The sequence below is a fragment of the Mytilus trossulus genome, chromosome 5 (genome assembly GCF_036588685.1).
Source record: "Mytilus trossulus isolate FHL-02 chromosome 5, PNRI_Mtr1.1.1.hap1, whole genome shotgun sequence".
Classification (NCBI taxonomy): Eukaryota; Metazoa; Mollusca; class Bivalvia; order Mytilida; family Mytilidae; genus Mytilus; species Mytilus trossulus.
Window position 1 is genome coordinate 21,156,627 of NC_086377.1, and position 64,530 is coordinate 21,221,156.

Below are 64,530 nucleotides of genomic sequence, written 5' to 3' on the forward strand. Positions count from 1 at the left end.
TTGAACTGTATTCAGCTCTAAACGACTACTTCCTTGTTGGCAGTTTTTTTTTTATAATTATTGTACAGACATTAACCTCAATCGCAAACAACCTTTAGTTTCTATATTTTCTATGTTTATTTTTTTTCATTCCATATCTAATTTGTTCAACATAATAAATTGCTTGAAAGTTGAAAAAAATCGAAATTTTTGACTCGTTAGCCGACATTTTGAGTCCGGAAGTCACCTTAAGTTTCATTAATGTATTGTCTAGTCGTTATTTATGAACTGTCATTTTCTTTTTATCAAATCTAACAATGGATTTTACATATAACACACCTTTCAAAGGATTAACAAATATTGGATAATTTGTTATGACGCCATTTTCAAAATGTGTGGTGGCCATCTTGAAAAAATGATTATTTTTTCTGGCCAGCAGCGGATTTTTTATTAGTATCATTTAATTAACCTTTATACCAAATTTCATGCTTGTATCACGAAATGCACAATTATGTCCATAATATCTCCCACTAGTGGAAGATATTAGCAGGCAAAATCGAGGGAATTGTGCAAATGATGATACAAGCATGACAAATACCACAAAGCATCTTTATTATATACTTTTAAAGAAACGACTGCTGGCCATTGAAAAAAATAATTTTTTCAAGATGGCCACCGCTGTTTTCTAAAATGGCTGGTTTTTTTCAGTTTGAAAATACTGATTTTTTCTGGAAAACTTTTCGTTTACCTTCTTTTAGTGAAAAACAGCTGTCAGATTTGGTAGCTACCTTCTTTACATGTGAATAGTTCACTAGACATGATTATTTGACACATACAAGGTTTGCGCATGCGCGAACATGTAACAAAATTCATGAAAAAATATTTTAACTATTTACTGTAAAATAAGTGAGTTGGGATTTTAAATGATATAATGATTTGGTTTGATAACATTTTTCAAGGTTATGACACACATGATTTAACAATGTTGCGCATGCGCAAACTATTTTATGACATAATGAGTGATTTGTATGTACTACCAGGGCAAACTGGTATGAATCGTAGTTCATCTCATTACTCTAAAAGGCAAGTAAGTGTAAAATCTATGATGCAACTGTTTAAAAACAAGCCAATTCAGTTGCAATGATCAGGTATTTGATGGATAAGATGGAAAATGTGGTTAAAACGAGAAAAAACATCAAAAGTAACGGCAGATCAGCCACTGGTAATGGATATTCAGTTGGAATTGCCTGATTTTTACAGAGAAGATAGGTTTATCGTCATGTAAGGTGGATTTCACATTGAAATGACTTGTTATAAAATTCGTGGTGATATATTACGTGACGATAGATGGACACATGTGTCATGTGTTCTCACTAAAACCATTATTGCAACACCTAGAACGGCATATTCTTGAATGTATGTTAAAATGTACCTAGGACTAGACACGCGCATCAGATAACTCTATGTGTTTTAGCTTGGAAGGTATATATCGGCTTAAGAAAGCTAAACACAGGAATTATAATCATGTCATGACTCTGTGACGTTCAATGATTTGATAAGACTGGCGTAAGAAAATATAGTCATCTCTACAACATTTCAATTCCTGGCGTTCAATTATCAAATAAGAACTTCTTATGAATTTGGTTGTATGCTTATTTCATGAGTCAGATTTTGTACAAACAGTCCATATAAAGCATGATACTGTACTCATTTAGGTCTTGATCGTGTAACATATTCTCGATCGCGACCGACCTTCTCCGAGATATGGCTTCCCTTCTCCTAAGTCACCCACAGGTGGCAATTGATTTTGAAAATGATAATTTTACTGTACGTAAGACCAGAAAATATTTTTCTTATAACACAATTGATCAGACAAAAACAGAATAATGCAATTGTAAAGGGCGATGTGTTGTCATAGGTTTAACCGAAGACCTCATTAAGACGTTTTGATGGTATCTAGACCAGAAGTCAGTAGACTATCAGATAAATTTGCAAGATCTATAGTGGTTTGAGGCATTCTATAATAGATGAACGACTTAATGAACACACAAGGGTTTCTTTCAAAAGATCAAAGGCAAATAATTTGAAGATCGTTTGAAGCAAATACATAACGAAGGAGAACCGGTTTCTTATAACCAGATTAAAAAGAACACCTCCTATCATGTCAGTAAAATAAAACTGTAAACGTTTTTGTAAAAATCAAAGCTAGAGCTATTAGATATCTTTTCTACACTTTTATTTTTTGTCGGAGTGGACAAATTTATTTGGAATATTTCTTAATCCATAAAGACAAACTGCTCCTCCGTTTTTTTCTTCGGATGTCATTTTAGACAGTGGTATTAAATCGGTGCAAATGGATAAACTTGAAACATTTTGTAATTTGTATATCCAAATTCTGACGCATTTATCGTTGATAGAGCAGCAATGGTTAATGCCAGGCCACCTTGTAGGGAATCAATATTGGATGATTTTGCAATTGTGTTTTACGGCCTTAAATAAAATCTTGCATCGATAAGTATTCAAGAGTAGATATTGTGTTAGATTTACTAAATGAATCATTGAAAGGCTAGATGTGAGAAATCAAAAGTTGGGTTCTTGAGTAGTTTTCTCTATGAAGCGAAACGAAATTTTTCAAGTGTCTTGCCGACAGAAATGCTTCTGTAGAGACTAATAAGGATATTTTCCAGCTACCCCTTGTAAGCATGGAGAAGCAGATATACGAATGTTTGTCCATGTTCGACCTGATTATGAAAATTGTTGTAGGATGGTCATTTAAGGTAGCACCGACACAGATGTAGTAGTATTAAGAATTGCAGTACTCCAAAAATATGGTGGAACAATCTGTGAATAGGTTTTGGCTGAATGAAGACTTTTGATGGCTTCCTGTACGTGATATATCAAATGCGTTTGGTCCTCGTGTAGCTATTCTTCCTTTCATTCATACATTCGGTGCATGTGACACTAAGGGAATAGGTCAGTTTGGATGACATAGGAAGTATTTCAACATGTAAGGGACTTACTTATTTCTTTGCTGAAATATAAAGACACATACAAGGACATAACAGAAGCACTTGTTTGCATCATGTATAACAGAACAACATCACTATTTGCTGTTAACGAGGCGCTATGTAAATTTTTACCCAGGAAGCAACGGCATTGTGATGTAGTTCCGCCTAAAAGAGTTGTTTTTTCGGAGCACATCCAAAGAGCATATCCAAAGTTGCATCCTCCTGTCGAGAACTTTTGAAATGAGGAGGCGAAAAATCCAGTTGTGTTGGTGACTGTAAATGCTACCGTTCTTTCCTTCCTTGTACGAGTTTTGTTATTGGCTACTGTCCGATAATTTTAAGATAACGAACCTGTCTATCTAACAAAACTAGGCATTTAATCTAAACAAAGAATGTGATTTCACTTGTTAAGTCGATGAAAATTATAAAAAAATACATTTTCAAAAATTTTGCCGCCATTTTGAAACCGGAAATCACTCTTTTTTGTCATTTATGTGTTGTTTTTCCGTACTTTAGGAACTGAAATTTACGTTTTATAAAACCTTACATTGGATTATACCTATAACACAACTTTCAAAGATTTACAACTGGATATGACGCCATTTGCAAAATGATCGGTGGCCATCTTGAAAAAATGAAAATTTTTGATAGCCAGCACCTGATTTCTTTTAATTTTCGTTTAGTCCACCTGTATACCAAATTTCATGCTTGTATTTCATGCTTGTGTTATTACTTGTTAAGTTGATGAAAATTATTAAAATATTTTTTACGTACTTGCATCTAATTTGGAACCGGAAACCACTATTTTTCTTCAGTTATGTGTTGTTTTGTCGTACTAAGGAGCTGTTTTATAAGGTTTTATCATATCTTAATTGAATTATACATAACACATCTTTCAAGGATTAAAATCCCTTGTTAAATTGCTTGAAAGTTGAAAAAAATCGAAATTTTTGACTCGTTAGCCGACATTTTGAAACCGGAAGTCACCTTAAGTTTCATTAATGTATTGTCTAGTCGTTATTTATGAACTGTCATTTTCTTTTTATCAAATCTAACAATGGATTTTACATATAACACACCTTTCAAAGGATTAACAAATATTGGATAATTTGTTATGACGCCATTTTCAAAATGTGTGGTGGCCATCTTGAAAAAATGATTATTTTTTCTGGCCAGCAGCGGATTTTTTATTAGTATCATTTAATTAACCTTTATACCAAATTTCATGCTTGTATCACGAAATGCACAATTATGTCCATAATATCTCCCACTATAATAATATAATTCATAAATTAATAGCTATATTAAAAAAAAAGTGAAAAAATCAGATATTCAGTATTTGCAGTTAAATAATTATTTTATATATTTATCAAAGGTACTAGGCATATAATTTAGTACGCCAGACGAGCGTTTCGTCTACATAAGACTCATCAGTAACGCTCACATCAAAATATGTATTAAAGCAAACAAGTACAAAGTTGCAGAGCATTGAGAATCTAAAATTCCAAAAATTTGTGCAAAATACGGCTAAGGTAAACTATACCTGGGATAAAAAATCCTTCGTTTTTCGAAAATTCAAAGTTTTGTTAACAGGAAATTTATGGAAATGACCACATTATTGATATTCATGTCAACACAGAAGTGTAGACTACTGGACTGGTGATACCCTTGGGGACGAAACGTCCACCAGCAGTGATGTAAATAGTTATCAAAGTTACAAGGATTAAATTATAGTACGCCAGTCGCGCGTTTCGTCTACATAAGACTCATCAGTGACGCTCACATCAAAATAGCTATTAAGCCAAACAAGTTGAAGAGCATTAAGAATCCAAAATTCCAAACAAATGTGTCAAATACGGCTAAGGTAATCTATACCTGGGATAAAAAAATCCTTAGTTTTTTTCAAAAATTCAAAGCCTGTAAACAGGAAATTTATATGAAAAAAAAGACCACATAAAAACAATAACATTACTGATAAATGATGATACAGTAAAACACTGGTTATGTCTGAACATGATGAAAAATATGTTTTAAAAAGTCGGTAATTAATTTCTAAAGTTTTTAAGTCATATACCAACAAAAGGTCTGATTTTGAACTAAAAACTTTCAAATTAATACAACTTGTGCTCTCCAAATAGATGTATTTGTATCGTACACAAAATAACAAACTAATTTAAAAAGGTCGCTTTGAAACGGTTAATTTTATAACTACCATATCGAAACCATACTCAACTTGTTCTTTGAAATAATGGTCGAATACTGAAGTTGTAATGTATGTAGTTGCTTTCAGTTGATGATTTTCTACTGTTGGATTATGTATAGTTTTGATATTGTATATGTCAGTTTTCTTGCTATATTCATTGTAGAATCACAATCCGTCGTTGCACCACTTTTGCGTATGGCTTTCATGACTGAAATTCTTGATCAAAATCCTCGTCTGAATCTACAAAAATATTTCTTATCATGTAATCTTCCCTAGTACAATCATCTCTTGCAGTAGGTGAAGGACCCCATATCCCACCAGATCCACAAATAATTTAAAACTAAATTAAGGGTCGATGCCACTGCTGGTTGAGATTGACCCCGAGGGTATCACCGGGCCAGTAATTATCATTGATATGGTTATATTTATAAATTAACTGTTTACAAATTTTGAGTTTTTGAAATTCTAAGGCTTTTCTACCTCAGGCGTAGATTACCTTATCTGTATTTGGCAAAACCTCTAGGAATTTTGGTCCGTACCTCTCTTCAACTTCGTACTTTATTTGACCCTTTTAACTTTTTGGAATCCAGCGTCAATAATGAGTCTCAAAATATCCTGTACCAAGTCAGGAACATGGCCATTGTTATATTATAGCTCGTTTCCTTTGTGTGTTACATTTTAACGTTGTGTGTCAGTTGTGTCGTTTGTTTTCTTATATATATGAGTGTAAATTTACATTACATTAAAACGTGTCACTGTACTTATCTATCCCGAATTCATGTATTTGTTTTACATGTGATATTTGTTATTCTCATGGGATTTTGTCTAATGCTTAGTCCGTTTATGTGCGTGTTACATTTTAATGTTGTGTCGTTATTTTCCTCTTATATTGAATAAGTTTCCCTCAGTTTTAGTTTGTTACCCCAATGTTGAATTTGTCCTGAGTTTTGAACAGCAGTATACTACTGTTGCCTTTATTTATGATTGATAAAGTATTCAGAGTTGAATAACTCTATCCTCCCTACCAGACCCACGTATATTTAAAAGCTTCTGGAATATTAGTCGCTACCATAAGGGTTTAAAAAAATCAAAATCATAATACGATAAAAGAATAAACTGACCCGTTAATGTTAATTGGGCACAAATGCTTTTGGTGGGTCGTACCGGTATGTTATGATAACTGTTCTAATGTTTTGGTGTGAAGTCATGTAATACTGTCGTCCTTATTTTAATCTGGATAGCGTTTATATTGATTTGTATTAAAGTTTCTCCATATATTCGGCCTTATCTAATGATTGCTGATATTGAGTTTTGCTTTCAGAATTGACCTTGATGACTACTTAATTGTTTAGAGAACACTTCTATATTATAGTCAAAACAATCAAAATGACTGCTTTTTCGAAGAAACAAAATGAGAACAAAGTCAGGTGGCTGAAATGAATGTGAGAAAATATGCTAGTCTCCTTCATATTTCTTGCTTTTGGTTATAGGAAAGTAATGAACTATAACCCTTGTTGTTGTACGGGTGAATATGTTGATACTAAATTCTGCAATAGAAAACTGCACTATATTTTCCCGTTTGTGCACCTGTAAATCAGTCCGTCATGATATATGAGATACGAAATGAAGCTCTGGAATATCGTATTATTCAGAAGATATATGTACCAGCACTGCTAAACGTTGCTGCTAGAGAGACACATATGTGGGCACTGCTGATATCTGCTCTTTGGTCGGGTTATTGTCTTTTTGACATATTTTCTATTTCTGTTCTCAATATTATAGAAATGGAAAGTTCAACAAACCATCAATGCCAATGTTCATGATCAAAGCATATATATGAGCAGATTTTCCTATATCTGAAGTATTCTTTCTTTTTAGTCGAATCTGCAGTGGGATATAAGCGTTTAAAGTAATAATGATTTTAATATAACACTTATTTCCGGATTTGTACAAGTATGAGCCACATAACGGGTGTCACGTATGGGTGATAATCTAGTTATCCCTGCCGGAGCACTTTTAATGACACCTCCTAGTTGAGTTTTTTTTGTGGGATACGTATTGGTGTGTCTTTAGTTTTCTATGTTGTGTTTTGCGTACTATGTTTGTCTGTTTCTTTTAAGCCATGGCATTGTTAGTTTATTTTCGACTGATGAGTATAAATATCCCTCTCTTTCAAAAAGTTAGTAACCCTCTGAGGAATGCTGCTTGATGTACGTCAATTAACACCAGTAAGGACTCTTTGAGGCAATATCGTAAATCAATTTTCTTTAATAAATTGAAAATATCGCTCATATACTGATAAATTTATTGGTGGCTGGCAATTAATCATTCATATTCTTGACTTTCATTTAGTAACAACCAATACAATTGGTAGCTTTTGCAAGGTCGGACAAAAAAGAAAATAAGTGAACAATATACACTGCCACTGGAAGACAATATCATTTTGGATAGAGGCAGACATTTTGCCCTGCGACAGGCAACATACCGGTTCCTCAAAAGAATTTGTTATCGTTCATGAAGGGGTGTTTTCTTTTAGCTACACACCGTATTTTGAAGTTTCCCACCCGTCCCCCTGGTCAAAACACTGCAGAACATTTTCATTGGATGTGTGTGTGTGCTAGTTATCCATGAACAATTGTCAACGGACTTTCAACAATCACAATAAGGAATCAAACAATTAAAGTACAACGACTCAACCAAGAAAGCTTAAACTTATATGTAATGCGGCAACACAAAGTAATGCGTTTTAAAACACGTATTTTTTTTTTAAATTTAATTGCAGAAAGAATATACATTGAATAAATATGTAAAATTAATTTGGCACAATACAATATCACAGTTTATGTAGATTTAAGACGACGAGACGACGATTATGTCAGTTCACCTTTCCTATATTGTTTACTCTTACAAATGCATTTTAGACTCAAAGGGGTACAGACAACCTAAGGGAATTAATACCTAAATTGCTTTTACCAACTGTAGTCAAAAGATATATTTCAATCAACGCTAATGCTCTTGTAAATTAAAATAAAAATATTTTGAAATCCCAGCAAATGACTGTAATGTGGTAATAGTTATCAAAGGTACCAGGATTATAATTTAGTACGCCAGACGCGCGTTTCGTCTACACAAGACTCATCAGTGACGCTCATATCAAAATATTTATAAAGCCAGACAATTACAAAGTTGAAGTGCATTGAAGATCAAAAATTCAAAAAAGTTTTGCCAAATACGGCTAATGTAATCTATGCCTGGGATAAGAAAATCCTTAGTTTTTCAAAAAAAATCAAAGTTTTGTAAACAGGAAATTTATAATTATTGATATTCATATCAACACCAAAATGTTGACCACTGGGCTGGTAGTTCAATGCTATTGCTGTTCATTTATTGAGAGATACATAAAATTAAAATTGACATTTAACATTATCGCTTTTTAATGTTTATGTGAACTTATATACGATAAGCAATTTTCCAATCATTGTTCAATGAGATAATCCTTGTTTTTCATATATCATTCTAGCGTTGAATTTTTCTTTCCTAGTAGTATCTGGGATTGCTTTTGATCTGTATAATGCATCTTTCGACTTAGTTTGGTGCATGCGCAAAACAAATGCACTTATTACCAAAATGATAACAACTGTTACACAAACTGTTATTATAATTATGATTGCGGAGACATCTGTTTCCTGAAATGTAAAGAAAATAAATTATATGTTACTGCAGAAAACATGATTGATTGCAGTTTCCATGTTAAGGAGAACAAAGTAATTCCAACACAGTAAAACCCCCAGATATATAAAATATATAAATACACGTCTATGTCTCTATATGGAAAATTAATTTATAATTGAGGCAATAATACGGTTCTAGGGTATTTTGTTCGTCTTCATGATTATTCATACCTGTCCTGTGTTAGTTACACTTTCTGTTTATAATTGTTTAAACGATTTGTCTCTGCATCCTTTTGATACATACGTCATCAGAATCAGACAAGTTCACAACAAAAGTGAAGTCTTTCTGGTTTTTTTTTTAAATTTATAAAGTCTATCAACTAAAAATAAGTAGAATTGACAGTTAATATTAACCGATAAAGAAAAAAACGCACATAAATGGATAAGTCAATTTAGGCTGATCCTAATCATAATGTGAAAAGTTGACACGACTTGTTTATCGTGTACAGGGTTTAAGTTTACATTAACGAAATTTCTATACAAAACTATTCTTTTCAGACTGAACAAGAATTACCGAAACGTTGTCAAATTCCATGGGTTTTTTATTCCCAGAATTCTGCGAATAGTGTTCAAGTAACACAAAGATAAAAAAAAAATCTTTAAGAACTTGTCTTTAGTATAATTCACGAAAGCAACGTTTACCTGAGAGAAAAAAATATTCACTAATCACTTACGGTCATATAGATCTTCAAATGTGGAAGTCATTGTCATTTCTAGCTATTTATATAGTTGTATGTGTGCTTTCTTTGTGATAGTTAATCGACATAAAAGTGGCAAAAACGCTAAATTATTGAAAGTATGAATTTCATGAACGTTGTCTTCGATCGCAGTTGTATTGCAAAACTTGTACAGTATGTTTTTTCCTCATGAAAGTTACCGGTTACAAAACACACTTTTGTGTCCCTACTACTCAAATGTCGTTAATTTTCTTGTAGCAGCCACATTTCCGCCTCCCTCTGTTCAGTCTAAGCAGAACCTATTTTATTATTTGACAATATGTTGTCCTAGTTATGCGCATGCATGACATAATTTTACCTGACGTCAGGCACGTATCAGCCAATAGCCATTAATGACGTCAAAATTTGGTAAAATTTGCACGAGATTGTGTTTTGATTTTCGACTGTGTTTGATTGATAGAAGAAAAGATATAACTATTTAAACGTGATGCAGTCAATATTTGACAGTATCCACCAGGATTGAGGATAACGTTTTGAGGTGTTACGTATACAATCAACATTTGTCAATAAAGGTTGTCAAACGTATATAGTTTATAGTGAAGTACGTCAAATGGTTGCAAGAAATCAACCTGGAACTCAAGGTTATTTTTCTTTAAACATATCATAACAGTGCTGATATTTATCAAATAATAGGTTGTTAATGTCCTAGAACATATCAAGCAGGACAGAAAGGTTTATAAATAAATTACTTACCGATGACTCGGACGGTTCTGACACCACTTCTACTGACTGAACTGACTGTCCATCACCAAAAGATAGATCACATTGTGATATAAAACCATCAACATCGATCACATTTATTGATAAAGATGGCGTGCAACAGTCACCACTGAAAACATAATACGAATTTGAGCTCTGTGTTTAGGCATAATTTTTTTTCATTTTGTTGTTATGCTTTGAAGCGTCAATTTTATCTTTCTGTCAAACCAATACAGCGTGGACGGGAAAGAGTCAATGTCACAATAAACTTGAGACACATTACTATTTATGATATTGAATACGTTAGACCATAAGAGGTAATTATATACTGTGGATTCATTTATTTTCGTGGGTACCAATTGTCGTGGTTTGGGGAAAACTTACATACTCGTGGATATTTAATTTCGTGGTTTTGGCAAAGTCTTCACTCATTCCTTTACAAAATTTGTAATTCGTTGAACATTTGAATTCGTGGTATTCCTGTACCCACGAAATCCACGAAAATTGGTATCCAACGAATATTAAGGAATCCACAGTATATAATTATATAGTACATGTTCATTGACCTTTTTTTATTTTGACCATTTGTTTAAGTTATTTTAATCAAAACTTATAACGTTGAATTATAAGGTATCGAATTTGTTTAACTCGGTGAATAATCAGATAGGAAAGAATGGTTGGAGATCACGAAAACGTTAATCCGAATAAACCCCTTTTCTGATACGATTGTCACGCATGGTTTTGAAAACCTTTTTATCATACGTGCCATGCACTCACCTGATGTTAACAGCTATTGGTCCAGTAGATAATCCCGTTATATTAACATGAAACAATTTAACTGACAGTCCAACCGTTGTTGATATACTCTCTAACTGTGTCCCGGAAAATGTAACTTCAGCTGAAGCAGTCCAGTTGTACATGGAACAGTTAGCTGTATTAAGAGATGATATACCACATACTCCAGCCGTCTGTACAACAGTACAATCAGGTCTCTCTACATCTGTTACCTAATATAAAGCAATATTTAAAGACATATATAATTAGTGATAAACAATGCTTCGTGTTGAAGGCCGTTCTTAATCCTATATATTAATAATTGTTAATACATTTTGACTTTAATGGTTAGCCGTCTCAATGAAACGTATACCATATGTTCTTACTTTAGTTTTGTTGAAGAATAATGTGATCAATTTGTCAACCGAACAATATAATATGCAATGTTATTTACCTTGTTGCCATGACATAGCTTTTTTAATTTCAGGATTTAAAGGCTTCATGATTTTCTGTGTGTTTTAACTCATTTGATGTAACGTATACTCATTGGTTCATTATTATATATTTTAAGAATTGGAAATCAAAAAAGGATAGACCAGTATATATCTATCATATTCATGATATTGGACCGAACGAAACCTGTCGATAAAAAGATGCACATTAGTCTTCAGTATGTGTCATATCCAGTATTTGAACTACATATGTACACGTAGAATAAAGCTAGGAAAAGAAAATACTACATACATTGAACTGTACAAATGAAATAAAAATATAAATAAAGAAACATGAATAAAACGTCATTGTCTTTTTTGTATAGTTTGACCCCCGTTATGCTAGTCTTCATATAGCTACTTAACACAACGCTATTGAACAAAAATATCATCAATATTATCTTTAAGCTTATTGAACAAACCACAAGTTTCCTGGTTATACTCTGTTGAACATCTCCAGTTGATACAATGGAAACAGATATTGTATAGGAGCTGAAATATAAATTGACATTTTAGGTGAAAGAAAACAGGAGTAAGATGATGTTGTATAATTGACAACTACGAGACCAAACGACATAAAAGTTACCTATTATCAGGCACAGTAGGGCCTTCAAAATTTGGCAAAATGCATACTGCATTGTCAGCTATACAAGATCCATCTTCGCTAGCCAAGAGAGCGGGAGTGGATTGTAACACTTAGCTAGCAAAGATTTAAAAGATCCCAAAATAAAAAATGTCAAACAATTGAAACAAACGAGAAATGTTCATGCGTAAAATAAAGAATTAAAACCAACAACAGTTTTTTTTAGATCTTTACCTTACATAAGCAGTCATAAAGATTTGTATTTTTCATAGAAATATTATTTTAATTTTATTGTTAATAAGATCGAATTGCCATGGCGAACTCAAAGACATGTTTGCAATATTTTCAAATTTGGGGATTGATATGAATGAATTTTCAAACGACGTTTTTAATTGAACAAATTATACATACAATATAACTGAGGGTGTGGTAGGCTTAACAGCAAAGGTTCCGTTAGCACCCTCCCCTGAAAGCAGGGTATACTGTACAGTTGTGGCTCCTTGTACAAATAAATGATCGTCTGATATTGACACTTGATAGGTCTCTGTCACAGTACCACGATTTATAACTTCATAACCAAGGAGCCTTTCCTTTCCAAGGACGACGTCATCTGAAAACAATATTGATGTTATATTGTATTATTTGCTAGGATATATAAGCATGTTTATCTTGATTGTAAGCTACTGGAATGTTAAAAATTGAAAAGTAAAAGCATTCAATGAAAAAAAGTAACAAAAGAAAGAATGAACAAAAAATAGAGCGGCGACGCATTAAACAGACTCAAACCGTCCGTCCCTATATTATTCGTTCATTACTTTCAAATCATATTTATATCTTTACCACTTTTATTCCTTTGTCATCTTATTTTGATAATTTTCATGTCCTTCCTTTTCTCGTGTTTCTTGTGTGTATATTTTCCATCACTTCGCTTGTTGATAATTTATAAAGAACACGGAAGTTAAACCAAAAGCTAAAGTATAAAGTATTATATATTTCTGTAAATAAAACAAAAATTTTATATATTTGGATCATTTATTTTTCCGACTGCTCCAACCTGATAATTTATTTCCGTACTTTTTTTATACCGAAGGATTTTAAACATTTGTTATATTTAGACAATTCTTTAAAAAAATGGTTAAAAATCATACCGCATGTCCAAAAGGAAAATATAATTGGGTTACGATCTTCTATTAACAATTTGAGTGTATTTGAATCTCAGGCCGAACGTCATTGTTCAAATGTGTTTGTTGAAACACCCACACCACTCCCATCTGAACCCGATATACCTACCAGTTGATGCTGTAATGATTAGTTCAACACTTGTAGGTTTGTATAGCTCCGAGAGCGTCCTAGTGAATGGTATCCCACTATCGTCGTTCCCATATACTTTAACTTGGAATATCTGAAATCAATAGGGTATATTGTATGAACTCTCTAGAAGAAATACTGTTGTTCTTAACGGTTATCAGAATGTTGCTGCTGATTACTGAATTTCTCAAATCATCACACCGTATTTAATATAACGTGGGTCTCATTGGAGTCTAAATGCGATGCGGAATTGGCTGGCATGTAAGCGTGTAAGGTAAATTCATATCATAAAGAGAAAACAGTCTCGACCACCCTGGTAATGTGACCTTTTATAAAATGCTGAGAACGTTTCATCAATTTTTCAAAGAAAAATTCTACCGGTATTTGATGTATCTATTAACAAATGTAAATATGTTAATAAAACTAAGATTAAATTAAAACAAAATCTACCAACATTCAGATTGATAACAGTAATATTACCAATTGTAACTAGTGCACATTTTGACAGTTAAAGACTCAATTGATGCTACATAAGAATATATTTAAAAATCAAAAACCTTGAACAAACTATGAGGATCTGATCACATCACTAAAGACTGAAAGTACAGATAAACACGGGCATAGAATAAACAATGGTTGAGAATGTAATGTTTTGATTGTTTTTAACACTGTACATAATACAACTTTTATTCGTTTAAATTGAATTCCTAGAATAAATCAAGGAAACAGACTTGTGGTTATTTATCTTAGATTTTAATTCTGAGGTATATCTCATAACTTCAAAATAAACTTACAGTATGTGGCATTCTGAAAGATGCAGCACACAACGTATCAAAATCTCGATGCAATTGTGAAGCCTGATGTGACGATAAAACATTTCCAGTGCTACCCGTCAATGCTATGGAGTGACATGTGCCATTTGATCCAAAGCCAAACACAGACAAAGCAACAGTATAGTTTTCATCTGTAAAAAAAAAGTAAATTTTAGAAATTCCATTTACAGCCATTGGATAGTTTGAGACGAAAAGTAAAAAAACCTTCATATATCATATATTGTGTAGTGTTTGCTTTGGCTGTATTTTATTAATCAAATAAATTTGATTACAAGTTGTGCGTTGTTAAACAAACGTCTTGCTTCAATAATCAACGAAAATGCAATCGCCTTTGAACAAACCGGGTTTTCATTACTTAACCACACAAATCGGTAAAATAATAAAAAAACATTTTAGTAAAATGAAAACTAATATAATAGTAGTAGATATGACTTGAAAAAATAGTTACCCGAAATTGGACTGCCTTTCAGAGAAAACATCTCACCAGTCTGTGTTCGTTCCAAAAGTTCACCATCAACCTTGATAGAACTCTGTGCTGTGATATTTACCTTCCAGTCGTTGATTACATTCCTTCTTAGTTTCATGATACTACCTGGTGGATGCTAAATACATAATGAAATTTTGATTTGATACAGGATATATAAGAAAAAATTATGGGATAAATCTATTTTTATTTGAGGCAAAACCTCCCGCTTATATGACAATGTTAAAAACATCGCTAAAATGACAAAATTACGTGGCAGCACAGAACTTTACAGACAGTAACATACTTGTGTAACGAATTTGTAATCTTGGAAAACAAAGAATTATTTTCACAATACCAGTCTAATCAATTAGTTTAGTTAATATTTGTAGCTGACTTTTTATAGTTTTTGGTCTTTACATTGTACCTGAAAAAGTATAGACCCATACATGATCAGTTTGTAGTAAATGCACTTAATTTCAAATGAATACGTATCAAGACCTCTTCATGTATTTTGTAAAATTATCTTTCTTTTTTGTACTTTGAGTTCTACATTATTATAAATTGTGCAGGGTACTGTAGATGTACAAATTTATAAATATTATACCTGAATAGATATGATGGTTTCGCCTGATGAGGTATATATTCTTGTTGACTTTCCAGATGTGTTTGTCTCCAAAGTACCTATTATAAAATTTAAGATTAAAAACACAAACTCCTACAGGCTATAGGCTACAGGCCTAAATGGTGTGGAAAAGATGTGAATATGAGTAACTAATCATTTCAATAAAGTTTCCGCTCAAGTGGGATCATGTGTCTTCTGAAATTCATTAGCATGTTTGTCCACTCTATAAATCATACTTATGAAAATCGTGTAAAGGAATATACCTAAGGATATAATAAAATAATTTCAATTTGAAGTTACCAGTAACTAATTATTCATATTATTTACAAACTGATTCTGCAGTTGTATATTTTGGATCTGCACGCCAAACAGCTTTATTGTTTTAGAGAAATATAAAGATACCAAGGGACATACAAGACGCTACACAGAAAACTACAGTTTTGACAACCAAATAAAGAGATGTTTTGGGAGTGTTGTAACTAATGTCATAATTGTAATACATGCTTCTTGGTTCATTTCACATTTTGTCTATAGGTCTAGGGATTGTGCAATCTATGTATACATTAAATAAAAATCATACCAATATAAATCATGCAAAACTTAAAGCTATAGAGATATCAATATATTTTACTGTGAAGATATAGTAAGTGTACTGTATTATATATATAACAAATGTTACCCGAAAACCGTTTTACTCAATTGAGTAAATTTTACAGATTGAAACACACTCGTTGAATCTAGTAGCTTATATTTTAAATGTTGAATTTAAATCATTATATTTATGTTTCAATTTTTTCATCTGAAGTCTTCCACTCATCGATTGTCGCTAACCATGGTTTACGGTATGACCTGCCCCTCTTCACCATTTAAAATTAGGTAAGTATTTGTGATCCACGAGGTAATGATTTAAATTGGACGCAGTTATAACTAGCTACATCCAAACAAAAACGTTCTTATATGATCACGTATAAATGTAAATACACAATTGTCCCATGATTATTCTACGTCGTAAACCATGGTAACCAAAACACATAGAGCGATATATTTTTATCAGTTTGAAGTTCTTCATGTTTTAATTGAATACAAATCTTGTGTGCTATCAATGTGTGTTAATGTTGTAAGTGCGGTTTCTGCCTTCGAAACTAGTAAACACGATCAAAAATTGAAAAGTAATTTTTACACCTCTGGGTACAAGTGCTGTCATTGGTCATTACTAATTTTCAAGACTGCCACTCAGAGCAGAGCACAAGTTGTACCTCCATCTTGAAATATAGCAAAATTACTTTAAAATGGAAAATACACTTATACTTAAACACACTCCAGGTAATACATACCATTAGCATAATATATATCTACATCTGTTTCTGCAGATGACCCAATAACACTTATCTTGAGCACTGAGATCGTACTATCAACGGTAATATTTCTTTCATCAGCTTCAGCGGCAGACCAGTCAAACGAGTCTATTATTATTTCACTAGGCGGAAATGTTTTCTACAATATAAGAACAAATTTTATCTTTCCAATAAATATCAGATCTTAGAAATGAAGTAACCAGCATTTTGGTTAAACTCTTTCGGTCTTTTTCGTTATATAAAACTATATTAACATAAGAAAAACTACATGTCAAGCATACAGTCTTCTTTATTTTTTCAAACCTTTTGTAAAACTTAATTCATAATGTCAGGTGAAAATTTGTTCAAATAACAAAACAGAATTTGATTTTACCCCTATTACAGTGTCAAGGACATTTCCAATGTTTTCTTTGTCTGTTTCATAAACACTTCCACCTGTTGCTTCTGCTATTTGTTGGAAAAATGACAATGATGATGCAGACCTTTCATGCCTACCTAAAATAAAAGGATGAATATATCAAACATAAATGCTGACTTTACCCTATTGCAATTATGTAAAAGATCAAGGATACATTAAAATTGATAGATTTATTGGTAATAGTCTTTTGTATACTTGCCATATCTTGATACATCATTTTCTGTGAATTTGCTGTTCATAAATCTGAAGAAGCTAATTCGAAAAACTGAGGGTTTTATAACATTCGGGCATAGATAAGCTTAAACCAGATTCTGCAAAGAGGGACGAAAGATACCAGAGGGACAGTCAACCTCATGAATCGAAAAATAAACTGACAACGCTTGGCTTAAAATGAAGGAAGACAAAGAGACAAACAATAGAAAACATAACACAACATAGAAAACAGAAAAATAATAGTTATCAAAAGTGCCAGGATTATAATTTTAAACGCCAGACGCGCGTTTCGTCTACATAAGACTCATCAGTGACGTTCAGATCAAAATAGTTGAAAAGCCAAACACATACAAAGTTGAAGGGCATTGAGGATTCAAAATTCCAAAAAGTTGTGCCAAGTACGGCTAAGGTAATCTACTACTGGGGTAAGAAAATCCTTAGTTTTTCGAAAAATTCAAAGTTTTGTAAACAGAAAATTTATAAAAAATTACCATAAGATTGATATTCATGTCAACACCGAGGTGCTGACTACTGGGCTGGTGATACCCTCGGGGACGAAACGTCCACCAGCAGTGGCATCGACCCATTATGGGCCCCTGAATAAGCAACACGAACCCCATCAAAAACTAGGGGTAATCTCAGGTGCTCCGGGATGTTCGTCTTCTTATTTTAAATGTTCTTCAACTGTTTTAAAGATATTGACCGTCTTGGTGATTCTCGAGAGCGACTGATGAGTAATGTGGAGGAAACACTAGCGTCGGATGAAGGTTTTTTAGTGGAAAGACAAAACATTAAGCTCTTTTCAACTCATTGTATAGTTTCTCCTTATGGTCTACTGTTACACAACTGTCCCAGGTCGGCGCTTCAAACTTACTTAACATTGCATGGTCTGTCCCAAGTCAGTACCATGTAAATCAGGGGTTGTCATTTTAATTTTGTATATTATATATTCATTATTTGGTACATAAATCATGCCGTTTTTTTCCTCATTTGAATTGTATTACATTTGTCATTCAGGGGCCTGTAAAATTTATGTAGTATGGTTAGCTTATTGTGGAAAGCAGTACGACCTTTAGTTGTAAACGTCAGTTGTTTTTTATGGAGAATTGTCTCATTGCCAATCAAAACACTTATTCTCATATTTTGCTTAAATATTCAGAACTGTTATATATCATGTATTCTGCTTAGTTTATTTTTCTGTCGGTCGATAAACCGAGTAGGTAAATCAGAAACCAATATGTTGGATTTGAACATTTATATTATATGAAAATTGAAGGCCGTACAGTGACCTATAATGGTTTACTTATTTTAAATTGTTATTTTGATGGAGAGTTGTCTCATTGGCACTCATACCACATATTCCTATATCTATATACAATGGATCTGAATGTTTAAACATTATTATAATTAATGCCAAAGATAATAATTCTTGTCAAAAGGGATTAATACCTTCAATTGTTTTTAAACGAACAAAATATAATGATTACTGTTTCCTCATGTTTTTAATCATAAATATACAAACCTAATGCTGACCGTTTTTTGGGAGGACACTGACTGGTTAATAGTGACGAGACTGAGATATTCTTTGCTTTGGCTGCATCAATGACTTCTTGAAGTCGACCAGCATCTTTTGCGTCTGCATCCGTAAATACATATAGAGGTGAATCATCTCTCATCAGTTGTATTGCTGTCAAAATGAGGAAATATCATTATTTTCAAAAATATCACAAACACGAATGCTCATTTAACAAGGTTAAAATAACTCAGAAAAAATTGACTGAAAACATTTTCAAAACGTGTGCTGGCCTGCAATAATACGTTAATTTGTATAAGCAAAGATATAATACAAACCATCAAAACAATGTTCAGTCAAATCATAAAGAGATACACAGATAAAATCAGATGAAAGTCGTTCAGTACCAGAATCTATGACAAACGAGACGATTTTAATTTCGAAATTATAAATTTCCCCCACCTTAGTAGCAATATACCAACTTCACCTGCATATGGGATATATATTTCCCAACTTATTCGATATTCAAGAGCTTGCAGCTCCTATTCAGACTTTGTAAAACGTCATCAGTGTCTGAGTAGAAAGTTGATGAACCAGGGGTATGTCAAAGAACGTCTCGTCCTTTTTCTAAAAAAGTTCATCGGAAGGTTCCAAGACCTTGTTGATAAATATTCCGTATCAACTTCTCAAATAATACACGATGGTCTTGATGTATAGATTCCGCGTACTGATGTTGTGTATCATCTTAACAACATGTTTTATTGTTCTTTTATTTGTTTTTGTTCTATTATTAAGATTACTTTTACTGTTGAATGGTTTTATGTGATATCCGTTTGACGTGGCTCGGTACTTATACATCTCGTCAATGTGTTTGTATTGGCTTTAATTTTTTGGTGATTTGTTTTGTATATGTGACTCTTTGTATTTCTTTTGTTCTTATAACGTGACTCTGTACTTTAAAAGATCCCGTCAGTATGATATTTGTCTATAATATGTCATTATGATATATTTCTAATATGAATTACTATATACGTTGAACCACAAACGTCAAAATCAATCAATGGCGTAGTGGAATTAACAATTTTTGGATTCTCATAAATTCTATGTTTAACTTTTGGACTATTTTGAATCTCGGTCTATTTCTGTAATTTATTCTTACATACTTTTGATTTTTTAACCCTGTATGCGACCATTGCCTATGTAAATTCTAAAATTGTTTGTATTCACATTGAACGACACATTTATGTGACGTATATATTTTTTCTGACGCCAGACACTCAAATCAATCCATGTGTTCGTAGATAGTAGATGTTTTTGTGTCCTGTTAAATTGTTCCTTTTAAAAGTTTTGGATTCTCATAAATTTTATGTATAACTTTTGGACTAGTTTGAATCTCGGTCTTTTTCTGTAAATAGTTATCAAAAGGTACATTATTCTTACATACTTTTGATTTTTTAACCCTGTATGCGTACATTGCCTATGTAAATTTTAAAATTGTCTGTATGCACATTGAACGACAAATTTATGTGACGTATATAATTTTTCTGACGTCAGACACTCAAATCAATCCATGTGTTCGTAGAAAGTAGATGTTTTTGTGTCCTGTTAAATTGTTCCTTTTAAAAGTTTTGGATTCTCATAAATTCTATGTATAACTTTTGGACTAGTTTGAATCTCGGTCTATTTCTGTAGTTAATCTTACATACTTTTGATTTTTTAACCCTGTATGCGTACATTGCCTATGTAAATTTCAAATTGTTTGTATGCACATTGAACGACAAATTTATGTGACGTATATAATTTTTCTGACGTCAGACACTCAAATCAATCCATGTGTTCGTAGATAGAAGATGTTTTTGTGTCCTGTTAAATTGTTCCTTTTAAAATTGATATACGATGATGACTGATGTACCCATATTTTGACTATTTTATTAATTTTCGACTGTTTATTTAACGCATCATGTAAATGTAGCGGAATTTGATGAGACTGTTATTAAAGTGAGAGGGTTAGCGCTATAGAACCAGGTTTAATCCACCATTTTCTACATTTGAAAATGCCTGTACCAAGTCAGGAATATGACAGTTCTTGTCCATTCGTTTTTGATGCGTTTTGTTTTTTTTATTTTGCCATGTGATTATGGACTTTCCAAATTGATTTTCCTCTGAGTTCAGTATTTTTGTGATTTTACTTTTCACTAAGTTTGCCAAATAACAGATACCAAGGCCAATTTCAGTCAATTATAATGATAATTGCTAGAAACAGTACTGTCATATATACGGTGTTTTGTGTACTGTCATACATACAGTGGTTACAGTACTGTCATATATACGGGATTTACAGTACTGCTATATATACGGTGTTTACATACCGTATAGCAGTTTATTTTTGCGTGGTGTACATTTTCGCTGATAGAACAAAATCGCCACAATTAATTCCGCATTATTCAAGGTATACATATAAAGGAATTGATATAAGTTTTAAATCCGCCAAAATAATAACCGTCAAAAAATTTCGTATACCTTATTCAATGAATATCGCGAAATTTTACACCCGCGAAAATAACCCGCTATAATGTATCACAGTTGATACGTTATCCTCGTGCATGTTTACACTACACGGATTTTTTTATACGTAAGTGTGTACCTTACGCAGCTGAAACTGCTCCAACAAAGTTTTGAGGAAGAAAGATTTAAAAGACACTCCGTAAATGTTATGTACATCATCACGAATATATTGATTCGCACGATGTGTCCGTGTTTAAAATAACTAATTTTACCTCGTCTTAGATCTTGGTAGCCCATTTACGTAGTCTGGTCTTCAATGTATCGAAAATGACTTATTCCCTAAAACGACTGTTTTGCTGAGTGTTAATTTACATTTATAAGACGTGTCACGGTATTTGTTTATCTAAAATCCATGTATATAGTTATGATGATGTATTTGTAATTATTGATATTGTTTAATGTCTTGTCTTTTGTAGTTGTGATTCTACTGTTTTTATTCGTGTGTAAAAGTAATTACCCAATTAATTTGTAAGATTGTAGTTTTACGCATCTAAATGTACAGGCTTTATTTGCTTTACAGTTGGATTTAGAAGAAATTCTGATAAGTAATATAGATATAATGGATAAGCGTTAATTCTTAAAAAAGAGGGCTAATGTTTTTTTTTTCATGAATCAACGCGTATCCCCTGTATCTATAACGTAAACTATTGTGTTAATGTCTTTTAAAAATTTCAGCCTATTCTTAATTTTAAGGTATTGTAACCAACTAGAGAATAGGGAAAATAAAGATATTTCAGAGATGACCTTCAGTTGTGTTTAACTAATTTAACTTAACCATGAAACCTCGTGGCTATCAACTCACACTATACGTTTTATCTTTTATGTATATATAAAGGTACAACCCATGTGTGTCCGTTGTGTCGATGTATATCATATATTCATTTATATATATTAAATAGATATTTAAATCGAAACCCATTGGTAGTCCAGAGGTTGCGTCGATATGTTGATGTCAGAATCACGTAACAGAATCAAAAGACAGAAGGGAAATCAAATTACAAAAGTTATAGGTAAGTTTTTAAAATAATTCTATTAGTGAACAAAAATCAGTAAATTAGTCAATTCAAACTTAATGAAATTAGACACATATAGGAAATGAAAAACATAATCTGGTGAGTCCATTTCAGCGACGGATTCTGGAAGCGTTGATTGTAGGAAAAGACGTCACCACAATGGTTCAAAGCTAGATAAGATTATTAGTTTGTTGTAATTGTAATAAAATACATTAGAATAACATAATAACAAACCTCATCTTGACTAATATCAATGATTTAGAAATTTAAATGTGACGTCACTTTTTTGGCGTTGATTCAGTCATGTCACAGACAGTTCGCAGTTCTGTTGTGTTTTTTCTGTGTGTCATGTATTTACGTATTGGTTTTTATTCTGTGGTAAGCATGTCGAAATGAACTATTGTATTGTTTGGTTTTTTTTTCTCTGTCCTAAATGTTCTTGCATTTATTTGTACTGTATTCCTTTCATGTAATGGTGTCATTTTAGGTTTTTATTTAATATTGCCATAAAAGTGCGAGGACCAGGTTTTACTCGCTATTCAAAGGATATGTACTGTACCAATTCAGACAAATGGAAATTGTTTTCTTAAAGTTCGTTTCAATGTATGTTGCATTATTGTTTATTTTTTATGAACTTCAGTATTTCTGTTGTTTCTTTGGGTTATTTCTTATAGTTGATGTGTGTCCTCGGTTTTTGTTTTTGACCCAGATTTGTTTTCTCTGAATCGATTTATGACTTTCGAACAGTGGTATATCTCGGTTGATTTTATCTTAATTGTCACTTTTTTTGCAAATTTAGATACACTAGTTCTACCACAGAACATAATTTTTGTTTAAGTCATCTTCATTTTCTATCTCAAAAATAAACAATAAGTAAAGTTTATATTTAAAGAAACGTGAAATTTATATATCATCAATTAACAGTAATTCAATATATAATATACAATAAGGAACTGTGGTATAATCGCTAAAATATTCAAATAACGCGAATAGAAACGCGTCAGACTGACATTTACAAAATACCTGCTAACATCCCTGCTGCTGCTAATTCCTCACAGTCTGTATTTTCACCACTCTGTGCTTCGATTGTTTGAACTTTGTTTATCATTTCATACCCATCAACGTACTTATAGGCAAAATTCCAGCTTTCTGAAAATAAAAATTCGATAATGCAAAGTGAAAACAATCTATTAACCTACAGGCAACAAAAACATACATCTACAATCAAACTATAAGTGTATCATGAACGAAAGTTTTCTTTTCATCGTGCATGCTCATTGACTTTAATCATCATTGAATATTAAAAAAAAAAGATTAAAGAAAAACAAATAAAACTACAATATACATGATATACATGAGCTTATTACACCGAAATAAGAATACTTTTCTCATTTTACCAATTTCAGAAAGCAACTAATTCTAGAGTCAAAATGTATCCACAAAAAGTGATAAAACAATGCCTACCTGGATCATGAAACAAAGACAGAACATAATCAGCTGGTTCATTGGCAGATCCTACAGTATTTGTTAACAGTTCTAACACTTTTGTTTTCACAGCGGCAATATCGTCTGTCATAGATGCCGTATAGTCTATTGCCATAGCTAAAGTCATATCCTTCCGTCTTTTAACATGAAATACATCTTCAAATAATTTTGGTCCAATTGTGTATATCACTCCAGTTCCTAGACAAAAACAGTTCATAATGCAGGTGACATCATTTTTGCTCTGGTATATCAATAGAGGATCTCGGTCATGGAAAGAACCATCCTTTTTATCGAAATGTTTGAATAAAAACTACTTACAATAGACGAAATATAGGCTTGTACCCTGCCTTTTGTAGATCAAACCCAGAGAACACTTCCCCTTAATATTATTCTCTCAGAGCCAGTCTTGATAAATATGATAATAAGTTCAAGGCAAGTCAAACATAATGGACTACATTGATATTATACATATTAACACAGGAAGAATATAATCCAACATTTTACATCTTTCCATGCAAAGGTTTATACTTACATGAACGACACGAAGATTGTTACATGTGGAGCAGGATTTGCATACTAATCCTTCCGGAACACTTGAGATCATCCCCGGACCGGTTTATATTGGCCCAGGTTCCTGTTGATCAGTCTTTAGTTTTCTTTATTATGTTTTGTATACTGTTGTTTGTATATAGTATATAAAAAAGAAGATGTGGTATGATTGCCAATGAGACAACTATCCACAAAAGACCAAAATGATACAAACATTTACAAATATAGGTCACCGTACGGCCTTCAACAATGAGTAAAAAAAGAGGGACGAAAGATACCAAAGGGAAGTCAAACTCGTAAATCTAAAACAAACTGACAACGCCATGGCTAAAAATGAAAAAGACAAACAGAAAAACAATAGTACACATGACACAACATAGAAATCTGAAGAATAAACAACACGAACCCCACCAAAAACCAGGGTGATCTCAGGTGCTCCGGAAGGGTAAGCAGATCCTGCTCCACATGCGGCACCCGTCGTGTTGCTTATGTGATTACAAATCCGGTAAATAGTCTAATTCGGTAGGTCAAATTTATGAAAGGGAAGGGGATTGTAGTTACGACGTAAGGAACATATTCGATATCATTTGTGAAACTATATATACGGACGCCATCACGAATTGGTTGACCGTTCCATAACGGTCAACCAATTCGTGATGGCGTCCGTAAAATTAACGAAGGGATGATTTCAACTTCACCATTTGGAACTCTTGGTTTAATAGCTTCCTCTATCAAGAAGATCATGATAGGAACTGCAAGCACGGGAATATCGTATCAATTGGGAGATATATACCCCGTATGCAGGTGCTGCTGAAATGTTGCTACTTAGAAATGGAAAGTTCACAATTGGAAAGTTGAAATCATTTTATTTTGTCGTAAAGTTTTGTCTTCAACCGACCCTCATTGTCAATTTCTAGATGAAAGTCAAGATATGAAGCCGACTTAACTGTATCTGTAGTATCCTTTATCTCCAATTCGATGGGATAGATGCGATCCACATAGTCACCAATTTTTTAATTGTTTAGTGAAAGAACGTCATCTATATAGCGGAAAGTAGAGTTTAAGGATATTGCTAACTTCTTATCTTTCTTCCTAAGAAGTTCCTGCATGAAGTCAGCCTCATAATAATAAAGAAACAAGTCAGCAGGTATAGGGGCACAGTTTATTCCCATTGGGATCCCGACAGTCTGTAGAAAAACACGCCCTCCGAACGTAACAAATATGTTGTCAATCAAGAAATCAAGCATCTTGATAATATCGGTTTCAGAGAATTTTTTGTTTGAATCAGAATGATTCTTTACAAAGTAGGATTTATCCCTCCCTAAGACAAGATACTTGTATCTACGTTGGCCATTCTTTTTTATGAAGCAAAGTAATACCAACTCTTTTAATTTGTCTTTTAGTTTGGAATGTGGAATACTTGTGTAAAGAGTAGAAAAGTCAAATGTTTTAATACTGTTACAAGATGAAAGAGAGTTAGATTGTATGTACTCTTAAAGATCTTTGGATTTTTTAAGTATCCACCTCTAGAATATGCAGTTTCACAATAACTTTGAAGCCCGTCTTTGATTGCTGATAAAATAGATGTTAATCATTTAGAAAGGGGTTTCGTGGAGCACTTGGAAGACCCAGCAATATGCCGTTGTTTGTAAGGACACTTATGTAGTTTAGGTATCCAATACAGTGATGGAAGATCCAGTTCTTCATCTTTGGTTGAAATACCAAAGGAACAAAGAACAGACCTATGATTATCAAGGATTTCCTCTTTGATAAGTGTCGTGAGGGTATATGTTGGGTTTCCAAGTGAATTGTCTATACCAAATTCGTTTATCAAGCAATTAATGTAATGACTTTTACAAACAAAAACGATGTTATCTGGGGCTTTGTCTGCGGGGACAACAACATATTTATCATGGAGGTCAGATAGGTGTTTAGCAACATTTGGATCTTTTAAGATTGACGTAGCCTGGGCATTGATGTACCCATTCAGTTTCTTAATTCTGATTTGTATTAACGACCTCACTGCCTTAATCCATTCGGATAGAGTGTATATGTCTTCCTTTTCGCGCTTTGCCCATTGCCTTGCATAATCCTCGACTGAATCCATCAAAATTTTAAAATTGTATTTCCAATTGATGGATTTATGCTCACGATATTTCGGACCTTTCGATAACACGTTTCGTAGAGAAGTGTTATTAACAATGTTAAGGTCACCGGTAATAACGTGGCCAGCAGGATTATATGTGAATTGGGAACTAGCACAAGTGCAATCAGGAGGTTTAGACTTGAAGTCGTCAATATCGAGATCCTGCAAAACGCGTTTGTAATTGAAAATTTTAGTAGCAATAGGTTTGGTATAGGTATAAGAAATTATTGGTACAGACTGGTCTTTGAAATAAGGAGGTATTTTCGATTGAACTAATTTATGATGAAGGATATTGCCTAGGTTGACGCCATCGAGACCTTTGTTGGCAAAGGAAAGATTTAGAAAAGATCTTTTCTCTTTTCGGCTTTTCCAATGCGAACTGGCTTGAAAAGTCTGTGACTAGCAATATCCGAAATTATAGCTTGTAGTTTGTATTGGTTTGAATGAGGGTTTGTAACAGTGGATTCCAAACATAAATTGAACAGAGAATGAAGTTTTGAAAGGGGAAATGAATAAAGTTTCGTGCGAATGTGATGAATACCTAACGGTTTTTGTATGCATGGCAGCAAGTCATTAATAGAGACATACCGCATAGTCAGCTATTAAAGACCCCGATAAGACAATGTAAAACAATTCAAACGAGAAAACTAACGAAAAACAAATATGTAACACGTAAAAAACGACAACCACTGAATTACAGGCTTCTGACTTGGGACAGGCACATACATAAATAATGTGGCGGGGTTAAATATGTTAGCGGGATCCCAACCCTCCCCCTAACCTGGGACAGTGGTATAACAGTACAACATAAGAACGAACTATATAAATCAGTTGAAAAGGGCTTTAGTCATCAGATAGACAAAAAATACAAGTGGACGTGGCTGGGAAGGTCTGTTCTTATTTTGTTTTACATGGTAGTATTTTCTACGTATGAGTTCAATGTTCCTTTTACTTTTATTGAGAACCAAATCAGTAAAGGAACATTGCTGCACGTCTTTATGTTTATAATACACAAATGATGAATTAGTGGAGATAAGACTGCAACAAGTATACACAAAAAAAAGAATACAGAACCAGGTTTAATCCACCATTTTCTACATTTGAAAATGCCTGTACCAAGTCAGTAATATGACAGTTCTTGTCCATCGTTTTTGATGCGTGTTGTTATTTGATTTTGCCATGTGATTATGGACTTTCCTAATTGATTTTCCTCTGAGTTCAGTATTTTTGTGATTTTACTTTTTGCAATTAGTTAAATCATTTCAATAGAGACTAATATTATCACCATTATAAAGTCAACTGCAAACTTAGTTTAACATCACTGACCATTAGCTACAAGGAAGTTCTCTGTAGCCTGTACAGCGGCTTCATATGCCTGGTTGTGTAGATCAGAATGTGGTGACCATTCAGGAGTAATTGAGTCCTTATTGATGCCACATCTGGCCACAAGTTTTCTGCTGTCATCATCAGGACCTCCGTGACTACATTTACCAGTTGATGAACCAATTGCCTCTAAGAAAAGAAAATAAATGATCGGTTTTAAAACTATTTACAGATTTAACATATTTATTAAAGTTGTAAAATTAAAACATCTAACTTTCATATAAGAATTAGCAATGTCATACTATATTTGCATTCAAAAATATTGTCGAATTTTACAATAAGTAAATATAAAGTATCATTGTTATCAAACGAGCGTTTTAAACTCCAACTTGATTCGTACATTTATTCGTCTGATGTCTCAATTTGCCTTCCACGTGTATAAATAGTATGCACTATACCTCATGTGACTTTCACAAATTTCAATACTCACCTCATCAAAATCTATATGCGTGTGGTATTTGATATTTGGTAAACTTAAAAAAACGGATATCATAAGTTTAGAGTTCTCTTAGTATACCTACTTGCAGGTTTGGTATTGCCCCTTCCGTGATGGTATCCACTTGTCAGTTTATTGTTCACTCTAATGTTGTTCTTACATTCAGAACTAAAAAAGTATGTAATAATTGAATAATTAAATCAAGAACAAATTTAAATCTGCTAAAAATGCCTTTTCTAACAACAAATAAACCCGGGAGTGGTATATTAATAATCTGATAAAATTATCGTACGAAGACTCAATTGCTTAATAAACCTCGGACAGTGTTAAAATAAAAGTAAACATACACTCGCAGTTACAATCACTGTGGGTTTTTTTTGTATTACAATTGTCTTCATTTCTTATCTGGATTTTTCTGCATTAAACAATTCTTAACTTTCAAATCTATTTCAAAGTTTCTGTTGAAATATATTAGATTGATAGTTAAACTGAAAATGAACAAAAATGTCCGTTTTGCATTTGATTAAAGTAAATGTATACCTGTGAGGTTGTCAAATTAAATTATCAATAACATTTACATGATTAATAACACTTCGATACTTTTCTGTTAACAACATTCGGTCTTTTCCATTGGCATATACTTTCGATTTTTATTGATATGAATGTTCTTTAATCAATCTTTTTCTTTTCAAACAATTTCATAGTATTTGTCGATCTAAACTAAGAGACACAAATACTAGAAATTGAAAATTGCAAAAAAACAGTTTTTCATTTAATTCAGGTTAACACACATAGGTTATTTAAACCAAATTTCTGCAAGGTAATCGATAATATCTTTCAACCTGTATTTTAACGTTTAAATTCCGTACTTTCATGTCTATCTTATTCCAGTACATTGTTTACATACTTGTAATCTGCATTATCTAGACAGGTGTCTTCGTCCAAGGCTGCTACCTCCATTAAATCATTTATTCCTGTTATAAAAAGACATTATGTGAGAGTTTGTGGTAATTACTATTGTAATTTAGGGTATTCATTTTTATTATTTTTCAATTAAAGATACAAAAATTCTAGAACAAATTCAAGTTATGTCTATAAAAAAATTGTTTTGAATTTTATAGTGCATATATATGTCATGATTCAATGGCAAATATGTCATTCATAATAATTATGCAGTGCCTATTTTGAAATCTGTTTTGAAAAGGAATATGCATTTGAATTAAGTACCGATTCTGTGAATTTCGGTTCTTCCATATTATATTTTGACAATCAAATCATTTATCGAGATGTTTATGAACCAAATGCTTGTGTTACTTTGTACCCTCTTGTTGTGATTATGTCTGATTGATTTTTCCCCCAATATTTACCAAAATCTTCATATGCAACACCTCCATTCATTTCTACCCAGTTCGTATTACTATAAAATGATTGTATAGTATAGAGGCATTCACCAAGCTGTTTTATGAATTCGTCAATGTCATCTTTTCGCGCAACCAGTTTCTGTTTACAAGATTTTACGAAGTTATGCGCTGGAATCAAAACAAATCACGTGATAATAGAAGGGAACAGTTTATTTAATTTGTGAATACAATATATACAATTGAAGTTACAAAATGATGCTCTTGCGGAAATAAGCACTTGTGAATCTATCGAGTATCTTTCAACTCGTATAGTATAAGTCTGGAAGTGAAACGTTTATGGTTAGCTACATTAATTGTACATTTATATAACTTGGTGCTTAAATTGTTCGTCACATATTTCATTTTAACAGTGTCTTTTGATTATATATATGATACTAGAAAAAAAAAAGAGAAAATTGCATGTATTTTCTCTATTTTGAAAACGTCGGAAAGGCTATATATATTTTTCTCCCAACATTTTCCAAGTTCGTCAAAATTTAATGATATTTTCAGAAATAATTTATATTTGCACGAGTGTCCTTCCTAAATGCAAATACAAATAACGAAGTGTCAATTTCAGCTTTTGAACGATAAAGTCTTTTGAATTTTATTTTAAGAACAAATCACTTGTGTGGGTCAGCAGTCTTTACAGTTGGTATACAGTATGAATCATATAAAAGAATAATAATAGACATATACTATAACGAGACTAACTATGAACTGCTTTTTATTTACAATTTACCGAGAAAGATTTGATCAGCGTGACAGTGAATATAAGCTGTATCCTTCTTAATCTTCTGTGTATCAGCAACTGCATTTCTCAATGCAAATACTTTCGTCATCATTGTATGCTTGCCATTCTGATCTAAATGTAAGTGTAATATGATGAAGACATAATATTTCAGTCAGTTTAATTGCGGTCTAGAGCTGGCATGTAAGTAACTGCTAGTAGCCCTTTGTTCATTCTTGTATCATTGCCATTTTTGCTTAGTTTCTATTGTTTCCTATTCTGACATCAGGCTCGGACTTCTTTTAAACTTAATTTTACTGTGCGAATTGTCGTGTGTTTCTTAATTGTAAATTGGCTAGATGTATAAGGGGAGGGTTCAGATATCGGATAACAGGTTTACCCTCGCATCTGACCTTTGTTAATCTTGTATGGTTTGTTTTAAATTTCATTTATATATTTTAGACTTAGTGCGAAGTTCGTTTGCATTAAACAAGTACATCATTTAATTTAGGGGCCAGCTGAGGTCAACCTCCGGGTGCTGGAATTTCACGCTGCTTTGAAGACACATTAATTGCCTTCGGCTGTAATCTGCTTTCTAGTTGGGTTGTTGTTTCTTTGACATATTCCACATTTCCATTCTTAAATATAGAATAAACGACAAAGTAATATAACACATAAATACCACAAACATGAACCAACGCCAATCACTGATTGCGTTTGGCTTGGAACATGCACATACATAATGTGGGGAGGTTAAACATGTTTGTGAGTTTGAACCGTTACTCTTACATGATACATTAGTGTAAAAGGGTGACATAAGAGCAAACTGTAATATTCAGTAGCAAATACATATTAGTAAAGGTTGTCTTACCATCACGAAAGAAGTCATCTAAAGATCCTCCTTTATTGTCGCTGATATATTTGCTTATCGCTCGGAAGGTTCCCGTTCCTGTTATATCTAAGTGGCTTTTAGTCCTCCAGTTTCCATCTCGAAATGTTCTTGCAAAGAATCCACTCGTCTGTTCGATACATATCGAAAAAGTTACAATAATGATACTAATATAATCCATTTTTAAATAAACAACTTCTTGCGATTATAAACACAGTATATTGATATTTACAATATATAATCTTACATATTCACATGCAATTACATCAACCGACTTTATGGAAGCTAATAGTATCCAAACTGGCTGTCATCAAAATTCATTCTTTCGTATATGGCACAGGTCCAGTCATTATATTCAGTGAGGGATTTCAGACATATTTCATAACTCATGATTATTTTTAAAACATTGAAATAGTTCAGTGTTCAATATTTAATAAATCAATTGATTTATACAATAAAAGGTAGATAAAACAGGTTTGTATATGTGCATTTAAATGTCTATGTTATAAATACTAACCGTTATTTCTATATGTGAAGATTCATTGTTGATAACTGTTATTATATTTCAATGTATTCTGTTCTTTAAGATTACTGCCTTGTCAGCGGTGTATACTAATTTTATAATTATTATTAAGACATTAACCTAAATCATGTAAAAGTTTTTTTTGTTGTATAAATACTTTTTTCATTATCTTGTTTTGATTTTACTCTTGTGATTTTGTTTTTGTAATATAGTAAATAAAATCAATTGATACCTACAATAAGAGAGGACATCAAAAGTTCAATGTAGGATAAAAAAAACTTAGTTTTTTTCAGTGACCCCCCCCCCCCCCCCCCTTCTTAACCTAATTTGGGATAAAGTGATTTACCTATATGGATAAATGTTTAATCGATTTTGGATAAACGAAACTTACAGCAATGTTGACCCCCCTCCCCACCCCCAAATTATTTGATTTAAGTTTTTTTTATCCCACATCGATCTTTTGATGTCGGCAAAGTCAAAGATAAAAAAATTTATATAAGGTTCAGTTAAATGTCTATGATAATGTAATATATAATTACAGCTTTTTATTAAAGAATCATAGTTCACTGGTACTAAGTATCCCAATATGGCGACGGCAGATATAGGTTAAACCTTTACAGTCATTTTTCTCAAATGAGCATGTGTTTGTCAATAGTTACTCAGCTGCAAGGTTTTTCTATACCATTACATCATATTTGAATCGTAATGTTGCATTGGAATTGGCTAAGCGCTTTGAAAATTGTCGTAGAAAAATTCGTGATGATAATCGTAACTCTATGGAATTTTTCTTGTTTGATAATCGTAATTTCTTTATCGGATAATAGTAACTGAAAAATAATTAATGTGTCTTTTAGCATTTCAAGGGTAAATGTGTGATAAAATGCAAATGTCCAGTTAATTGATGACATTAACGGAAAATAAAAATAAATGAAGAAACGTACAGGTTAATATATAAGACAAATTTACTTATATATCTCAATTTATGGGCGTTTTTCAACAAAACCGTGATTTCTTGTCCCAGCCTCTAAAAATGTGTTGGATCTTTACAAGATCTTACAAGTGAGTTTTTGTACAGTCCATACATGCAATAATATTTAACATTTTTAAGCAAAAAAACATACTATTTTAAGAGGAACTATTAAGCTTTTGATTCCTGAAGGATTCAAAATAACCAAAAATACCATGTCCCTAGACGCCCTATTCAACATTCATTCTCAATGTTTGCAAGAGATACAAACATAAGGGTCTTACAAAAGACGTTATGATTTTATAACGGCAGTTTAAATTTTGGAAAAAAAGAGCACATTATATGGACTAGAGTGATACCGTATTTTTGTTAATGTCCACTACGAAACGGTTCGAATCTTCTTCAGTATCTGGTTTTAAAATTCTGAAAAAAATATCAGTACAGCTTAGTACGTGCTTTGATCAATAGAATCATTCGTGTTACTACTGCAATATAGGGATTGGGGGGGGGGGGGATGTAAACATGTCCACTACAAAACGGTCACCTAAGAAACAAGTATTTGGGATTTTGTATTTTTTTTTTATATTTGTGCAAAACAAATAACAAGGGTTAGTTTCATGTAATTTTCAGTATGTTATCAACATAGAATAGGATCAAACTGTCTCTGGCGAATACTGAACATTATTCCTACTTAATTATGGCATAATAGGGTATGGGCTAGAATTGAATCAGCAGTGGCTTACCGGAGGAGAAATATCACATATAGCCACCTGCAATAAATGATTTAAAACACTATTTTCTACATTTACTATGTTTTTATTCAGGTTAAATCAATGTTTTAACAGTCTTAATCACAAATCTGATGTAGGGTGACACGTGCGTTTCGCCCGACAATTATTACCATATATCATAAATTCCTTTAAAATTGCCTCTTCGTTTATTCTCATTTTTTTGTGAGATTTCTGTTTTTTTAGTTTTCTGTATTTTAACATAGTTTGTGTTTTTCCAATTTCCAAATTCATCGAAGCTTGTTGAACCTTCAAATTTTATGATATAAGTATGTAGCTGTTTTCATTAGAACTATTATTAGTATATGCACAGTAAGAAATGCCATAAGATGTTGAAACGTGATTAATCCATCACCATAATTTCATCATGTGCTATCATATATACGTTTTTTAGTGTTACTAACAATAAAACACAATCCAGTTACGATTATCTTCTCATTTTTCAATACCATAATTATGAATATTTTTTTTCCGAGTTACGATCATCATCGAGAATTTTTCAACGGCAATTTTCAAAGCGCTTAGACAATTTTAGTGCACCGTTACGATTCAAATATGATGTAATGGTATAGAAAAACCTTGCAGCTGAGTAACTATTGACGAAAACATGCTGCATTTGAGAAAATGACTGAAAAGATTTTCCCTATATCTGCCGTCGCCATATTGGGATAATCGAAATTGCAGTTACGATTATCTCTTTAATACCAGTGATAGTTTCTAACCGTTATTATATTTGAAATGTATTCAACTGTAAACGATCACTTGGCAGTTTTTACTGATTTTATAATGATTGTACAAACATTAACCTCAATCAAAGAAAACCTTTAGTTGCTATATTTTCTATATTTTTTTTTAATTTAATTTGTTAAACATAATAATATATTTCATAAATCAATAGCTATATTAAATGAAAGGTGAATAAAAATCAGATATTCAATATTTGCAGTTAAATGATTATTTTATATAGTTATCAATGGTACCAGGATTTTAATTTAGTACGCCAGACGCGCTTTTCGTCTACATAAGACTCATCAGTGACGCTCACATCAAAATATTCATTAGACCAAACAAGTACAAAGTTGAAGAGCATTCGGAATCCAAAATTCCAAAAAGTTGTACCAAATACGACTTAGGTAATCTATACCTGGGTTAAGAAATTCCGTAGTTTTTCGAAAATTCAAAGTTTTGTAAAGAGGAATTTATAAAAATGACCACATCATTGATATTCATGTTAACATAGAAGTGTTGACTACTGGACTAGTGATACCCGCGGGGACGAAACGTCCACCAACAGTGGCATCAATCCAGTGGTGTAAATAGTTATCAAAGGTACCAGGATTAAAATTTAGTGCGCCAGACATTAACCTCAATCAAAGAAAACCTTTAGTTTCTATATTTTCTATATTTTTTTTTAATTTAATTTGTTGAACATAATAATATATTTCATAAATCAATAGCTATACCTGGGTTAAGAAATTCCTTAGTTTTTCGAAAATTCAAAGTTTTGTAAAGAGGAATTTTATGAAAATGACCACATCATTGATATTCATGTTAACATAGAAGTGTTGACTACTGGACTAATGATACCCAACTGTGGCATCAATCCAGTGGTGTAAATAGTTATCAAAGGTACCAGGATTAGAATTTAGTGCGCCAGACGCGCGTGTCATCTACATAAGACTCATCAGTGACGCTCACATCGAAATTTTTATTAGGCCAAACAAGTGCAAAGTTGAAGAGCATTGAGAATCCAAAATTCCAAATAGTTGTGCCAAATACGGCAAAGATAATCTATACCTGGGATAAGAAAATCCTTAGTTTTTTCGAAAATTCAAAGTTTTGTAAACAGGAAATTTATAAAAATGACCACATTATTGATATTAATGTAATATTTGATGCTTACATGTGAAATTCATAGTTGATAACCATTAAAATGTTAAAGTGTATTTTGCCCGAAATGATAACTTTCTTTTGATTATCCATATTTATATGATAAATGAATTTTCAGTTATTTTTCTGAAACATTTTTTTCCTTTGGTTATTTTCAAACAGTTTGGTTGTTTTGGATTGTTTTTTAAAGAAAATTGATGGTATCAGCTGGACGAGTACAAAGTATTAAGATGGGTATTTATCAACACTTATTTCGTTTTGCATCTGTTCAGCATTTATAAATATTTTCATGAATATCCAACAATGGCGTTGAAATTTAGACACGTTGAATAGCTGTATTTAATTGTTCTGCTCATGAACATCATCAAATTTGATGTAATGAACTTATTTCAAATTATTGAATATGTCTCCATCATGCAAAGCTCTTAATCCTTCAAAACTTAACTTTTCATAAAATAATTTACTGAAATAGATTCCGAACTCCAAGGTATATCAACAAATGGAATCTCGTAAAAACTGGGAAAAACTTACGTCATCACCCAATGCAACTAGCGGAAAACAACTGGGTTAATATCTTGAATGTATGTCCATTTCAGAAACTCAAAAGTTTGATGTAAACATAATACCTCTGTGTATTGATATTGGAAATGTTTCTATATCAAAAAGTTACTCAGCTTAACCATTTGTATTGTTTCGAAAAGAAGAGGACTACACAATAAATGTGTAAAAACTATAGACCTATTAAATAAACTCATCATAATTAAATACCAGGATTTAAATTTTAGTACAAAACAATCTTTTTATTTGTCGACCAAAATGCGTATTGGTAGTCCCTAGGTAAAACATCTGCTCTTTTGTTGGTCTATGGTTTGCAGAAATTAGTTATTATAAGTTAAATCACATAAATAATAAACTCCGAAGAAAATTCAAGAAGAAAGTCTCTAATCAAATGGCAAAATTAGAAGCTCAAACACATAAAAAAAAGGATAACAAATGTCATATTCCTGACCTGGTACAGGCATTTTATTATGTAACAATTGATGGATTAAACCTTCTTTATAGTTAGCTAAACATCTTACTTGTAAGACAGTCGAATCACATTTTATTTTAGTAATAACTATGTATGAACAAAACTAACAGACATAATAGGTAAAATGTTGTGTAATAACCTTAATTACCACAAAAACAAACAATATGTAACAAAGAAGCACAAAAATGCATATAGACAGAGCACATTAGCAAAAATTAAAGACAAGAATACAAAAATTTACCATAGCTAAATAACACAATGATGGGATGTGTAAAAACAGAGCCATGTCATATGTACCAAAGAATACCAAAGGCATATGGACAAAGCACATTAGCAAAAATATAAGACAAGGACACATTTGTTTTACAATAGCAAGACAAACATTATGAAGTACAGAGCTTTCAATCAATAATTGCGTGTAAAATATTTTTTTATCATGTTTAGATAATTGGTCGCTTTTTCAATGTAACAAGACAGGGACGAAGAGTGAGGAATATTACATATCACTGGAAACAAATGGTGAATTGGATATATAACAGTAGACATAGACTTTACAGTTTACACCAGTCAGTGGAATACAAACAGAAGTTGTAAGTGTTCGTCAAAGTGTAGTTGCGTGGCTAAATTTAATCTTCTTTGCTCTTCAATGCTTTTGCATATTTCCAGTCCGTCCACCATGTCGAAACACTGCATAACTCGATTTGGTTTATTTTTTCTGTGCTTATTATGTATGAACTATTAGTCGGTGGACTTTCAACATTACACAACATGAAATCAAAGTCTACATCTACTGTGACAAGTAACAACATATTAGGAATTAACCATCATATATTACTTGGGATCAACCAACAAAATACAAAGTATAAACAACAAATACAAGGTTAAAAACAACAAATTACAAGGTATTTAACAACAAAATACAAGAATCAGCCAACAGACAATCCGTTATCACTTAAATTCATTACGATAAGACTATAAAGAAATGATTATAAAACCTTATTTATTTGTTCAATTGTATTGCAGAAAGATTATACATGTGATATATATGCAACATTTATTTGGAACAATACAATATCACAGTAGATGTAGACTTTAGATATACAGTCTACACCAGTCAGTAGAATACTAATCTATATTTAAAGCTTTAGTCAAAAGGTATCCGTGAATCAATACTTATGGAAATTAACATTAAACATAGTAAATTAACATTAAACATAGTAAATTAACATTAAACATAGTAAATTAACACTAAACATAGTAAATTAACATTAAACATAGTAAATTAACATTAAACATAGTAAATTAACACTAAACATAGTAAATTAACACTAAACATAGTAAATTAACATTAAACATAGTAAATTAACATTAAACATAGTAAATTAACATTAAACATAGTAAATTAACATTAAACATAGTAAATTAACACTAAACATAGTAAATTACCATTAAACATAGTAAATTACCATTAAACATAGTAAATTAACACTAAACATAGTAAATTACCATTAAACATAGTAAATTACCATTAAACATAGTAAATTACCATTAAACATAGTAAATTACCATTAAACATAGTAAATTACCATTAACATAGTAAATTAACATTAAACATAGTAGTGCGATAGAAATCTTAGGCCGTGTTCACATTGACCTAAACTCGGTGTTATGTTAGTGTAACTCACACATAAACTAAACATAATTACGTTCCCATTGATAAAACTCAATGTTTACATGTAGTTTAAATCATGTTTTGCCTACATGCAGTCGATAGTCGATGTAGGCCTTGTGTAGGTTCAGTGTACACAAAACTAGGCATTCCGAACTGTAATTTTTCCATTTATACGTAAAAAAAGAAACGATTTTTATATAAAATTGATACTTATAACACTTATTAATAAAGTTCTTTACAGAAATATTTGTCTAAACTTGATATATTTATTTGTTATAAAACACTTTACGTAGCCTTATTAGCCCCTTATCAAGACTCATCCATCATCTTTGCCGAACACATAATTTATAAGAAAAGGTCTTCCCATCACAGGCACTTGTTTCTGTCAATATATGGTTTACTATCCATACCAGTACAAAATGGTATGGATAGTAAACCATATATTGACAGAAACAAGTGCCTGTGCTTCCCATATCGACTGGACGTACACACCTGACAGAAATATTTGCCACTGGTATTTTTTCAAACAACGATTCACTCATTAATGCATTACTGAAAAAGGGTGAGGTAACTTGTTTGTTTGTGTAGAATCTCTGATCCGTTAAAATACAATTAGAAATAAAAAAAAAAAGTATATCACCCTCTTCTTTTGCCAAAGAAAAACTTGTAGAAAAAATATCATTTGAAACAAACAGAAAAGATAGAAATGTACTGATCCTTAAAATCGCAATTCTTTTTCTCTGTCTATCAAGCTACAGCCTTTTTTTTAATGCGTAGTCAAGACATCTTTAAACTACTGCAAATCATCCAGAATTACTTTCTTAAAGGAGCAACCACTTTACTTTAAAAAACAAAGGGGGGGGGGGGTCTGAGTCCGAATTTTTTCTCGCGCAAAAGTTAATATTTATTTCGATGATAGCAATTCAATATTTAACACTATAATGTATGGGGAAACTTTGGATTCAGAATATTTTTTCATTCTAATCATCTGTATGACCCAATTTTTTTTTTAATCAAATTGTGGAAAAATCCATCCCCCTTTTTTTAAAGTCAAATGGTCGTTCCCTTACTGCTAGAAAAGTTGTTTGAAAATTTGAATTCGGTTTCTACGTAATGAACATTTAAATGACATATAGTTTACAAGTGTGAACTAATCTTATGTACAGGTAACTAAACAAGGTGTATAGATGTGGACAAATCTTATGTGAAACTAGTGTACAGTTCATTAAACCAAATGTAAACATGTTTACTATACACGGCGTTTGGTGTGAACACGGCCTTAGATTAATGACTATAATGTGAAATAATTGTTTTGTGCATTTTAGGAATAGACAAAAATGCATACAGATGTATGTATCCAACCAGTGGCATTGCTTGCAATGATAAAAAATATTCGCCACATTTCTGAATTTACAGTAGCTCAATGCTATTGCTTGCATCGATTGAAATTTACAAAAAGGAAGCAAAGATTTGCCATTAAACATTATCATATTAATTTCTATAACTACAGTGTATGTAAGCGTATAATACCACAAGCCATTTTTGTATTCAATCATTATTCAGTGACAGATAATCCTTTTATTTTAGCAATCATTTCAGCGTTAAATTTTTCTTTCGTTGTAGTATCTGAGCTGGCTGAAGATCTGACCAGTGTGTCTTTCGACTGAATATGATGCATCCGTAAAATAATGCCGCTTATAACTGCAATTATAACAACTACTACGCAAACTGTCATTATAATAATTATTGTGTAGATATCTGTTCCCTGAAAGACAAAATAAAAGGTTATACACGTATAGTTATTGTGAAATACATGTAGAAAAGTTGACTGCTTGATGGATATTTCGTTCCTGCTTAAAATCTTGACAGTGTTTTTTTTCAAATTGTAACTTAAATGCATAAATAGTCTGGTTTATTTTCACTTCTCAAATATGAATATATCGACGTATGGAGTTCTAAAATCAGTCTGTGTTTATAGGTACGTCAATGCAGGATGTGAACATGTAAGCATTCACAATTTGTCTAGTTTATTCTAAATTCCCACTTAGATTCAATATCACGCTTTCCAGGATTACATGTTGCCGTTTTCAAAGAAAAGTATGTACCACTACAAGTCAAGCGGCCCTCATGATCTATTTACAATACAAATTTCCAAAACCTCTGCATTGGTAAAAGAAGGATAAGATTGTGTCTTAGACTTCCGTTTATTGATATGGATGAAAGTGCGACAGAGTGAAACGGCAAAAATGTATGATGTTCAGCAAGGAAATAGTAATCTTCAAAGTTGGATAAACGGTTTGTGATGTGATTTATTCAAACCATGTGTGTGAATAAAAGATTTCAAACTAAACAAAATCATAATCATGACACATGGTTGCAAAAACCCATTTCACTCCTTTAATTCAGTAAACAAGTTACGACAGAGCTGATATTTATTAGGTTCAAGAAAAAAAGGCAATTAATGGGCATGAGATTATTATACAAGTCAAGTGTTTTTTTCGCCGTTCTAGAATCTAATGCATTCTGGGTGATATGATTTCAAAAACGTACACCAAAACGTTGTGATTGGTTTAAAAAATTCTAATTAATGGAAATTCAACCAATGACGAAACATTATTTTCATTTTGGTGTACAAACAATGAGCTTTACCCATAGTCATTTAGATTCTAAAAACGCGAATTTCGATAACTTACCGATGAACCGGGAGGTTCAGACACAGCGTCTACAGATTGAACTGAATGTCCATCACCAAAAGATAGATCACACTGTGATATAAATCCATCAACATCTATCACATTTACGTGTAACGATGGCGTACAACAGTCACCACTGAAAACATATGAGTGTATGAGATTATATGCTCAACATTGCAATTGGTTTTTTATCTTTCTTTATGCTGTGACACATTTTATAAAATAGGCTTTAAATAGTAAACCTCCGCAGGTTGATGAAAGGCTTTTTATCAAATATATTGGGAGGACATAAATTGATATTAGACATTTTTGTGTTTGTGCTATATTTTTCAATTACAAAATACAAATAACAAAACCATAACAGGAATGTGTCCCAAGTACACGGAGGAGCAACCGGCACTATCATTTTCTATGTTTAGGGGACCGTGAAAATGGTATTAAATCTCTACTTTTGCATTAAGATTAGAAAGATCATATCATAGGGAACATGTTTACTAAGTTTCAAGTTGATTGGATTTCAACTTTATCAAAAACTACCTCGACTACATACTTTAATCTCAGCGGGATAAAAGGACGAGCGGAAAAACGAACGAATGGACGGACGAACAGACCAGAAAACACAATGCTGATAAATGGAGAATACAAAAAGATTGATTGACTGCTGGTGTTTAAAATTACTCTGTCTATATCGTGACTTCCAATTTTGTTGGTGGTGAAAAAGAAGTGCTTGAGAGAACAAGCACATATCTGAGGTTCAACAACCAATCCTTACACAAACCAGGTCAATAGTCCCTCTACTTAAATACTTATTGTGGAATGTATTTTAACTTCTGTTTACATGATATCGTCATTTATACGCAATATTATTTTTTCTCTAAATTCTAATCTTTTATTTTTGGCAAAGAAGATGAGTGAACTTATCAGCAGACTTGTATTTTAAAGTTGCATGCAGTTACGATTATCTGCCTTTATAAACTAACTGTTTACTAAACTTTCGAATTTTTGAATTACTAAGGCTTTTCTACCTCAGGAATAGATAGTTTTAGCTTTATTTGGCAAAACCTTTTAGAAATGTTGGTCTTCAATATAATGCTCATCAACTTCGTATTTTGTTGGCCATTTTAACTTTTTGGGATTTGAGCGTCACTTATGAGTCTTTTGTAGACGAAACGGGCATCTGGCGTATATACAAAATATAGTCCTGGTATTTATAATGAGTTAATACACACCTTATCTTGTTGATGGAAAGAGTCAAGCTCAGAAAACAAACCTTTGTCACGCGACTATTAAGAATGTTGATAAGGATGTAGAACATCAAGGGTGAATGTACTATGCAGTGAACATCGGAAACAATGTGTGTGCTAATAAGCTTTCCCTATTTCTTAAATTTCATTTTTATAAGACATTTGAAGGCATACCTTTTAGTTATCAAGTATTTGCTTAACTATGTTTATAACCAGATAGAAAAGAATGCTTACATGAAAGTTTACATCTTACTAAGCCCCTTTTCTCATCAATTGTCATGCATCTTTATGAAACCCTGTTCTCAAACGAGTAAAGCATCTTTATAAAATCATTTTCTCACATGAATCGATCGTACATTTACCTGATGTTAACAGTTATTGGTCCAGTTGATAATCCCGTTATATTAACATGAGACAATTTAACTGATATTCCAACCGTTGATGATATACTTTCTAACAGTGTCCCGGAAAATGTCACTTCAGCTAAAGCAGTCCATGGATACAACGAACAATTAGCTGTATTTAGGGAGGATATACCACATACTCCGTCCGTATGTACAACAGTACAATCAGGTCTCTCAACATCTGTTACCTATGCCAAAGAAATTTGAAGATATATATCAAGCAAACAAGATTGTGTCACCAGTACACGGATGCCCCGTCCGCAATATCATTTGCTATGTTCAGTTCACTGTGAAAATGGGGAAAATCTCTAATTCTGTTATACAATTAGAAAGATCATATTTAAAGGAACTTTTGTACTAAGTTTCAAGTTAATAGGAATTAAACTTCATCAAAAACTAACTCGACCAAAATCTGTAACCAAAACTTTAACCTGAAGCGGGAAAGACGGACGAACGGACGAACGAACGGACTGACGCACAGACCAGGAAACATAATGCCCATACATTGGGCATAACATAACATGCCTTGTTTGGAGGACTGTGTGAAAAAGTTCACAAACATATGATAAAATATGCAACATGATGCAGTAGTCTAATCATTGTTTGCCATGAAATTGTTTCTTTCATTGGAACTGAGTCGTTAAATGTTCGTAAAAATACAAATATGGGTCAAATAATTAATGATTTTTTTGTCTAACTCATTTGATGGACTGAGTGTACTAATGAGCTATTGCTTAAGGTAAAGGTCAGTTTTGATAGTACTCAGATTTTCAACCTTAGTTTTAAAATTTAATCATTTGAAAACGAAATTCGTTTAATTAATGGACATACCACTTTAAATCTAAATGCAAGTTTAATTTCCAGAAAGGTATGGAAAAAAAGTTCATTAATATAATCTTTAAAATTTTGAACATACCACAAGTTTCTTGGTTATACTCTGTTGAATCTTTCCAGATGACCCACTTAAAACTGATATTGTATATGAGCTGAAATAATAGTTGAAATTTTAGGGAATATATATATATATGTTTTATTCATGTTATTCTGGAAGACAAATGCGCATTTAAGAATACACGTTTTGTTTTTCGAGATCTTTATCTTATATGTATTGCTATAACGATTTGTATCATTCATGAACAGTTTTTGTATTATGTCGTTTATATGATATAAGATATGATTGTCATCATATACTCCAAAATATATCTGTATTATTTGACTTTGTTGTTAAAATACTGTGATGAAGTATCAATTTTTTTTAAACGAATCTTTCTAATTAACAAAAGATAGATACAATATAAAAGATAGGGTTCCATAGGTTAGCAGCCGATGAAACATACAATATAACAGAGGGTGTAGTAGGATTAACAGCAAAGGTTCCATTAGCACTATCCCCAGGTAGCAGTGTATAATCTTCTGATGTGGCTCCGTGGACAAATGAATGGTCGTCTGATATTGACACTTGGTATGTCTCTGTCACAGTACCTCGATTTATAACCTCATAGCCAATAAGCCTTTCCTTTCCAAGGACGACGTCATCTGTAAAAAATAATATTTCTAAATTGTTAGAATATAAACAGATGTATGATAAACAAACAGAACAGGAAATCGGAGAAAACAGAAGCAAATTAAAGAAGGAATAATAAGAGTGAAAACTGAACAAGGCAAACACGAGAGTTTCCATGGAAGGAGGTAAGCATATATTCTGATTTTTTTCTTCATAAGCAGATGTTATCATTTTTATAGGTTTCCTTTAGGCAAAGTTTAAAAAAAATCATTTGGAGGTTTTTGTAATCAGGCGTCTTTATCCGATTTTGTATGTGGAGACACCCCCTCGAGATTACATACGTACCAGTTGAGGCTTTAATAGCTAGTGCAACGCTAGTAGGTTTGTGAAATTCCGAGAGTTTCCTTGTGAATGATATGCCACTATCATCTTTCCCATATAGTTTAACTTGGAATTTCTAAAACGAATAATATGTATTCTATATACAATGAACTCTATCCAATTATTAACAAGAAATATTGAATATGGCGACTCCGTGGTGGTTTTTTTTTCAAGCATTCCGTTAGCAGAAAATAGATGATTTATGAATTTGACAATCTCAAATGAAGCTTAATACAATTTTTGAGGTAGGTCTCATTTGTTGTACTAATAAAATCACTTTAATGGGCTGACGAGCATAGTGAGAGAGCTATCCTCTCCCTTCGTTGCAAGATATATAACTAATAACATAAACAATACCAATTATACTGCACCGGTGTGCATTTCGACAAGTAAAGTCTCAACATTTGAAAATAAATAAAAATGGATCAGACCTAGGCATGGAATAGGAGTTATGCATGACGGGCAGAGTTATTTTTTTCAACTTTAAGTTAGTAATTTTGACCATTTTCAAAACACAGTTTATTCGTCGAAAATTCAATTCCGTAAAAAGAGGGTGAAAGACACGTGGTTATTTTTAGACTCAAGTATTTTTTTAATTTCAAAATGAACTTACAGCATTTGGCATTTTGAAAGTTGCAGCACACAAAGTATCGACATCCCGTCCCATCTGTGAAGTCTCGTGTGACGATATAACATTTCCGGCATTACCAGTCAATTCAATTTTGTGACATGTGCCACTTGATCCTAAGTTATACATGGACAACTCAACAGTATAGTTGTTACCTATAAAACAATGTGAAATAAATATATAGTAAAACAATAATGTATGAAACGACACATATTTTTTTTAAAATTATTACTAATGGCGCAGCGTTTTTTGTTGCTGGTATTTTTTGAATTGACAAAAACATGAACATGATGAAAGGACTAGGTCTGGTAAAGGCCAATTTCGTAAAAAGAAATAGTTTGGCCACATTATTAACTCCTAAGTGTATACTTGAGAAGATTCAAATTAGTTTATGTGAAAGATATGAATTAATTTAGTCATTAAAGACGCTCAAATTTAATCTTAAATATTAAGGATCTATCAAGCATGCCATAATATGTCACTTTTCAGATGGGTTTCGTCAAAAATGAAAGTGTCCGCATCCGTGTTCATCCTCAATCTTTATATAATGTCATGTATTATCATCAAATAAAACTAACATTTAGATATTATGAATGAACACAAATGCGACCACACCCATTTAAGACAGAAGCCGTTTACAAATAAACGAAAATGCTAAAATTGTGAAGATTTTAGTAATTTAGCATGACTTAATGATTTTAGTACCCAATTCATCTGCATTATATTGTCAAAAATAGCCCATAGTTATGTGACAGATGTATTCTTCTTTTCAATAAGTAGCTAAAAATTTACATTTTAACAATTATGTATAACTGCTATATTTTGGGGTCAACATGGTCTTACTGATTTTACGTTAGTAAGTCTGTTTGATTTCTCGTGTGAATTGTTTTCTATTGCTATGTCGAGGCCTTTTATAACTGACTATGCGGTATGAGCTTAGCTAATTGTTGAAGTCTGTACGGTGACCTTTACTTGTTAATGTCATTTTGGACTCGTGTGGAAAGTTTTCTCATTGGCAATCATACCACGTCTCCGGTTTTTTTGTTTTTTTAAGGAACATACTCCTTTTACTTTGAAGATTCAGAACTTCACGTCCGACAGACGTTGTTTAATATTAGATGACGTTGTACACTTTTTGAATGATTAACAAAATGAGCTTGATGGCAATCTGTTTGTGGCAGGAAACCGATATTGTTTTTTTTCTATTCATAATTCACGAGTATGTATTCACCTTTGAACACAATCCGTTTTCTGTTACTAAATAACATACATTGTAGACATTGTAACAATCATTTAGTCTTAATAGCGTAAAAAGAAAACTAATATTATAGTAGTTCTAAATATCTAAAAATAGTCACCCGAAATTGGACTGCCTTTCAGGGATACCATTTCACCAGTATCTGATTGTTCCAATAGTTCACCGTCCACCTTGATAGAGCTCTGTGCTGTAATATTTACTGTCCAATCATTATTTACATTCTTTCTTAGGTTCATGATACCACCGGGAGGTTGCTAAATAAAATAGAACCATTGTATCAATATCGACATTTTTCATTGCTGTGGATCAAATATAACAATTAAGAGATGTTTAATAAGGTGGAAAGAACCGTGATAATAACTATGAACCAAATTTCAAATGCAGTTGAGTTCAACAATAAAAGGTAACCTAACGGCGTTCAACAATGAGCAGAACTCATACAGTATGGTTGAAAAGTATGAAGTATTTCAACATGTCAAACTAAGAAAACAAACGACCTATTTATGAATTAAAAAAAAATATGAAAAAAAACAAAATGTGACGATCATCAAGCTATGACAACCACTGAACCACAGGGTCATGACTTGGGACAGACACATACAGAATCATAAAGTTTGCTCTACACTTCAGGTTCACATAAACACTATTTGTATCGCTTCTGCAAAAAAAACGGACATTGTTAGATATTGACAATAAAAACAAGAAATTACTCATTTTTTTCACAACCTCATTTAATATTGACTCATAACAGATAAGATTTGGTTTGAAGTGCAAACGCTTGTCTTTGAATAAGTACACACCAAGGCCTCTGTATGTATTTTGTAAGAGCCCTGTCGTTGGGTTGCTATTGTCGTTATATTTACTTTCTGGGTTTTTTAAAATCACAGGTAACTGTATATCTACATATTCAATATCATACATGGATTGATATAATGGTTTCGCATGATGAGGTACATATGTAATATCCTACCTGGATAGATAAAATGGCTTCGCCTGATGATGTATATATTCGTGTTGACTTTCCAGATGTGTATGTCTCCAATGTACCTATTATAAAATTCAAATTTACAAAGACAAATTCAAACATGTTTCAACCATATAAAAAAACATGTAAAAAACAAGTGTAAATATGAGTGCCCATTATCTCCTCAAAGATGCAGCTGAAGTAGGATCAAATAATATCATCATAGATACCAGGACCAAGTTTTGAATATACACCAGATGCCCGTTTCGTCTACAAAAGTTTCATCATTGACACTCGAAACCAAAAAAGTTTAAAAAGCCAAAAACAAGTACGAAGTGACCTATCGAATTCATCAACCAATTGTTCAGGTTTGGTCCTCTTAAATAATAACAAGAGTGCATACGCTGAAATGTCTTGCCTCCTTTACTAATCATAGATATTATGTTGATAGACCAAATATAAAGCTTTATTACAACTGTCACATAAACTCAACATTAACCAAGAAACATAACATTCTCTCTTTATTGATCAATATTGAAGTAATTGATACACAATAATATATAGTATATAAGAAAACATAACATTGATCAATGAACCATGAAGATGAAGTCAACGTCAGATGAACCATGCCAAACTGACATGTACAGCTAACAATTCTTCAATACAACAATTATAGTTGACTTATTGCTTATAAATTCAGAAAAACAGACCAAACACAAGAACTTAACACTGAGCAATAAGCCGTGAAAATGAGGTCAAGGTCAAATAAAACCTGCGTAACAGACATATAGATCATAAAATATTTCCATACACCAAATATAGTTGACCTTATGCATAAAGTATTAGAAAAATATACCAAAACTCAAAAACTTAACTTTGACCACTGAACCATGAAAACGAGATCAAGGTCAGATGACACCTGTCTGCAAGACATGTACACCTTACAATCATTCCATACACCAACTATAGTAGACATATTGCATATAGTATAAGAAAAACAGACCAAAACACAAAAATTTAACTATAACCACTGCACCATGTAATGAGGTCAAGGTCAGATAACACCTGCCAGTTAGACATGTACACCTTACAGTCCTTCAATACACCCAATATACAAGACCTATTGCTTATAGTATCTGAGATATGGACTTGACCACCAAAACTTAACCTTGTTCACTGATCCATGAATTGAGCTCGAGGTCAAGTGAAAACTGTCTGACGGGCATGAGGACCTTGCAAGGTACGCACATACCCAATATAGTTATCCAATGAGTTATAATAAGAGAGAATTTAACATTACAAAAAATCTTAACTTTTTTTTCAAGTAGTCACTGAACCATGAAAATGAGGTCAAGGACATTGAACATGTGACTGACGGAAAGTTCGTAACATGAGGCATCTATATTCAAAGTATGAAGCATCCAGGTCTTCTACCTTCTAAAATATAAGGCTTTTAAGAAGTTAGCTAACGCCGCCGCCGCCGGATCACTATCCCTATGTCGAGCTTTCTGCAACAAAAGTTGCAGGCTCCATAAAAATGACTGTTTTGTAAACTTTTGTACTCCTGGGAGAGTATGATTAATTTTTTTTTAAGTAAAGCAACAAAATGAATATTTCATTTACATAGTGACCAAAATTTGCAGTTGTTCCTTTCGGATCAGTGCAGTTTTATTTACAATTGCTTAATTATTAGCAACAACAAAAACTCAAATAAAAAACTTCATAAATTTACGAGTTACTCTTTATTCATTTTACATGTACTCATTTAATACTATCTTCGTGTATTTCTTTGGGACATGTAAACCACATTTCAAATATTGAACAAAGTACATATTTCCTATATGCTTGTATGCAGACTTTTTTCCTCACATCAACAAATATTAATACCTACAAAAATGGATAAGTTCACAGTATAAACAGCAATTGAAACTGTTAATACCGAATGATATATAGATATGACAAGTCGAAACACACTCGTTATATCAGCTAATGTAAGTAAACAATTGCCACGTTCAGATTTTAAAACGCGTCTCAAACATAGAACGATATAGTAAGTGACAGTTTTGAAGTCCTTGATTGTGTTCCTGGTGCAAGTTTTGGACTGTAAACGAAAATAAATACGGTTTCTATTTTAACACGAAATTTATAAACACGATCAAATATTAGACAAAGTCATTTTTACATCTTTGAACTGAAAATTACAAGTGATGTCATTGGTCAATTATAATGTAGTGAGGGTCGATAGATGGCACTACACTGGTTACATGTATACAAATACTGTCAAAATCTGCCATGAGTGAAGAGTTGTTGTTCGAGTAGTATCCCTTTGCTAGCGAAGATAAAATTGGGTATGCAATTTAGAAACATATCAAGGAGTTAAAACAATCCAACTCATTGGTCTTCGCAGCAGCAAGAAATTTCCGCACCCAGAAATGATATCTTCCAGTAATTTGTCATAGAACTGATCTTAATTCTGACACTCAACACGCAGATTGACTTGCATCTTGAAATGTAGTAAAATTAAATTCAAGTTATAAATAAACCTAAATTCAAACTTACTAAATATATAAATATATTACATACCATTGGCATAATATATATCTACATCTGTTTCTGCAGATGGCCCAGTAACACTTATCTTCAGCACTGTGATCGTACTATCAATGGTAATGTTCTTTTCAATAGTTTCAGTGACAGGCCAGTCAAACGAGTCTATTATTATTTCAGAAGAAGGAAACATTTCCTACAATATGAAGAAAAGATATTTTTATATTCCCAATAAAAAACAGCTTCGCATTCGAGCCTGTTATTTATTGGGAAAATTCTTGAATAAAAGTTAACATGTTTTTTTCTAAATTAAACTATTGAGTCCCTTCTCCTCTTATAATTCCATCATACCATTAGAATAACTATTCACCATAAATATGGATGTGTTTTTTTTTTACCTTTACATGGTTCTTTATACTGATTTAAAGTTTTAAAAAATGGCTTTGTTCCTAAAAAGAAAAATAACATGTTACCCCTATTACAGTTTCTAGGACGTTGCCAATGTTTTCTTTGTCTGTTTCGTGGACATTTCCACCCGTTGCTTGAGCTATTTGTTGGAAAAATGACAACGAAGATACAGACCGTTCAGGCCGACCTAAAACATCAGAATAAATTTATAAGATATAAATGCTGACTTAACCCACATGCAATCATTACAAAGGTCATTCTAATGCAACAACGTTTGTAACGTTCATTTTGATTGAATAACGTCGCTTTCTTACATGGCATCAATTGACAATTGATGCTATGGGACGTGCGCGCAAGCGCAGACGGCATATAGCAGATTTTAAATACATGTTTTAACGTTGTTTTCTGTCAGTTTCATTAGAATGGAGATAACAATATTGTATTTTAAGCTCCGACGGCATCAATTTGGGATTTGATTGTCGCAAATACCCGTTTACTGTCTCCGCTAACGCGTCGCCAGTAAACTTAATTTGCGACCATCAAATCCCCAATTGATGCCGTCGGAGCTAAAAATACAATACAGTTATCTCATAAATGACAATTTAAATTGATATATTTATTGATGATAGTTTAACTTAAATGATAATGACACTTCATTTTATGTTAATTTACTGTTCATAAAACTTAAGAAATTTGATTATAAAAACTAGGGTTTTTCATCATTCAAGCACACATTGCTTTAACTTATTTACATGTTATTCGATAATTTACTAATCAAAAGTAATATAATTAAAATGGTTGAGATGGGAATGATTATTTAAAATTCCTTTAATTGTTTTGAAATCCACAGAATGAGACGATTACAGTTTTTCCATATTTATTTGTGTCATAAATATACCAACCTAATGTTGATCGTTTTTTGCGAGTACACTGACTGGTTATTAATGATGACACTGCTATGTTCTTTGCTTTGGCTGCATCAATGACTTCTTGAATGCGATCAGCATCTTTTGAATCTGCATCCGTGAATACAAACAGGGGCGAGTCATCTCTCATCCGTGCTATTGCTGTGCAAATGAGAAAATACTTTTATTTTCACGCAGCGTGATATCCCAAACTCGAATATAAGAATTAACCATTTATCATTTGAGATATTATAGACAGAAAAAGTATATTTGCAAAGTATATTTATTGTCTTAAGATACAATCTTTGCGTGGTAGAGCAAGGACAATATTTTGTATCCATATTCCGAAGAATGTAAGCACAGATTGCTATACGCATGAAATTCAAAATATGAATAGAACTGAATTATAAAAACGTTTGCTACCTTTACAAAATAAAAAGAGAAAAGTATGGTGGTTCTTTATATTAACATTATCAAAATGTTTAATTAGGTTAGACACACAAAATCAAAAAGCCAAGTTATGAATTATACAAATACAGTTTCAGATTAATGACTTCTCGAACATGTCGAAGGTGAATAGCATCTTCTACATCTGCATCTGTATCCGTAAATATATACAGATGCGAGTTATCTTTCATCAGTGTTAATGCTGTGTAAATGAGAACAACCTACCCAAGTACATGTACTTTGCAAAATACATGTACTGTCTGCGGATATAACGGACAGGACGATGTTCAAACTGTCGATAATATGTATAAACGTTCAAAGAATGTAACAACACGCATAACATTCAAAATATGAACAGAACTGAACAATACAACAGTTTACTACCTTTACCATATAAAAAGAGAAAAGTAAGCGGGTTCTGTACATGAACATTAGTAAAATGTTAAAACTTGCCTGGAATAGAAAATCAGACAATCAAGTGCAGACAATATAAATGACAAAGGTACGATACTGTAAATATTGTCTCATAAACTTTGAGTTTTAAGATTAACTAGTGATAAAGTATCTACATTGAGCTCATAATAAGTGATATTTGCATTTTTCAAATTTATCTAATATCTCACATATCAACCCCCCCCCCAAAAAAAAAAAAAAAAAAACAACACACACACATTGTCACTGAACATAGAAGATCTCACCAAAATTGAGAGACTCATAACTCTACAAAAGTCAACTGAAAAACCAATTCTTGTGGATATGCACATTAACATATTATGTCCTCATTAACTGCAAAAATTCACACATAAAATCAACAACATTTTACCGTGTAAACGTCTTTATGTCTTGTTATACAAAAGAATATGTAATATAATTTCCAATGAGATAACAATTCAACTGCATGCATTGAGTAAATGGTGTCGACATTGGCAACTGATGCTTGTCGAGGGCATTCAGCATTTAGCAGTACCCATACCGCATAGTCAGCAATGTAGAGGCAGCAACATAAAAAATGCAACACACGAGAAAACCGAAAGATTTATAATGACATTTAATTTCTAGTTTGAAATTAAGGTTTGAAATTGTCACCACTACGTTCTGTCAAAAATGTAGAATAAGATAGACTTGTACTGCAGTTTACATATTAAATTTTAATTTGGGATCACTAAAACCGCAATTTTATTTCTTGGACCAATGGACATAAAACTTTACTCAGTACACGGAGTACAACATTTGAGCTAGAAAGACTAAATCTGGTAGTTCATTGGTTGATTAATGAGTCTGAGTTCGATAACCGTACTCATACGGGCTAATGTTTATATGATACCTGCTAATATTCCTGCTGATGCGTATTCCGGACAGTCTCGATTATTTCCATGTTCTGTCTCGAGTGTTTGAACTTTGTTAATCATGGCATATCCATCAGTGTACGTAAAGGCAACATTCCAGGTTACTGAAAAAAATCTATAATAAGTGAAAGAAACAACATGATACTGACCACGACAGAAAAATAATTATTTATATTATAAGAACTATCAAGGAACAAGAGAGTTTATTTAAAACCGTTTAAATAGATTATATTAAGTAACAAATAGCAATGAGGATAGTCCGAAAAGGTATATAAAAAGACGTAATAACTACGTATTTGGACTACCAAAATGTCATAAACAATAAACAAAATAAAAACAATTCTGACTATAGTTGCCGAATAGATCATACTTACGTTTTTCCCCGAGTGTATCACCAGCCCAGTAGTCAACATTTCGGTGTTGACATGAATATCATAATGTGGTCATTTCTATAATTTTCCTGTTTACAAAACCTTAATTTTTTCAAAACAAATAGAGATTTTCTTATCCCAGTCATAGATTACCGTAGCCGTATTTGGCACAACTTTTTGGAATTTTGGATCCTCAATGCTCTTCAACTTTGTACTTATTTGGCTTTATAAATATTTTGATATGAGCGTCACTGATGAGTCTTATGTAGACGAAACGCGCGTCTTGCGTATTAAATTATAATCCTGGTACCTTTGATAAATATGTTTATTTATTTTTCATTATGAAAAGTATCATTTTTATTAGTTAAGATTAATATTCACGATCAACACAAACTAAGAGATCTGAGACGCTGAGTAAAACCCAAGTGCCTTTTGTAAATTTTATTACACACCTTATGAAAAGTATCATTTTTATTAGTTAAGATTAATATTCACGATCAACACAAACTAAGAGATCTGAGACGCTGAGTAAAACCCAAGTGCCTTTTGTTCATTTGATTACACACCTACCTGGATCATGAAACAAAGATAGAACATAATCAGCAGGTTCATTGTCAGATCCTACAGTATTTGTTAACAGTTTTAACACATATGTTTTGACAGCATCAATATCGTCTGCCATAGAACTAGTATAGTCTATTGCCATAGCTAGAGTCATGTCCTTCCGTCTTTTAACATGAAATATAGCTTCGAATAATTTTGGTCCAATTGTCTGTAACACTCCAGTTCCTTGAACAAAGTAAACAGTATAATTATTATTAGTATTCAATGGTATGTTCAGAGATGGCGCAAGGTCAGAACAAACATAACGAATCCTTCATACGAACGTTTGTATATGCGTTAGTACCAATCAATGAAAGATAATATAGGGAAATGTATTATGCAGACGAAAACTAATAGACCCCTTCCCATTAGCGTTTTGTTATCAGAGCCTATCTTGCTCAAGTTAGTTGTTTAAATTTAAAGAATAAGGAAAATATAAAAACAACATATTATTTATATTTTCTGGTGAACCAAAACAATGGTGCTACTTTGCTTCGGTCTTATGTGTTTAAGCGAACGTAAAATATGAATTACAGAAGATTTGACTCCAACGAAACTGGTACAAACACAATACATTAATGTTATAAAACAAATGAAACACGAAGTTACAAAATTGCTAATAAATGTAAGAAAGATCTACAACGATATATTGTCAACATGATTGCCTTAATGTTCTTATGATAGAAAACTCTTGATGGGTTTGTTTTACTTGTGAAATTCCCATCACAATACCGCTAGGCATAATACGTGTTCTGACTAAAATATGACTTTAACATGTTGCTAAAAACCCTGTTTAGTGTCAAATAACTTATCCTAGACCTTACTATATGGACTTCTAGTTATCTAGTTTTTTTGTGTGTTCTATCGGTTGCTGTCTCATTAACGTTTATATGTGCATACCCATCACAGACCTTGCTATGCGGACTATTCTAGTATTTTGGGTGTGCTATCGGTAGCTTTCTTATAAACGTTTGTATATTCATATCCTATGAAATCGAAAACAAAAATGAAAATGCTATTATCGTCCAAATGGTTTAAAATGCTACAAAAACATTTCAAAGAAAAACTCTATTCGGAAACATCAAGGAGGGACAAAAGATCGATATAAACTGACAACGCCATGGCTCAAAAAGAAAAAGACAAACGGACAAATAATAGTACACAAGACACAACTAAAATCTAAATAAGCAACACGAACCTGACTAAGTGATTTGTACAGTGATAGTTACTTAGTTTAATGTTTGCATATATATTGGGTTTACAATAACACAGTGACTACATAATTGGCTTAATTGCTCATTGCTTAAATGTGCATGTTTTTGGACAGACTGTAAATAATGTGTATGACTGTTTCCTTTATTAAAGATGAATAAGTGATTTATTGCATTTCTTAGACTGTTTTAGCAAATACCAAAATATGGATATTGTTTGATCAAATTTGTCAATGTAGAAATATAAACATGCTACAAGCGATAATTCTTTTAGTAAATTTTGTATATAGAAATGTATAAGAAATTTTGATTTTATACTTGCAGAAAAATAAATCTGATTAGATGACACTATTGTTTGTCTTTATTTTTTTCTTAAAGAATATTATAAAAGCTATCTTATCGTAATCTATTTCAAGATGTGTTATTGTAACCTTCTTTTCATTCACACAAGCATGTATTTTTGTTGAACAATCTATGTAAAATCTACATCTTGGCAAATATAATTCTATTTGTTAAAATATATAGTGCTGATCCAACTTAAGCTGAACGTATGACATCATTTCAAAAGTGATCAAAATGAGAATATATTACAGACCATTAGCTACAAGGAAGTTCTCCGTAGCCTGGACAGCGGCTATATATGCTTGTTCGTGTAAATGAGAATGTGGTGACCACTCAGGAGTTACTGAATCCTTATTGATGCCACATCTGGCTACAAGCTTTCTGCTGTCATCGTCTGGACCTCCATGACTACATTTACCAGTTGGTGAACCTATTGCTTCTATAGAGAAATAAAGAAATTACCAGTTTTAAAACTGTTCACATACTAGTTGTCAATATCTGAAATAACTAAATTTCGTTAAAAAAAAGACGATGTGGTATTATTGTCAATGAGAGAACTCTCCACAATATACCATATACCATAGTTGTTTACAACTATATGTCAACTTATTGCTCTCACTAATCAGCAACATCTACATTGCATAGTCAGCTTTCATATGCTCTGACATGAGAACTGTAGAACAATTCAAACAAGAAAACTAACGGCCTAGTTTGTATACAAAACAATGAACGAAAACTTTACAGCAACAAACTATTACCACTGAATAACAGGCTTCTGACTTGGGACTTGCACTTACATAATGTTGCCGGGTCAAACATGTTTATGTGTGCCGAACCCTCCCCACCACGTTGTGGTGTAACAGAAGAACAAACTATGAAATTTCGTTCAAAAGGTCTTAAATCATAAAAAAAAATTAACAAAAACACAGACCGGATGTGGCAGGGTAAGTTATACATGTGCACAACAATGTAGTATGTATATAATACATTAAGGTATGGATGGGGGTTCCTTTCTTTATTTATAACTCTTTATATCATCTTCTTCATTTTCAATTTGTTTTGTCCAATCTACCTATTCTTTATAAACTAGAACCCCATAATTCTGTATTTCTTATTATGATCTATTCTTTAAACCGCACCGAAACAATTTAGTGTGTCCCTTCATTCACAGTTCACATATATAATTTTATCGGCACCTCCAAAGTAAGATTATAATCTGATTTCTCAAAAAAAAATAGATTAAAACAATTTCATATAACTTTGTTTTGTGTTTGTCTCTGAATATTCAAAAAAATGATCTAAAGGTAACCTACTTGCAGGTTTTGTATTGCCTCTTCCGTGATGGTATCCACTGGTCAGTTTACCGTTCACGATGATGTTGTTCTTACATTCGGAACTGAAGAAAAGATTAGTACTTAATAATTCAATTACCCTTTTTTGCAAACTTATTTCAAAGTATTTGTCGAAATATCTAATTGGAAATTAAATCAATATCAGTTTTACAGAAATTGTTTTAATAACATATGAGTTAAATTCAATTAGTTCATTTCTTTTAAGGTACTAAAAATCTATAATATCTTTCAACCTTAATTTAACGTTAGAACCATGTACTTCCTTGTTTATCAACCTGCGATAAAACTTTTTACATACTTGTAATTCGCATTATCTTTACAGGTGTCTTCTTCCAATGCCGCTACATCCATTAAAGCATTTATTCCTTTTATAAAATGATATGATGAAAATGATTATTTGTCTAGTAACTCGGGTTAAGACAGTATTTCATTAAACAAAATTAACAAATTAACTTCTTCTGAATGAATGTATTTAACTATAGGAGAGCTCAAATATATAGGACAAATATCTGATGCATTAACGACCGTGGTTTTAATGGTATCATAATACATAAAAAAAAACATTTGATTTGTTCCAGATACATATTTTTCTATACGCAACCACCTTATCATATATATTTATCTAATTTTCATATTTTCATTATCATGAGTCTTGATATAGTGACATATTTAGGCAGCTTATCCCTACCACTCATGACATAGTAAAAAAGATACTAACTTTCATGATGATCGTTTAATGATTTTTTTCCAATGAACAAATGAAAAATACTTCATTCAAATAAATTTGATGAGTAGCCTATTATACATCTATTGAAGATCATTAACCAATTAACGTCTTTAAAGTCGATTCTGTTATATTCAGTCTACTCCTATCAAATTCTGCTAATTTATAAAGAGTTTTTCATAAAAATGTCCACAAAGTTAATGATTGAGTTTAATGTGTCTTCTTTTTTTCCCTTTTTTTTGCGGGTGGAGGGGGAGGGGTGTCCTTTCGCAATATTTCATTTTTTCATATTTACCAAAATCTTTATACACTTTTTCGCCATACATTTCCACCCAATTAGTATTACTATAGAATGATTGTATAGTATACAGGCATTCTCCAAGCTGTGTGATAAACTCGTTGGCGTCATTCTTTCGTGCATTCAATTTCTGTTTACAAGATTTCACGAAGTTATGTGCTGAAATCAAAACAAAGTTATTGTGAATGAAATATAACACCTACTATATGATGTAAAGTAACAAGGATGTTAAAATTATGCAAATATTTAGATAATTTAATTGCCAATGATCTTTAATGTGAAATAACCACTTGTAAAACTATTGAATTTCCTCTTTAAGTCGTATGATGTAAGACTAAGGATAATGTTTCATGGTTAACTAATGTACAAATGTATGTTGTTGTGTTTTAAATCATAACTCACATACTTACATCTTTTTAAAGTCGGTCAAGAATATATTCTATTGAAAACAGATAATAGCTAGCTTGGTTTTTTTGGACGAATTTAGATTCTAAACTTTAGATTGCTAAGGGGGGAAAACAAAGGAATTGACCAAATGACTTTCAAAAATTATTAAGATTTATATGATTTAATTATTATTATGCATGAAACCGTAGTGCCAAACTAATTAGAATATAATTTATGTAAATTACTATCCTCATAATTTTTCGGATTCTACGATAACAATATCAACTAATAAACAATTTACCGAGATCGATTTGATCGGCGTGACAGTGAATATAAGCTGTATCCTTCCTGTTCTCCTGTGTATTAACAACTGCTTTTCTCAATGCGAATACTCTTTTCGTCATTGTATCCTTGCCATTGGGATCTTAAACAATATTAGTAGACTATGAATGCATGGAATCTCACAAAAAATAATAAACTGCGCAACCTGTTGTGTCTGTCCAAAGTCGGGAGCCTCTAACCTTTGTTAGACTTGTATGGTTTTTTTTCTTAATTTTTGTTCATTTGTATGTTTCAGAGTTAATTGTGATGTCCATTTTCACTGAACTATTACACATTTTTCTTAAGGTGCACGCTGAAGACCGTCTCCGGGCTCGAGATGTTCTTAAATATCCATTGATGATCTTTGACTGTGTTCTGCTCTTTGGTTGGTTTGTTGTCTCGTTGACACATTCCCAATTTCCATTCTCCATTTGATGGTTATGTATGTAGGTTGAATTTGTCATATTCCAATGATATATTGTTGAGTTTCGTAGCATGTAGTAAAATAGGTTCTGTCACATGTTTCGTAGACTCAGAATAGATAGAGTTAAATACTTTTATATTAGTTAAAAAAGATCATTTTACAGATCAGGCAACCATTATGGTACTTGTTTTAAGATCTAAGATTATCACCATCATTATGAGTTGAATAAGAGGAGATGTGTTGTATATTTCAGTGAGACAAAAAACAGAATGACAGAAATAAACAAAGACATGTAGGGGCAATATACATTCTTCAACAACAGACAGGTGCATAATGTATAATCATCCAAACAGTTTACAGTGAGATTTATCATCAGAAACAATCAATAGTTGACTTGAGTTATTATTGACATGTTCATAATTATAAATTAACTATTAACAAAACTTAGAATTTTTGAAAAACTAAGGCTTTTCTACCCAGGAGTAGATGATCTCAGCTGTATTTGGCAAACATTTTAGGAATTGTTGGTCCTCAATGCTCTTCAACTTCGTACTCTATTTGGCCTTTCAAACATTTTTTGATTCGAGCGTCACTGGTGAGTCTTTTATAGACGAAACGAGCGTCTGGCGTAAATATAACATTTTAATCCTGGTATCTATGATGAGTTTATTGGCAATCAATACAAATTCGTTAAAATGTTAAATAAAATTAATATTCGGTATGCGAAAACATGGGATGAGTTGGGTCAAAATTGTTAATCTTTGATTTTTTCATCTCTGATTACTGTTAATCGTGATTGGTGCTTTATTTGTTTTATTCTATTATTTTACATCTGTTTCTACATATATTATTTACTTCTTTTTATCTTGAAGTCATACATTTGTTATAAGTGTATCGCGTATCTGATAAGCTGAAGATTAGAGAAAAAGATGTGTGCACAATACAAATCATAGTGAATATTACGCAGTTCTAAGTTCTAGTTGTTATATATTTTAAACTATGTAATTGATAACCATATACTTTAAAAAAAAAAAAAAAAAAAAAAAAAAAAAAAAAAAAAAAAAAAGGAAAAAACAGGATAAACTTGATTGATTGGGTATTAATATTAAAAGCAAACTAAAACATTAATTGCCTTACAGGGAGTCTTACCATTTTTAAAGAAATCTTCAATAGATCCAAATTCAGGTCCTTTGTTTGATTTGATATACTTGTCAATTGCTCTAAATATTCCAGCAGCAGTTATATCTAAGTGTGTTCTCGTCCTCCCGTTTCCATCTCGAACTGTTCTGGCAAAGAAGCTATCAGATATTTCGAAGCATATTGAAAAAGTTAGAATCAAAATATAAACATCATGCATTTTTGTAAGATATCGTAAGTCCTTTTCAATTTTTTAGATCATATACACATTATATTGCATTATACACTGTGCAATGATAAGTAGTCGCGTGCAATTACTTCAACCTACTTTATAAAATCTAATTATACGCTTACTTTCGTATTATATACATTGAGGGGTTGAGACAAATTGTATATCACTTCCTAATTCATATTTATGTTTTATTTAAGATACAGTAAATTCTAAGTGTTCAAGATTCAATTGCTATGTGAATTAAATACGAAAGCCGAGAAGGCTCACCTATAATTCAGAATTCAACATTCGGAATTCAGCATTCAGAATTCAGAATTCGGAATTCAGAATTCGGAAATATTCGTTTTATAATGTTATAAACTTAGTTATTATTGTAATAACTACTATTTGTTTTCATTGTGATATGAAAATTTAATACCTGTCTTTATATCATCTACTCCTTCTTATATAAAGAAATTCTATTTATTTGCCCATGGCATAATCTATATAGGAGGGTTTGCTTTCATTTCATCTTTGTGTGTTTTCTGGTCTGAAATCGACCCCTGTAATCCTATTGTTTTAACTTCCACCCTCACCACCATCCAAACCTACACCACTACGCTGTTTATATTCCTTGTCTTTATTTACTCTCTAAAAACATGCATGTTCATCAAACCCCGAAAATATCTTATTTCGAACAAAAACGCGAAAATCCGATTAGCGTTAAAATCAAATATAGAATTACATAAAACTTAGGTAGTAAAAGCTTTTTCATGATCGAAAGATAATTTCTCTGGCAAAACTTTGTAAAAAAAGTATTCTCAATTATCCGTATTTTGACATGTAGATACGGACCTCCATATAGTTTATATCTATAATTTGGAAGGAATTATTTAAGGGGAAAAAGCAAGGCGACAAACAGGTGACTCGGATTCTAGCACTTTTCTAGCTTTGGGCTTGCTCTCTCTCAACACCATATTACATGCCTAGGAGTCTAACTACAATCCCTTTTTTGTCATTTGTCCTTGTATAAACGCATGTTTCTGAAGGAAATTTACTAGTTCCGTGAAACGTTTTCTCGGAAAGATGTTTGATTGTGAAAAAAAGTTCAGAGATATATTATATCCTATATTTATTTGCAATCCCCTTTCCACTGACGCGATAAGAACGTGTACATATCTTGCTGAGAAAGGCGATATCAATTTCCCACGATTTTTAGTGTGGTGAAAGCAAACTTACACAATACTGAGTACACACAAAAACGCAACAAAACAAGTTTGAAACTTTAATTACAGTTACTCCATTATCTACTATAATAAAAGCAACAAAAATAATAACCTGGGGTATTGCACATGTTTCTTAATTCATTTGGTTCGATCATAATAGTTTAACGAGTGAGTGAATGAATTCTACTTAACGTACAGAAGCAAATAAACTATATGCATATTTCTGATGTGAACATATGAATAAATGATGAATAAACTCTGCTTTGTGTTTGTCCGATATGTGGAGCCGGTTACCAATTTCAAAGTCTTTTGATTGATCTAGCGAACAAAGGTTCGAACTTACGACATTCTGTACTCAGACAAGCATGCTAACAACGAGACCATCTAGTTTGTTTAGTATAATCATGGATGTTTAAATATTACTTCCATGGTATAATATATTCGTCCCTGAACAAATATTTTTTTTATAAAGTCCTGTTATTTACATACTAGCTACTGATATATTTCATGGGAGATAAATTGTGTCAATCTTTAGACATAATAATGTTCCATTTGTTGTTGCGTTTTTATTGACCCTCACTATACTAACGGAAAGCAATGACCGATCATCATAGACTATCAATTACAGAACTATTAAACTCATTATGTATGTTTATCTTAAGCCAGCAAATTCACAAGATTCTAATACTATAATCTGACAAGTAAATAACCTGTGTATTCCTTATCTTTATCTTTATCTTGTATTTAATTTGAAGTCGGTCGCAGTTGAAAGTTGGCTCTTATAATAATGATAATTACTGTAGTTAAAGAATGTGTAGCATTCACTAATCTACCTTGAGACCCTCACAAAAATAATACAGAACACATATTATAGATATTACAGTCTTTGAACATATCATTCTATATATATAAATGATTGTCTGTAGAAAATAAAAAATAAAAACAAATTATACATTTCATTTATCGCTCAGATTTGTATATAAAGATGTCTTTTTTTTGGAACTCATAATTGATAATAAATAGTTAATATCTTTTTAAATATAACCATTATTATTTGTTCTAGTACTTTGATTTATGATACTGCAGTTAATGACGAGTGTGTAGGAGGCACGCGCGGGAAATGTTTATTTGTAACAGTTGATTGACATACAGTAACACATGTTGATAATTTTCATTTTCCACATCATGTATCTTGAATTTTGACTTGACTGTATTTAACTTTATAAAGAAAAAGAGACATATAGAAAAAGTTGGCCAAGTTTTGTAATAAATAATTTTGTTTTGAACATGCTCCAAATTGTCCACCCGACAGGACGGACTCCACCGGCCGTCAACATATACTTAAGGGGTACACCAGATGAGTAACGGAGTTTAACGGATATGTTACTCATCCGTGCGCGTTATCCGGTACAGTGATCAGGGCACGGTCAACCGATCTGTATACGTTTTGGTGAAATTATGATTGTTCGTTCCAGAACTATGGGATTTTTTTTATTAGTTAAACAAAGGGAAGGGTATTTTTTCACATATCGTTAAAACGCCATATCGGATTGGCTTTAAACTTTACACAATTCTTTGTTATATAGTCTTAAGGTCTGTTCAATTTTTTATGACATTTTTATTTAGGTATTTAGTTACAAGAGATACGGACTTCTATTAATAAAATTATTTAAAGGGGGAATATATTTCGCACAAGTCGCGCTGAATTTTGAAAATGCCTCTTATTATTGGCTTAACATTTTACACAGTTGTTATTGTGCTATTAAGGTCTGCAGACTTTTGGGTGAAATTTTATTATTTCACATGTCGCAATGCGTCTTGAGAATGCATTATATTTACTTCCGACTTTACACAGTTGTATGTTGTCAAAGTCGGTCTGTATGTTAATTAAAACCGGGTCAAATACGTACGGTAGGACATTTACCAGCTGGACTATATGAGTATCAATTTTATACATGTATCAGAATTTCTTAAAAATATCTTCAAAAATGTAAAATTTAGATTCATCAAAAACGATGATAGATTTCAATAGTTGAAATTGAAATAGCTGAAGAAATTGAAGAAATTAGATTTTAAAGAATCAAATATTTGTATATGTGAGTTTAATAAAAAAAAAAACTATTACGGTATTGTTGTCACTTTGGACAATATAACTCAAAAACGATTTTTTAACTTTAAAACATCCGTGCAACCTTGCATTATGTTTTGCCTGATAGGGGCCGGCAAGGTGACGTTGCGTTAGTCCTACAACTATTATTCCGACATCCAATTATTCTGACAACACATTACTCCGACAGCTCATTATTCCGACAGCTCATTTTACCGACAATGCATCTGCCATAATTTTATGGGTTAAGTTTCTCTAAAATGACCATGCAACTCCATTCTCCATATTATTTTTATTTGTCCGTTTTTATTCCCATTATTCGCCTCATGTTGGATATTTGCTGGATATTTGTGTCAGTTCCTTGGAGATACACATTCTTATTAATTGATCCCATAAGGATTATTGCCCTTTGAAGTCATTTTTTTTGCAAATTTTGTACACTTTTGTAATCTTTTACAAAATTCTTATCCTCAGAAACTTCAGGGCCAAATTAAACCAAACTTAGCCTGAACCATCCTCATGTAATGTTGTTTAGCAAAATGTATTTGAAAACCCCGCCCATCAACCAAGATGGCCGCCATGGCTCAAAATAGAAAAGAGGGTAAAAAACAGTTAAGCTTATATCTCTGAAACTTAATCATCAAGATCTATCTACCGTTGAAATTTTCACACACATCAGACAACCAGC

At 32.1% G+C, this 64,530-nt stretch overlaps 1 protein-coding gene across 1 annotated transcript; it reads right to left on the bottom strand.

Moving 5' to 3' along the window:
• Positions 1–7,986: 7,986 nt before the first annotated feature.
• On the bottom strand, positions 7,987–60,615 carry LOC134718650 (uncharacterized). The gene is made up of 20 exons (XM_063581300.1): positions 60,311–60,615; positions 58,718–58,840; positions 58,027–58,188; positions 57,306–57,372; positions 56,969–57,051; positions 55,909–56,094; positions 54,070–54,288; positions 53,107–53,232; positions 51,333–51,497; positions 50,496–50,617; positions 50,059–50,218; positions 47,482–47,558; positions 46,612–46,765; positions 45,239–45,408; positions 44,590–44,701; positions 44,078–44,276; positions 43,657–43,726; positions 42,699–42,928; positions 10,352–10,487; positions 7,987–8,876 (listed from the first exon to the last, which is right to left on the bottom strand). Exons 1-20 carry the CDS (start codon positions 60,516–60,518, stop codon positions 8,673–8,675), a joined length of 2,973 nt encoding a protein of 990 aa, XP_063437370.1. The 5' UTR covers positions 60,519–60,615; the 3' UTR covers positions 7,987–8,672.
• Positions 60,616–64,530: the final 3,915 nt, after the last annotated feature.

Bases quoted from the DNA above. Each gene is read 5' to 3' on its own strand.
- LOC134718650 (XM_063581300.1), bottom strand. From the start codon at position 60,518: ATGCATGATGTTTATATTTTGATTCTAACTTTTTCAATATGCTTCGAA. The intron at 58,841-60,310 runs GTAAGACTCCCT...ATATTGTTTAAG, and splicing joins TGAAGATTTCTTTAAAAATG to ATCCCAATGGCAAGGATACA. The intron at 58,189-58,717 runs GTAAATTGTTTA...TTTTGATTTCAG, and splicing joins CGCCGATCAAATCGATCTCG to CACATAACTTCGTGAAATCT.